Genomic DNA, 69,026 nt, shown 5'->3' on the forward strand with positions numbered 1-69,026 from the left:
ATTCGTTTGCATCCGGTTATTATTTATTATTTTTTAATAGAAAACACTGCGAAAGTAATCTCCAAATTTCGGAGAATTAGAGATTTACCAAAAATAAACTCCGATAAACCCCGAATTTTTGCTAAAAAATAAACTCCGAAAAACGCCCTCCGAATTTCTCGAAAAATAAACTCCGAAAGCACGGAGCCCTACTCATGGGGCAGCATTGCGTCCAGCATGGTCGTTACCTTCCGACCATGTACCAGCTGGAAAGGGGTGAATCCAGTGGTCTCCTGAACCGCCGTATTGTAGGCGAACGTGACGTAGGGCAGCACCTCGTCCCACGTCTTGTGCTCAACGTCGACGTACATAGAGATCATGTCGGCGATTGTCTTGTTCAGTCTCTCCGTCAGCCCGTTGGTCTGCGGGTGGTACGCAGTTGTACGACGGTGGCTGGTGTGACTGAGTCGGAGGATTTCTTGGGTCAGCTGTGCAATGAACGATGATCCGCGATCAGTAATCAAAACTTCTGGAGCGCCGTGCCGAAGGACGATGGACTCGATGAAAAACTTGGCGACTTCAACAGCCGTGCCTGCTGGAAGGGCTTTCGTCTCGGCGTACCGTGTGAGATAATCGGTGGCGACGATAATCCAGCGGTTTCCCGACGTTGACGGCGGGAAAGGGCCAAGTAAATCCATTCCGATCTGCTGGAACGGCATAGACGGGGGAGAAATCGGATGCAGAAGTCCTGACGGCTTCGTCGGCGGTTTCTTGCGTCGCTGACACTCGTGGCATGATCGAATGTATAGGTGAACGGTCTTCGGTAGCCTCGGCCAGTAGTACTTTTCTCGAATCCTGGCGAGCGTCCTGCTGTAGCCAAGGTGTCCAGCCGTTGGGTCGTCATGGCATCCTTGGAATATTTCATCTCGAATGCTGGCAGGGACAACCAACAGCCATGCTGTGTTGTTGTTGACGAAGTTCTCCTTGTACAGCACCCCTTGCCGCATGGAGAATGTATGCAGGATTCTTAAGAAAGCACGGGGAACCGAATTCGCTTGTCTCTCTAAGTGCTCGATGAGCGCTCGCAGTTCAGGGTCGTCTCGTTGGAGTGCTGCCATGTCGCTGACGTCCAAAGCGCCGAGGAAACACTCATCGTTGTCGTCTTCGATACAGGCAGGTCCGGCCTCGACAGGAGCTCTTGACAGGCAGTCGGCGTCATTGTGCTTCCGGCCGGACTTGTACACAACGGTCATGTCGAACTCCTGCAGTCGTAGGCTCCACCGGGCGAGGCGTCCGGAGGGGTCTTTCAGATTCGCGAGCCAGCAGAGCGAGTGGTGGTCCGTGACCACGCGAAAAGGACTTCCATAAAGATATGGGCGAAACTTTGTTATTGCCCAGACGACAGCAAGGCACTCCTTTTTAGTTGTTGAGTAGTTCCTCTCCGCCTTAGACAGCATCCGACTCGCGTATGCGATGACTCGCTCTGCCCCGTCCTGCCTTTGAACTAGCACCGCGCCAAGTCCGGTGTTACTGGCGTCCGTGTGGATCTCTGTATCAGCGAACTGGTCGAAATGGCCAAGAATCGGGGGCGTCTGGAGTCTTCGTTTCAGCTCATCGAATGACCGCTGGTGTTCGTCTGTCCATTCGAACTTTACGGCGTCCTTCGTGAGGTGCGTCAGCGGTGCGGGCAGCTTGGCGAAGTCCCGAACAAATCGACTGTAGTAGGCACAAAGACCGAGGAATCTTCTCACGGCCTTCTTGTCAGACGGCGGCGTAAATGCAGCTACGGCGCGGGTCTTCTCGGGGTCCGGGAGAACACCTTTGTTGCTCGCGACGTGGCCAAGGAACTTAAGTTCACCATAGGCGAATCGACACTTTGTCAGCTTGAGTGACAGGCCGGCGGTCTTGATGGCTTGAAGCACGGCTCGAATTCGTTTCAGGTGCTCGTCGAAATCTCGTAAAAATACCCCGACGTCGTCGAGGTAGACGAGGCAGCTCTGCCATTTCAGACCTGCCAGCACGGTGTCCATGACACGCTGGAAGGTGGCTGGCGCTGTACAAAGCCCGAACGGCATCACTTTGAATTCGTACGGTCCGTCGGGGGTGACGAAGGCAGTTTTTTCCCGATCGCGTTCGTCGACTTCAATCTGCCAGTAGCCACTCTTCAGATCCATCGACGAAAAATATCGGGAGTGGCGCAGTCGGTCTAACGTATCGTCGATGCGGGGGAGCGGATAGACGTCCTTCTTCGTCACAGCGTTCAGTAGACGATAGTTCACGCAGAACCGCAGGGTTCCGTCCTTCTTCTTTACAAGGACGACTGGGGACGCCCATGGACTTCTTGAGGGTTGAATGATGTCGTCGTCGAGCATTTCTTGAACTTGATCCTGAATCACCTTCCTTTCCTTTAAGGAGACTCGATACCGCGACTGATGGACAGGGAGCGCGTCGTCGTCGGTAATAACGCGATGTTTCGCCATTGGTGTTTGGCGAACTTTCGACGACATGGCAAAACAGTCACTGTATTCGGCGAGGAGATCAACCAGTTGCCGGCGCTTAGGAGCTGGGAGCTCGGGGTTGATGTCGATATTAGGCGGCGGCGTGCTGTTCTGTTGTGACGACGAGGTTTCTTCGGAGACTGCGGTGACCACGGCTGGCGCCTGAAACTCCTCAATGTGGCCCACAGTGGTACCCTTCGTTAGGTGCTGCGGCTCCTCTCGGAAGTTTGTCACAAGAACAGTTGTACGTCCTTCTTGGAGATCCGTTACGCCTCGTGCGACGCCAATTCCTTTCTCAAGGAGCAGTCGGATGCGTCATTCCAGAAGAGCTTCACCGTGCATGGCTGAGTCGGTTATGACGGTGACGAAAACACTCGGCCGCGGCGGTAAGTTCACATGGTCGGCGATAACTCGGATCGCGGTTGACGTCGTGTTGGTCTCCACCGGCGGTAAAACAGGCTTTCGCGGCGTCAGCTGGTTTGCCCCGAGGTCGATGACGGCGCCATACTCGCAGAGAAAGTCCATTCCGAGGATAACGTCCCTCGAACAGTATGGCAGAACGACGAACTTCACAGGGCACGTCTCACCGTGGATCTCGACGCGAGCAGTGCATCTCCCGACTGGTGTGATGAGGTGCCCTCCGGCGGTTCGTATTTGTGGTCCATCCCACGGCGTGGTGACTCTAGTCTCGAAGCTTTGCTCTAGTCTGGAAAAATCCGCTCGGAGTTTCGCAATTCTAAGGGTCGTACTTTTCTCTGTTTTGCCTGTGAGCGTCACGGGTTATGCGTGTGTTCAGTCCGGGGGGGGGGGGGGGGGGGGGGTAGAGGGGGGTAGGGACCGTGCTGCCCAGCTCACCTGCTCAGTCAGATGGCCCTGGTCACCCGTCTGCTGGACGAGAGCTCCCTCTGCGGGCCCTGGAGTCAATTCTTCCATTAGGTCCGGCTCCCCGTCCCCACATGCTTCAGTGCGCGGTCGTTTACTCGTTGATAAAAGGGATTCGTCGCTCTCGGGGGATCTGGTCCCCGTGGTTGACTCCCTGGTGTGTTGCCCTGTAGGTGGCTCTCTGGTATGCTGTCCCGTCGTGAATCGGCTTGGTGTGGCGTTCGACGTGGTGTGCTCCGATTTAGGTCCTGGTATGACAGCGTCAGCCCAAGATTTAGTAGGATACCCCGCTTTGGGGGATGGTACCGTTGGGGTTCGTGCTTGGCTCTTTTGCCCTTGATAACTCGTTGTCTGTTTTGTTCTGGCGCTGGTTTCTGCGTTTTGCTTGCCGGGCTGGTGTTCTGGGATTGGTTGACGCTGGGTTCGCTGATGCTGGACCCTCGACGCGTTGGGTTTTCCGTATCTTGGTATCTTGGTCGGCTGCCATCGCTCGGTACACTCCGTGCTGCCCGTCATATGTTCGCCTTGACAGATGCCGCACTTCGGCGTGCACTGATGTGCCTCGGTGGGTTCTGGGTGTTCGCAGGTGACGAAGATGTGTATGTTTGGCGTCAGGAACATGTCCGCTCGATGTCGCTGTTTGAGACAGATGCGGCACACTTGTTTGGTCGGTCGGTAGGGTTTGCAGCAGTATTCACCTCCGTATAGGTACACTGCCCGGGGGATGGTGGTTCCCTTGAAGGTGATGATAGCTTCGTCGGTTTTTCCCATGTGTTTGGCGTATATGATTTCGTGGGTTCTGCTCCATAGTTCCTTTAGGAGTATTTCCTGGGTGACTTTAGGTTCCAGGTCATGAATTACCCCTTTGGCGGAGTCCTGGGGTGTCACCGAATACGTGTGGACCGCATAGTCGTAGTCCCCCAGACGTATTTGGTCGATGTCACACAGTCGCGTGGCGAGTTCGATGTCTGCGGTGCTAATGATGACTGCATTCTGATCATGTTGCACCCTGAAGATCACACGGCCGCGCATAGCCTCGATGGGGAGCTCACTGGCTTGACTCAGGCTGCGGGCGATGGCAATGTTGCTCCATTTCGCAAAGTTCAGGCCTTCTCTCGGCTTCATGATGATCTTGTAGTCGTTCTTTGGTAGTGGTTCTTGCTTTACGGCACGTTTCGTGGTGCGGTAGCGTGGTGTCGTCTCGGGTTCCCTCGCTCCGTGCATGCCCGTTGCGTCTGCTTCCTCGTCGCGGTAGCGAAGCTTGCCCCGGTCTCGAACAACTCTGAGCCATCCTTTCCCGTGTTCTTGACTGGATACCGTGGCCGCGGTCCCTCCGTCGTCTTGTAGTTCCATTGCAGCTGTACCGGCTGCCATCTCAGTCGCTTCGCATCGGCCTTGCGCCGGGGCGGTTATCTCCAGGCCGGCGGCCCAACCACGCCTGGTTTAGCGCGTTAGGCCTAGCGGGGCGTCCTCCGCTTCGGGATTTCAAACCGCCAAAAAATGGTGAATTCTGGACTTACGATTGAAATTCGGGTGTCCACGGGGTCCACTCGACTAGCGGAGATCGCTGGTATGGTCCGTTTGTAGTTTCGTTCAGGTTTTTCAATGGAAAATATGTATCGATGCAGGAGGCCACATGAAGCTCGTTCGCTCTGTCCGGCCCCCTAGCGGCCTTCCCCCGTCAAGCGAAAAATAGACGTTGTGCAGGCGCTGCTCGTCGGTCCAGCAATTGTGGCGAGCAACGCGTTCCTACTGGTCAATCCAGTCTTCGACGTCTTCTTATTGCTCACCGTGGAATGGAGCAGCCGTGCGCGGTGCGACGGGCAAATAAACGACTGCTGGAGCGGCCGGGGTCTCCGACTGGTTGGCCATCGTCGTCCTCCTGGTTTGCCTGGTCCTGGGTGGCAAGGGTCCTGATTCCGGGGGTGGGCCACGGTTCCGGCGACTTAATCGGATCTCGGTCTGGTCTTCGTTTGGTTCTTAGGGGCTTGTGTTCGTACTTGCACTGCGGGAACTCGGAGGGGAGCGCTGCACGGGCATGCGGTTACCCCGCACCTCCACCGAAAATGTTACGGGTGGTGACCAATAAACAAGAAATGAACAGGAAGAAATAAACGTTTAATGTGGCGAACTTGTGCCAAAATAAAAGGGTACAAACGATAATAACAGAGCGTCGCGGGCGTTGAAGTCGGCGTAGCAGCAGAGTCGAACGCTGGGGCGAAACTGACTCCGGCTTGCCACGCGGAGCCGCTTTTGTACACGCGTTGGCTTCTGGAGCATTCGACGTAGAAGGTTCGACGTTGTGGGATTCGACTTGCCTTACTGCACCACGAGGTCGATCCCACTCCGTAGCTCGATGTTGAGGACTGCTACGGCCGGGTCCGTCCGGAGGCTGCCGTGGACTCCGAGGAGAGGATTCACTCCAAAACACAAAGATACTGAAGAAGCGGGTTTATTTGGCTCCTGTGCCACCAAGCTGTGCCCGTCGGCCAAACTAATAAAAGAAAAGAACGGAAAAGGGTCGGCGCTGTCGCATTAGACAGATTCACCTGGAGGGGGCCACGCTGCCGCATTAGGCAGATTCGTGGAAAGGGGAAAACTCCAAAAAGAACGAGGCTCCGTGGCCCAGAGCCTTCCCCGGACGAGAGTCAGGGCCGCCGTTCGCGGCCGCTTATCTAGCCAGCGGAAAGTGGACGCACCCGGGGTAGGTGTGTGGCTTATCCCGCAGATGGGCCGCGTCCACAATCATTTCCGAAGGGTGCGCCGGAGGCACATTCACCCAAAAGGGCGAGGGAAGACACGCCCTCCTCGAGGAATGCGGCCTTACCCCCGTATCCGGGATGACGTCGCCATAACGCTCCCACGGCCTGCTTGTGCTAGGCCTAGATAGGGAGACGGGAAACACGTGTTTCCCACAACGTGTAGAACATTCTAAACTCGAATCAGCTAGACGGTTCTCGAATTCACCAGAACATCACATTGCAGTGTCAACAAAATGCGTAGCCGCGGCCAGGAATCGAACCCTGGCCCTTCGCGTGGGAGGCAAGCGCGATAACCGTTAGGCTACGGCCGCGCTGCCTTCTTGGCGCGCGGCAATATAAAGTAAATAAGTTAAATAAGTAAATAAGTCAAACAAGGTAAAAAGTTCCATAAGCTTCCAGGGTTTAATATATATATATATATATATATATATATTAAACCCTGGAAGCTTATGAAACTTTTTAACTTATTTGCAGAAACAGCCGGTAGAGGAGGCTTTGATATAAGATAAACAATGAGTAGTGTACAACTAAGAAAAATCATGTGTTCACGAAATGGCGTCCAGTTTCCGCGATCAGTGTGACCGCCTTAGTGCCGCAGGGTACCCTCAACACTTGGTCTCTGCTGTATGTGTGCGCTTTCTACAGAAGCAGAAAACTGGTAGTAATGAGCAGAGGCGAAAAGAAAAAAATGCGCGTGCATGTCATCCCGTACCACCACGGCCTGTCCCATCACCTGAAAAAGGTGGCGGCCAGGTAAAGTCTCTCGGTCGTCTTTTCAGCGCCCTGCAAACTCAGTAAAGTGTGCCCTATGATGAAGCCAAGAGTGAACATCCACAAATGCAAAAAGGAGCACAGCACGCGCTACACGGAATGCGCATCCGGTGTTATTTATGAAATTCTGCTTTCTTGCGGGCGAGTATTCATTGGCGAGACTGGACGTTGTTTCAACCTGAGGGCACGTGAACACTTTCTGTCGATAAAAAACAACACAGGCGGACATCTGTCTGTACATTGTTTGATATGCGGTTGTCATCCTGATTTGCAAAGGACACGTGTTCTCGCAAGAGCAAACGAGGCAACGGAAAGAAAACTCGTAGAAGCCTAATTCATTAAAAAGAAAGGTCACGACTGCATAAGCATGCAATCTGTTTCACTATCAGACAAGGAATTCTCTTTTTTTGGATGGTCATGTTTAAACCTTATTTAATCGCAAACTGATTGCTGCTGTCATATATACTGTTGTGTCTGCGCCAAATAAACAGTTGGAAGTCTGCGCTCCGTGTGTCGTACTCGTTTCTACCTCTGTCCTCGTCCTTTACGCAGTTCATTTATTCCTACAAATCATGAACCAACTAGCCCAAAGGTGTTACAAGTAAGAATTCAAAGTCACAGCTCGAGCTTCAGGTAGAAATGCCTCTCGGAAATGCCGCTATTCTAAAGACTAAAACTGCCTTGTACTGCAATTAAAATTACTAGCGAATTCATGCGATCATCGAAATGCCCGCCTGCCCTTAAATAAGCTGCTTCATTCGAACAGGTGGGGTTAGAGTACGCTCAGGCAGAGGCGTCAGACTTATTTGGGAGATTGGAGGGTGGGATTTTGAACTTCCTCCCCCGTATTGTTTAGGATAAACTTCCGAGATGTACGGGGGGGGGGGGGGGGGGGGGGGGGGGGAGGGGGGGGGCATCGTCCAACATGTACTTGATAGGAAAGCTCAAATGTTTTCTGCGTCACAAAAGATGGCCCCCGTAAGACAGAGATTGGACACGATTACCGCGTCAGCGTTCGGCTGGGACTCGTGCTCTCACTCATTGGACACGATTCCTAGCCGCACGCTGGCGCCGTAGTCGTGTTGACTCTCGGGCCTACGGTGACCTTTATTAGTGACGCAGGAAAATTTAGCCCTTAGGCTTTCTCATCTAGGAGGTGTTGCGTCGTCCCACCTCCTCCCCCATCCCCCTCTTCCTGCCCTCCCTCTCCCAACGTCACTAGATCCTTAGGTCACAGTTGAACTTTAGCACAGGTACCTCTGTCAGACGTTTGGGGCTACGCCCGCTTTCTAAAGGAAAAGAACATGGTTCCATTAAAATAAATTCGTGAAATAGTCCGATTCTCGTAATGCTCTCTGGGATTATAATAATAGGCCAAGACTGTTATAATATGTGCGGGCTAGTTTATTCTCTGGGTAGAACCCTACAGGCTCCTGAGCGTGGCACCTTTGCCAAATGTTTCGAACCACGCCACAATTTTTATTGTTCTGGATGGGAGAAATACCTTGCTCTGATTAAAAACCCTCGGGAAATAATCGATCATTCGATCGGGTTTGAACCATGGGTAAACGTACACTCTAAGAAAAAATGGAAGAAAAAAGTAGCAACGGCGCGTCTTCCTCCCTTCTACTGACACGCCCCCAAGCGGACACGAGAAACAGGGAGGAACGAAACGTTTTTCTCCTTCTCCAGCAGACGGGAGAAAGCTTTCGCCCTCCCGACTAATCTTCTTTCGGTTTCGTTTTTCGAGCAGGTCGCGCACGTTGTTTAATAAATAGCTGTTGATTTGATTGAGCTTCAGCGGCAGCGAAGGCCGCCTGTAATTCCGTCTTCTAGTCTAAACGTGCAGAACATTTCAGTTGCATTGACGTTTTTATCCCTCATTTTATCAAACGAACAAACGAAGCCGCTAGAAACAGCGAAGTTCCGGAGCAGTGCCAGCAGCGCCACGTACACTGGGGGATGGCCGTCTCCGGGTTGCGCGGATTGCGGGACTCGCGCGGCACGGATCTACAGTCACTACAGTAGCGAAACCACGCGGAACTGTATCGACGTTTTCGACGTTATGGAAACCGCAGGAACTGCGTCCAAGACAGGCAGGTTTTGCTGCCGGCTGCCTGGGTGCCTTCCGTCCTGAGTCCGGTTCTGTTTTCCGATGCCGAGTGCAACCGGCGTTCAACGTGGTTCTGTATTTGTGCGTGTCAACAACATAGCTGCAACATCGTGATGGCAGTGTTGTGGGTTGTGAGCAGAAGACTGGAATTATCGCCGATGTGACCGTGTGTTCGCGTATCAGTGGTGTAACAACAAGATGAGATCGCAAACTGGTCGGGCAATGATGCCGTTCGTCGGGCCGTGATCGGGGGGTGCGTGGTGTCGCAGGTTGACATTCCGCTTTACATTAAAAAGTTTAATACCACTTGAGGGATTACGTGCAATCAATCAACGTGCGGATAGTCATGTTGGAACACTGGTCTGAACATTAGAAGCTCCTATCGCTATCGTACAGTGGCCAATGTGACTGTCGGAATTGTCTCGTCCCCGAGAGCGATTGCGCTCAGGGGTAAGGACTGAACAGTACCAAATCGTGACGGAAAGTACGTATATTTACAGAATGGAATTTCGGCATTAACATACAATAGTAGGTAAAATCGAAAAAAAAGCTACCCTTTATTTTGCTGTTTAGATATACTACGGTTCCTGGAAAAACTGCCCTCCAAGTGGCGCGCTGGGATGAGCGCTAGAAGTTTTCGGGCTCGTCACGGCGTACCTCCGTACACTTAACACCTGCCGCAAGTCGCGGCTTTGACTGCATTCAAGTTGATCGAAAAGCGATTTCTCAGTTCGTGAAGCATCACTTCCAGCTGAGTGAATATCCGCTCTACAGAGATTAATTCAAGACGGCAATTGCAGCTTTGCGCGAACAGCACAAATAGAAAAACCAATAGAAATACAGGCTACGACGTGCCGTGTAGGGAAACAAACCCATGGCTTCGAACCGCATCGGAGCGGCTTGATTTATTGGCTTTAAAATAATTACGGCATGATCGAGCGTTTACTTTTTAATAAGAGATTAATTCCCTGAGCCATTCAAAATACTCTCCGAGGTATGACATTGCTGGGGAAAAATCAACGTGCTGGGAATATTTTTTAATGCTTAGGGAGTCACCGAAAAGTTCCGTACGTTCAAAACAACCAGTATAAAAGACCGAAACGCAGAGCAACGGGTGTAGTGTTCGGGTCAGTGTGATGTTCTGTTGTATTGATATTTGTTTGTGTCGTCTATGTGCTCAATGTATGTTCACCTGATGCTTGTAATAAGCTAAATGCGGCGTGTATGGTGTGTATAGTAGGATGCCCAAGCGCAGTAGTGGCCTGAGGCAAGCAAATTATTTTTTGTAGAACATGAATTGGGCGGTACCTAGCGCCACCTAGCCTAGCTACTTGCAATTACTCTGCTTGACCCCGCCATCTGGTGGCTAGCGATTTAACCTTTCACGCAACGCGATAAACAGCGGCTTCGAGTTTGTCCTTTCGAGAGCGGCTTTTGGTTTCGCGGATTGAGTTTGCCCTTCTCCGTGATGTGCGGTTGACGAAGGAATTGTGACTCGAGGAACAGCAAAGGTAAGACGCAAAGTGCGCGAAGTAACTGGGTATCGGTTGCCTCCGTTTAACATCGCAGTGCTGTCGACGAGAAGACTGAGTAACTGCTATCGAAACGCAAGTTTCTGTACCTGTGGTTGGAATCTGGCTTCGGAAATAAACACAGTTTGCGGAAAGCTCGTGTTACGCTTTTATTTGCTGCTCCTCTCGTCCCGTAGAAGAGACGTAGCGTCCTCGTCAAGCCTTATTGGGCCCGATTTGCTCGATTCGGGGCCGCCATATTGAGATGCAAGCGACGGAGGAACCTTGCTCCCCTGCTTCAGGGACGAAAGTTTCTCCCTTTCTAAAGGAACATAGGTTACAAGACTGTTCCTCCCCTAAGGAAGGACTATCCATACCCTTTTTTCTAAGAGTGTACGCCCAGCGTTGAACCCTAGGTTCCTCAGAGGGGCGCCTTTGCCAATATCGGATTAAAATAACTCGAAAAATTAAGCGATTCTCAAGATGCTCTCCGGGATTCTAAAAATAGAGCAAGCCTGCTATCATATCTGGGGGGTTTGAGTACGTTGAAACCTAGGTTCCCCAGAGCTGCGCCTTTGCCATTATGTTCGAACCACGCCCCCTTTTTGACCGTTTTGATGGGAGAGACCATGTTCCGATTAAAGTTGCTCAAGAAGTAAAGCGATTCTCTAAATGCTGTCCGGGCTTCTAAAAATAGACCAAGCCTACTATCATATTTGGGGGGGGGGGGGGGGGGGGGTCATAGTACGCTCACGGTTAAACTCTAGGTTGCTCGGAGCGGCGCCTTTGCCAATATTTTTGAACCACGCCCCCTTTTTGAGCGTTTTTGATGGGCGAGACCATGTTCCAATTAAAATAACTCGAGAAATAAGGCGATTCTCTAAATGCTGTCTGGGATTCTAAAAATAGACCAAGCCTGCTATTTTGGGTGGCGGGCTGGCAGGCGCACTCGCGTACGGTGTCTAACTTTTCTGTACGGCCTTCCACGCCAGCGAGGATCACACTTTTGTATGGTGAACAACATTTATTTGCAACCAGCAGTTGGCGGTAGCCCCTCCACACGCAGGTGATGGTGACTACGCGTCACGCGGTACGACCCCCTCGGCTATTCCCCTCCCACAAGCCCTCGGACCCGGGCGCGCCCCTTTTCTATCTGGGGCCGAGAGGGGGAGCCCATCGGACCTCCGCGAGCTCCCTCACCTCCCCCATCATCCCTTGCCCGTTGCCTATCTAGAGCGGTTGTGATCAGCCGGGCGGCCCTACGCTGAACCTCTAACTCACAGCTCCGCGCCGCGTCTTCGAACTGCGGGGGAATCGTCGTCTTCTCGCTTGCCTCTCTTGGGTTGAGTTCACAGTCCCACAACAGGTGCGACGCGGTGGCCCTCGCCTTCTTGCGAAGTCCACAGGTGTCGTCCGCGTAAAGTCCTGGATATATCTGTTTAGCTAGCACCGGTGTTAATAGCGACCCTGTCTGTAATTGTCTAAAAATCACAGCCTCCTCACGTTTTAGCTCGGAATGAGGGGGAGGTACTACTCTCCTTCCTAACCTATACCACTTCACTATTTTGTTATACGTAGTCATGCGGTCCTTCATACTAAACCACTCTCCACCACTTGAGACTGTCCCGTTTGTCGCCGCCCGGTTGGTGAGTCCTCGCGCTGCGACGTTGGCCGTCTCGTTGTGGTTGGGATTACCGTTCACCGACACTTCACTGCCCATGGGGGCCGGGATCCACTTGATCACCACTGCACCATCACGATTACGTCCTGTCGTTGTGGCCGCTCGCAAATTGCGAGCCGCCGCACCACACACCCTACCCTTTGCAAAACTAAGCACTGCTGTCCTGGAATCACTGATCACCGTGTCGCAGCCTGGGTCGGCCACAGCTAGAGCTATGGCCACTTCTTCCGCCTGATGCGAGTTGCGAACTCGGGTGCTGGCTGCAGCTCTGGTCGCTCCATTCGATGCGTTCACCACCACCGCCGTGTAGGCCTCTCCTTGGTCCTGGTATTCCGCCGCATCTACGTACACGGCTCTCTCGTCCTGCGCGTAGCTGTCCACAATGGCTCTCGCCCGCGCCGCGCGTCTCCCCGTATCGTGTATGGGGTTCATGTTTCGCGGTATCGGGCACACCTGGAGTCTGGTCATCATTTGGCTCGGTATTGGCACCGTGTCCCCCGACGCGACGCCGCTGGGATTGACGCCCAAGTTTTGTAAAATCTTCCTCCCAGTTCTCGTGCTAGAGAGCCGCTCGAGGTGCGCCGTTCTTTGAGCTTCTGCTATTTCTTCTAGGGTATTGTGCACCCCCAACTCGAGAAGCCTCTGCGTGCTCACGTTGCCCGGTAGTCCGAGAGCTATCTTGTAAACCTTGCGAATGAGAGCGTCTATCTTGTTTCGTTCGGCAGGCGTCCATTTGTGAAAGGCAGCCACATATGCGATGTGGCTGATTGCAAAGGACTGCACGAGTCTGATCATGCTTTCTTCCTTCATACCGGCTTTGCGGTTGGAGATTCGTCTTAGCAACTTGGTGGTAGACATGACCTTATTGTTGAGCTTGGTGATCGTCGCCCCGTTCACCCTGTTCCTCTCGAAGTGCATTCCCAACACCCTGATCCTGTCAACCTCCGGGACCTTCTGTCCCCCTCTGGTTCGGATCGTGATATTTGGTCGTTCCACCATAATCGGTGCGTCTTTTCTCCGCCTTCCTACCCTCTTGGGGGGGATAAGTAACAGCTCTGACTTCGCTGGAGAGCACACAAGTCCCGACCCCTCGAGGTGATCCTCAATTGCCAATACGGCTTCTTGCAGCCGATCCTCTATGTGTCCATCACTGCCCTTGCTGACCCATAGCGTGATGTCGTCAGCGTAAATAGTGTGTCTGACGTCTCTAACTTCCTGTAGCCGCTGAGCCACTCCTATCATGACCAAGTTAAAGAGCAGGGGGGAGATTACCGACCCTTGTGGGGTACCGACACTTCCTAGCTCTTTCTCGTCTAGTTCTACGTCGCCCGCACATAGTCTAGTGGTTCTTACCGTTAAGAAGTCTCTAATGTAGTTGTAGGACAGCCTCCCCATGTCCAATTTAGTAACCTGGGCAAGAATGGCAGAGTGTTCTACCTTGTCGAAGGCACTCTGTAAATCTAGCCCTAGAATGGCCTTATTGTCTCCGGTACTTAGCGGTACGTCTACGATTTCGTGTTTTAACTGGATCATCGCATCCTGCGTTCCCAACTTTTTCCGAAAGCGAATGATAGAGTCTGGGTACAACCCCGAGTCTTCCAGGTATTGCTGCCACCTGCTAAGCAGTACGTGTTCGAGCAGCTTGCCCACGCACGATGTAAGCGAGATCGGCCGCAGGTTCTCCACGCTTGGTGGCTTGCCTGGCTTAGGGATCAAGATCGTCTTGGCCGTTTTCCATTGCTTAGGCAACGTGCCTTCTTTCCAGCGCTTGTTGAAGTATTTCGTGATGTGCTTAATTGCATCATCGCTCAAGTTCTTGATCGCCTTGTTGGTGATGTGGTCCGGGCCGGCGGCCGACCTGCCGTTGAGCCTTTGCATGGCCGCTCTCACCTCCCACTGCTCGATGTCTCTATCCAGGATCGCGTTGTCATTACCGGTATACTCCGGATGTACTATGCTGGGGGTAGACGGAAGGTATCTCTCGTTTAGTCGCTTCTTAACCTCTGCTTCTCCCGCCCTGCTCATGGCTTCGTGCATTATTCTGGCTAACTTGTTGCCCTGGCTGCTCTTGGTGTTGGATTCATCAAGTAGATGCCGGAGCAAGTTCCAGCTTTTGCCTTTGCTCATCTGACCGTCGGCTTCGTTACATACCTCGTTCCACTGTTGAGTACAGAGAACCTTACAGTGAGCTTCGATGCGTCGATTAAGTTCCGCCACCTTCCTCCTTAGCTTCCTGTTTGTACGTCGCCCTGACCATCTGGCCTTAATCGACTGTTTGGCTTCCAGCAAATGTGCTAATTTACTGTCTACCCTCTCTATGTGTTCTTCCGCCTCGACCTCCTTGGTTGTCGCCTCTATCGTCCTGTTGACACAGTCGGTCCACTGATCAATGTCCGTAATCTCGGATTGCCAACTACCCAGCGCTTCCCGAAACGCGTCCCAGTTAGTGATTCTATGTTTTTTCCTTTCCGTGTGACTGCCGGGTCTCGTTATCGGGATTGTCGCCTCGACTATAAAGTGGTCGCTCCCTAAGTCTTGGCCTGTGTTACGCCACCCTACCGCTCCTGTTCGACCTATCCCCCTGAAGAAAGTGAGATCTGGAGTAGTGTCCCGGGTAACCGATGATCCCGTCCTTGTGGGGTATGCAGGATCCGTGATGAGGCTGAGCCCCGCTTCCAATGCGTCCTGTAGCAGTTCTCTTCCCTTAATATTTGTTCGACTGTATCCCCACGCCTGGTTAGCCGCGTTAAAGTCGCCACAGATCATTAACTTATTATCCCCCGCCAGCCTGCATGCTCTGTGAAAGAGGTCTTTGAATCTTTGGTGATGATGATCCGGTTTATTATACACGTTGACTAAGAAGACACTCTCCTTTTGTCTCTTCTTTCCTACTATAACCTCCACCGTGCAGTGTTCAATAGTGTTTTTACCCATTACCTCGTGCTCTATGAATGTGATGCCTCTACGTACGAATATACACACTCCCCTGCCCTTCCCTTTCGGCAGCTCGCAGGCGTCCGATGGCTTGTTGAACGCTCGGTAGCCTGTGAGCTTTGGTGTCTCTGTGGCATTGGATTCCTGCAACATGATCACATCCGGTTTCCTGTCCATCGTCTTTAGGTGTTGGTGTAACACTGCTTTCTTCCTTGCGTATCCGTTGCAGTTCCAGTGCCAGACTACTAAGTCCACTGGCGAGGTGGTTGTTGCTGCGCCATGTGTCCCATCCATGATTGCTGAAGTGTAGCTACGATCCTGGCTTCCATACTCTGCATCTGCGTCTGTATTTGGGCTTGTACTTGTAGTATCACCTGAGCCACGTTCTTCTCAATTTGTGCCACATTTTTCTTGAGCGATGTGAGTCGTTCCTCTATTTTGTCCAACCTTTCCCCGTGTCTATCTAGAGTCTTCCGTTCTTTAAGGCTTTCGATGGCCCTCCTCTTTGGGGCCGGCTCCGCCGCTCTGTCTGTCCTGGAACCGACCTCTATTTTTGAATCCTCCTCGATCATGATTTCGTTCGTCTTCGCTGCCTGCGCCGGAGACGCCTGCTCTTCCTTGTTCCTAACCAAGGCCGCTAGCTTTTCGTTAATTTCCTTTATTATGTTATCTTGCTCTAGGATCTTCCTTCTTAGTTTCTCGCTCTCATCCCTGAGGGCCTTCATAGCCGCCGAGTCTTCCTGTCTGTTTTTGTCATGCTGGCTATCTGCGTTAGATTGTCTGCCCCCTAGCTTAGGGGTCCTAATTGTGTCGGCCCAAGAGGTTTCTCCTCTCGGCCGCGAAGCTTCTCTTCGTCGGCTGATACTTCTGCCTCTTCTCTCCATGCTATTCACTCGACGCTGACTGTCCGCCCTCCTTCGAGATGTTCTATTAGTCCTCTCGATAGCACGCGGTCCCAGCAGCGGGAAGTCTCCTGCTGTTATTCGGCGCTCCGAAGCGTCCGTTTTCTTTTCCCATTGGCGACACTTAACCACATACGGCTGCTTGTACTTGTTCTTGCAATTCCACTCTCCAGTCGGATGAGGTCCGCCGCAAAGCTTACATTTTGGCTGGCATGCGAGCTCGTGCCCCTCCTCCGGGTCTACCTTCCCACAGCCAAAGCAGAACCTGTTGCCTGGGTTAGGGCAGACGTCCCTTCTGTGTCCTAGTTTACCACACGCCCTACAGACGTCGAAATGTTTGCGATATAGCCCGCATTTCATCAACACTATTCCGTACTTGATGTAGTGCGGTACCTTGTTACCAGCGAAAAGCACTATCACTGCGGTGGAGTCTCCGATCCGGTGGGCCTCTACGGCCGTGGGATTGTACTTATTGACGATATTTAGGGTAATGTCCTCTGCCGTTTCTTCGATGTTTATGCCTTTCACAACTCCCTTAACTGTCCCGTCAGGCTCCGTTCTATAAGCGCTGACCTCGTACGTTTTGCCTCCCTCTTCGATTGTCGTCATTCTAGCGTACCGCGTAGCTCGCTGCTCGTCTGGAGTACTGACCACGATGATGTTCTGCTGGGCATTTATGCCGACCGCGTCCTCGCTTGCCTCCTCTCTGGTGACCTTCGCCGCCCTTGTAATCGCGGCCATGGCGGCCGGGCCCCCCATCTTTGCAACGTTAAGTCCGCCACGCGGTCTGACTACGATCTTGATGTCCTCCTTCGGCATACTAACTGGCATCCTTGCCCCTTTAGTGATTGCCGACGTAATTTTCTTGACGTAGTTAACCCTAGTTCTGGGTCTAGATTGGCGTTGAGTTGCATCGGACTCACCGCCGGACGTGCCGTTCACGATCTCCTTGATTCTCTTGCCCGAGACTTTCCATCCCTCGGTGTCACCCGGAGAGATTCGTTCCCCGGGTACCTCGACGAACATACGCCCGTCCACGTTGCCGATTCTAGGCGCCGTCTGCTGCGTCTCCTCTGGCGTTGCGGTGGCCGGTTGTTCGACCAGCATCTCGAACATGGCTGCCTTCGGGTTAGGCCTAGTGGCCGGCACCGATGGCCGTGCTCGACCTATGCCTACTTTAGGCTTAGCGGGGTGCCCCCCGCCGCCCCGGGTGAAAGGTCCACGAATTCGGGAAACTTCACGTACCACTTGGGAAAGTCCGGTGTCCTTCGATAGTCCACACCTTCGCGCACACGTGAGAACCAAAATCCGGGTGAAATTGATTAATTGGCACCGCGTAAATTGGCTTTAACTCAGGAGCCGATGTTTAAACGCGTCCGCTCCTCTCGGCGACCGTGCGCCCTCACTTTTGTATGCAAATAAATATTATTATTATTATTATTATTATTAGTAGTAGTAGTAGTAGTAGTAACACGGGCAGCAATTCGATCCTACATCTGCACATTTCCGAGGACGAGTTGGCAACACTGGCAGAAGAAACATTCTACCCTCAACCTTCTACTCCATCGCCCTCTGACTGCTACCAGATCCAAACAGAAAATGCGCATCTTCCCGAAGACTCCCTGTTCACTACGGGGGAACTGGTGTTTGCACTGAACACGGCCAAGTGCAATACCGCCACTGGCCCAGGCGGCATAACTATTACTGCTTTACGGAATTTCCCGGAGGTCGGTATGCAGAATCTGCTGGACTGGTTTAATGGCGTGTGGCAAACAAGCTGCTCCCCAACGATTGGAAGATCTCGATTGTCACACTCATCCACAAACCGGGCAAGCCGCTTACTAACATCAACAACCTGCGTCCCATTTCCTTAAAATCTAACCTCTGTAAGGTGATGGAACGTAAGGTCCTCACTCAAATCACGTGGATTTTAGAGACACCCAACAAATTGCATCCTAGGCACACCGGATTCCGCCCTGAACTCTCCACTCGAGATAGTCTCGCGTTCATACATCACGACGTTATCGCACCCCTTACTTCCGGTCCCCGCACGATCGTTGCGGCCGACGTGCAGAAAGCATTCGAATCAATTCCTTATCACACCGTAATCCGGGCCGCTGAACGCCTCGGCTTCACCAGTCGTATTTTAAATTCCGTGAAGTCATTCTTAAAAGACCGTCAATTTCAAGTCATGGTAGGCGCCACCTCAGGGCCCATCACCCACAATGCAACGTGAGTGCCTCAAGGGGCAGTTCCCTCGCCCACCCTCTTTAATATTTCTGTGGCCGAGCTCGCCTTCCGACATGAAGAAGTGGAAGGCCTCGATTTTACATTATGCGCTGACGATATCAATTTCTGGACAGCCGGCGCCCCACTAGCTGCGCAACAGAATACACTTTAACATGCGCTGGACGTGACCGCGCAGTTCCTCGAGGACAACGGCATAGCCCTGTCCCCCACTGAAACTAATTACATGATCGTAGCCCGCCTCCAAAGGGCGACGTAAAAACTACAGCGACGCAATCAAGCTGTATCTTCACGGATTTACATTTGAACAGCAGCCCAGCCTCACCATCTTGGGCCTCACTATTAATCAAAATGGAGGGACCCAGAGCTGGGCGCGCTCCATTAAAGCTCATTGGAAGCACGGCGTATACATTGTCCGTCGTACCATAGGCAAAACCTGGGGTGCTCAGGAAAAGCCCCTGCGTCAGTTGATCCGTTCAATCCTTATTTCTAGGGCTGTGTGCGGGTGCAACTATCTCCAATTGACTCGTACGCAGGAGAGTGCGCTTGAAATTCTTAATCGCGCATCCATGCGGGTTGTCACTGGCTTGTCGAAAGTCACCCCCTTGTTCCAACTCCACTCGGCAGCGCAGCTCAACTCCGTTACAGAGAGTGCCGCTGAAATGCTTATTAATCAGAAACCCCGCCTTCATGAAACCCAGACCGGCCGGCTTATACTGAGCCAATTGGGAGATCCCGTATTCCGGGTCCCAAGCAACGCCCCCTCTAACCCTTGGTGGGAGGACACCCTACATGTGCACCTAAAACCACGTCCTCAGTCACACGGCCCGCGTCCTTTCAATCACAAGCGGGCGGCTGCAACTCGACACATCAAAGCCATTACAAACCAACAAAATTGGCTAATTTACATTGACGCTGCCCGGGCGAATGACGGAGAAACCACTGTTGCCTATTACTCACCGAACACCCGGCAAACCTGCTGCAAAGTTGCACCGCACACTCCAAGTTCCAAAACTGAGGTGCTGCAAGCAATTCTGTGGGCCATTCAGTCAGACTCACACCATCACGGTAAGCGTATGCACGTATTCACAGACTCACAGGAGGCAGTGCGAGAGAGCGCCCGCCTGACCAGCTGCAATGGAACCGTTCGGAAGCTCCGATCCGCATGTAACTTATTGTGCTCCAATGGGGGCCAAATAGCAATAACGTGGATACCCGGCCACGCCGACATTCCGGGTAACAAGAACGCGAAGACAGCCGCAAGGAATTTATTATTTACCTTTTAAACCTCACAACGCTGTGGCCGCCCCTCCGATCCCTGCGCGCAGAAAGTGGGGTCAGGCGATAAAAGACCGGAAATTGGTTGGCCGGCGTGGGTACAACCTCCAACGGTGAAAATGCAGCCTCCTACGCCCTGTCAGCTTAGGTCAAGGGGGTTTATCTAAAATTCCTGCTCTCTTGGAAGGATGGGGGGTCATAAATTTCTAGGGAACTAAAGATTTGTGATATCCCTCAAAATAATCACTCTTCCAGAAAAGGGATGGGGGGGGGGGGGGGGGTACCGCCTTACTTGGCCTCTATATAGGAAATTCTGGAGGACTTCTCTAGAAACATTATGCAAATAGAAACTTATGTTGCTGTTCACTCTTTAAGACCTAATTTGAGGAGAGGGCTAGAAGAGGGGGGAGGGGGGAGGGAGCGGGTATGAATTACTGATTCAAGCTGTGACTCAACCAGATCGTAACAGCAATTTAGTAAGTACTTCCACTATTTCCTCTACCTTTACAAAATTAGGCTCCGATCATACTCGCGGACAACTTTTTGTGGCAATGCAGTCAAAGGTAGAGCGCACGGCTTCAATTGGCATCCAGGTTGCACGAACGCACGCGCTCTACCTTTTACTGCATAGCCACAGAAAGTTGTCCGCGAGTAAAGAGGTCACAAGGCTTACTTTCGTTCACGTGAGGATTGTGGGAGCAACTGGTTTCCCTTCCCCGAGAAGGCGTAAGCCGCGAATGTCAGCTTGGTCACTCTGTATCGTGCCGCATTTCGGGGTACCAGGGAGATCACGGGGGAGAGTCCGGCCTACCCTCTGGGTGGACGGCCGTGTGGTCGAAGAGTGCTGGATTGGACTCCGGAGGGCGGGTCGAGTCCAGACTTCTGCCTATCTCAAATACTCTACTCCAAGATACTGTACTTTAAATACGTTTTGAAGTATCTTGGTATCTTGGAAATACTTTTGATCGAGACTACTTGATACTCTATCTTAATTACATTTCTGAGTATCTTGTACTTATTATCTCAAATATATTTCTGACATTCCGCCATTTTCCGAGTTTTTCGGTATTTATTGGTGTGGGAGTGGCACGAGCAAACAAGAACAATCTTTTGAGCACCCAAATCCTGTAGCTAGCTCCGATTAGCTAATGTGACTTTGGTTGAGCTCGTGAAAAAAACATCGCTTTTTTGCCGATTGTGACTCATATTTCAGCCCAAATTTCGTACAATGAAGGTTTTCATCTCGCCTTCCCAAAGGCGCCTTTTGTTTCCTAGAGTTTCTCCCGAAAACTCCCCATACAAAAGGGGTGGTTTTACGGAAGTTAGGATTGCCTCTCTGAAGCGCAACACAGACCGGGAAACAACCTACAACAACAATGCAGACTTGAGTGTCAAGAAAATAACAAAAAAAAAAAAAAAAAGAAAAGTGGACACACACACAAAAAAAGACATTTTTGTTTTTTGCTTGTTGTAAATTTCGCCCCGCTACTGCAAAACGTCTAGGCTTTCTTTTGTTTATTTTCTTTTTGTCGTCAGTCCGTCACTTATTGCTCTCGCGAACACTGCCTGTAAGCGAGCATCGATAAGCAGAGAACAGGACAGGAAAAGAACTAAAAGCTGAATGACCTCTCAAAATCCCCACAGAGCGTCCCCCAACGCTGAGTGCCTTTCTGAACGCAACCTACTTAAAGAAAATGCGACCAATGCTGGGGCTATTCTGTGGGTTCCCTTTGTTATCCATCCGCTCATATCGATATCCCAAGTTCATTTATATTGGATATAGGGAATATCGATTGTAGTTAAACGATGCGTCTAAGGTGCGCCGTACGACGTGATATTCAGCGATGTCACTATAGCCTAAAGCGACCTCTCTATTTCTATCCCAGAAATATTTTGAGACATGTATCAGTGATAATGCTACGCGCGTCGCCGAGCGAGCACGTGGCCGAATGGTTACCGCGCTTGGCTCTCGCGCGGAGCCTCCGGGTTCGATTCCAGAGAGCGGACTCCTGTTATATTCATTATTTCAACTTGACATTCTCGTAAGTTCGAGAACCTTGTCGTCTGATTGAGTTTCGAATGTTCTACGCGCGGAATGTTCTACGCCGAATGTTACAGAAACCCACGGGTCTACAAAAGGTGCTCCGCGTGGCGAAATCTTGCTCTGGGAACCTCCTTGGTTCGATACCCACAGCCCCCGCCCGTTTAAATCTGGATGGGTTTCGTACCGGCACGCGTTTGTATAATCACTACTGCGTGATGCACGTTAAAAACCCCAGGCTAGCGGTTGTACTGAACTGGCTACACTTTAGGGGTGAAGCTCCTTAGGGTCTAGCCTTGTCCGGCGTCCGCGTTCACATCGATTGCCATCCCATCTGTCTTCTTAAAAAAAGAAAAAAAATGTTTGCGCAGTCGACAGGATTCGAACCTGTGCGGGAAGACCCAATGAATTTCTAGTCCATCGCCTTAAAGGACACATGCAAAGGAAAAAAACATTTTTTTAGACAGCTTAGATGGAAAAAGGATGTCATAAAACGATTTTACAACGAAGAAACAAAATTTTTAGAGCTATATTTACGGCGCTATACGAATTTGTAGTTGGCGCTCGCGGGAGCCGCCGCTGGTCACGTGGTAGGCCCGCGCGCCGCCGCGCTGCGTCGCCGCCGCACGCTGAGCGTTGTGCGAACGCCGCTTCAACGCGTTTCTCCACGCCGCCGTCGCCGCCGCCGCACAAGTTCGTCTGCTTCGGGGCGCCGCCGCCGTCGTCTGACCGGCGCACAGGTCTATCACGTCTGCTTGCGCTTTTTCAGGAGTTTCCTTTGGGCTCTAAAAGTTACTTATTCGTCTTGGTTTTTTGTTATACTTCAAAAAAAGATGAATAAGTTACTTTCAGAGGCCATAGGAAGCTTTCGAAAGAGCGCAAGCACCACGTGATAAATAAAGACCAGTCACGTGATAAATACAGACCACTTTTACGCGGTGCCCGCGGGCGCCAGCTACAAATTCGTTTTGCGCCGTAAATATAGCTGTAAAAATTTTTTTTCTTCGTTGTAAAATCGTTTTATGGTGTCCTTTTTCCATCTAAGCCGTTTAAAAAAAATGTTTTTTTCCTTTGCATGTGTCCTTTAAAGGGGGACCTGCAGAAATATTCTTCCGCCTGGCGGAAAGTCCTCCTCGCCCTCTTTGGTGTATTGTAGCACTGCCAGGCGAGGGGAAAGGTCTTCTTTTGTGCCGGCTTCTTCTGAGAGGATAAGCCGAGAAAATCCCCTTTCTGAGCGACGGGCGATGGGTGCGGCAGCAGCGACCTCGTGACTTGCAGGTATCTTCAGCTCCTATCGCGTAATCTGCCCTATCTTTTGGCTCTCGCCAAGCCTAGCCCCTCGGGTGCAGGTTTTACGGAGCTGCAAGGCTGCGCCCTCGCAGTCACCGAATTTGAGCTGTCGAAGTTCTTTGGTTTAGCCCGTGGCAAAATAAACGCATACTTGGGAGCTCCGATGCATCCCCGCACCCATTGGAGGAACGTTTCATAGCTATTTTCGGTTGGTCGAGGGGCTCAAAACACATGCGCGAGATGTGGTGGCTTGAATATGTAAGGATGACTTACATCTTCACAAAACATTCCATCTTCGAAAAAACGGCTTATCACGCTCAAACCAGCCTCAAATTGGGATCGATGGAATAGAAAACGATGTACCAGGCGCGGGAAACTATAGGGTCTCTGTTTTCTCGCAGCGAGTGCAAATTATTGTGTGCGTAACTCACACTAAATGATGGCCAACGAATGTAGATGACACATATATTTACTCATCCCAACCACATGAGGTGAGAAGGCAGCAATGGTGTGTTTCGATACTAAAAGGTTTTAGTGGATCGTCTTTAGCTCTTGGATAACCGTACACCCTAAAAGAATACACAAAAGCGATTTAATTAACTCAGGATTATATGTTGTGCGAAATATTTACAAAGTTCGAGGTTTCCTAAAGTCGTCTTTTGTATTCAATTCCCCCTCCCCTCACCACCACTTCCTTTCCTCCAAATAAAGAACGTACATTATCTTATGAACCACCAGTAATAGAGCGTACTCGCAAGATGTCTATTTGGCGTAAGAAAGGTCTTGTTTAAATGTTCGAGCAATAAACTGGTCTTCTTACTGAGCGTGAAAAAGCTAGCACGAACGCAATATTGTCACGGGTGGGGACCAATAAACAAGAAATGAACAGGAAGAAATAAACGTTTAATGTGGCGAACTTGTGCCAAAATAAAAGGGTACAAAAGATAATAAGAGAGCGTCGCGGGCGTCGAAGTCGGCGTAGCAGCAGAGTCGAACGCTGGGGCGAAACTGACTGTAGATCGCCACGCGGAGCCCCTTATGTACACGTGTGGGCTTCTGGAATAATCGGCGTGGAAGTTTCGGCGTGTAGAACATTCCGACCTCGAACAAGCAACACGGTTCTCGAATTTACCAGAACATTACTTTACAGAGTCAACAAAAAATGTGCCTCCGCGGCCAGGAATCGAACCCTGGTTTTCAGCTTGGAAAGCAAGCGCGATAACCGTTAGGCCACGCGCGCGCTGCCTACTTGGCCAGCCGCGCGCGCGGCATTACTCCCCCCTTTAAAAAAGTGCATCGTCCCGATGCAACCCAAAAACAAAACAAAGCAAATAAAAAGGACGGTAAACTAAAGAGTCATTTGGAACACCTAGGGTCCACAGTCCTATCGAGCGTAGTACGGCTTCAGTCGCACGACGTGGACGACTTCCGGTCGTGGAGGGCGGCGTGAGGAAGTCCGTGTTCCGTCGGGCATCACCTCGTAGTTCAGACCCCCGAGTCGACGAAGCACTTTGTAGGGTCCAAAGTAGCGCTTCAGGAGTTTCTCGCTGGGACCACGGCGGCGGATCGGTGTCCATACCCACACCCTCTCTGCGGGCTGGAAGTGGACGTCCCGACGACGAAGGTTGTAGCGGCCAGTGTCGACACGTTGTTGAGCCTTAATCCGGAGTCTGGCGAGCTGACAGACTTCTGCCCTTTGGGCAACCACCTGGGCGTCGTCGCTGGCGGCGACTGCCGGTTCGTGGGGTAACATAGCGTCCAGCATTGTCGTTACCTTGCGCCCATGCACCAGTTGAAAGGGTGTCACTCCGGTGGTCTCTTGTACGGCCGTGTTATAGGCAAATGTGACGTACGGCAACACCTCGTCCCATGTTTTGTGCTCCACGTCGACGTACATGGAGATCATGTCGGCGATGGTCTTGTTGAGTCTCTCCGTTAGCCCGTTGGTATGCGGGTGGTACGCCGTGGTGCGACGATGGCTGGTGTGGCTGAGACGAAGGACTTTCTGCGTCAGCTGGGCCATGAATGATGATCCACGGTCTGAGATCAGTACTTCGGGAGCGCCGTGCCGGAGGACGATGGACTCGATGAAAAACTTCGCGACTTCAACAGCCGTTCCTGTTGGAAGGGCTTTGGTCTCGGCGTACCGCGTGAGATAATCGGTTGCAACGATGATCCATCGATTTCCTTGCGTCGACGGTGGGAAAGGTCCGAATAAATCCATACCGATTTGCTGGAATAACGCAGATGGCGGCGCAATAGGCTGAAGAAGTCCTGCCGGTCTCGTCGGTGGCTTCTTCCGTCGTTGACACTCGTGGCAAGATCGGGTGTAGTGGTGCACAGTCTTCGCAAGCTTGGGCCAGTAGTACTTTTCGCGTATCCTGGCAAGAGTCCTGCTGTAACCAAGGTGTCCCGCCGTCGGGTCATCGTGGCAGGCTTGAAAAATTTTTTCTTGAAGACTGGAAGGGATCACCAACAGCCACGCCGTGCTGTTGTCGCTAAAGTTCTCCTTGTAGAGCATACCTTGTCGGATGGAGAAGGTTGGCAGTGTTCGTACAGCACCGCGCGGAACGGCGCTTCCTTGTCCCTCTAGGTGCTCGATGAGTGCTCGCAGCGCAGGGTCATTTCGCTGGAGTGCTGCCATGTCGCTGACATCCAGAGTGCCGAGGAAACACTCATCGTCGTCCTCTTTGGTGCAGGAAGGACCGGCCTCGACTGGGGCCCTTGACAGGCAGTCGGCATCATTGTGCTTCCGGCCGGACTTGTACACCATGGTCATGTCGAACTCCTGCAGTCGTAGGCTCCACCGAGCGAGGCGTCCGGAGGGGTCTTTCAGATTCGCCAGCCAGGAGAGCGAGTGGTGGTCTGTGACCACGCGAAAAGGACTTCCATACAAATATGGGCGAAACTTTGTTATTGCCAAGACGACAGCAAGGCACTCCTTTTCAGTCGTTGAATAGTTCGTCTCCGCGTTAGACAGCGTCTGACTTGCGTATGCGATAACTCGCTCTGCTCCGTCCTGCACTTGGACTAGTACCGCACCCAGTCCGGTGTTACTGGCGTCGGTGTGGATCTCGGTTTCAGCAAACTGGTCGAAATGGCCAAGAATCGGGGGCGTCTGGAGTCTTCGTTCGAGCTCGTCGAATGACCTTTGGTGTTCTTCTGTCCACTCGAACTTCACGGCGTCCTTCGTGAGGTGTGTCAGCGGTGCGGATAGTTTGGCGAAGTCTCGAACAAAGCGCCTGTAATAGGCACAGAGTCCGAGAAATCTTCTTACTGTCTTTTTGTCAGACGGCGGCGCAAATGCAGCTACGGCGCGGGTTTTCTCGGGGTCAGGAAGAACACCTTTGTTGTTCACGACGTGGCCGAGGAACTTTAGTTCCCCATAAGCTAACCGACACTTTGTTGGCTTGAGTGACAGGCCGGCGGTCTTGATGGCTTGAAGCACGGCTCGAAGTCGTCTGAGGTGTTCGTCGAAATCTCGTGAAAATACCACGACATCGTCCAGGTAGACGAGGCAGCTCTGCCATTTCAGACCTGCCAGCACGGTGTCCATGACACGCTGAAAGGTGGCTGGTGCTGTACAAAGTCCGAAAGGCATCACTTTGAATTCGTACAGTCCGTCGGGAGTGACGAAGGCAGTTTCCTCCCGGTCACGTTCGTCGACTTCAATCTGCCAGTAACCAGTCTTCAGGTCCATCGACGAAAAATATTGGGAGTGGCGCAGTCGGTCTAACGTATCGTCGATGCGGGGGAGCGGATAGACGTCCTTCTTCGTCACAGCGTTCAGTCGACGATAGTCCACGCAGAACCGCAGGGTCCCATCCTTCTTCTTTACAAGGACGACTGGGGGCGCCCATGGATTTTTTGAGGGTTGAATGATGTCGTCGTCGAGCATCTCCTGGACTTGATCTTGAATCACTTTCCTTTCCTTTAAGGAGACTCGATACGGCGACTGGTGGACAGGGAGTGCGTCGTCGTCAGTAATAATGCGATGTTTCGCCATTGGTGTTTGGCGAACTTTCGATGTCGTGGCAAAACAGTCACTGTATTCGGCGAGGAGGTCCACCAATTGCCGGCGCTTCGGCAACAAGTTCGCCACATTAAACGTTTATTTCTTCCTGTTCATTTCTTGTTTATTGGTCACCATCCGTGACATTTTGGTGGAGGTGCGGGGTAACCGCATGCCCGTGCAGCGCTCCCCTCCGAGTTCCCGCAGTGCAAGTACGAACACAAGCCCCTAAGAACCAAACGAAGACCAGACCGAGATCCGATTAAGTCGCGGGAACCTTGGCCTACCCCCTGAATCAGGACTCTTGCTACCCAGCACCTCCACCAAAATGTCACGGGTGGTGACCAATAAACAAGAAATAAACAGGAAGAAATAAACGTTTAATGTGGCGAAGTTGTGCCAAAATAAAAGGGGTACAAAGAATAATAACAAAGCGTCGCGGGCGTCGAAGTCGAGGAAACCGCGGGATCGAGCGCTGGGGCGAGACTGACTGCAGATCGCCACGCGGAGCCCCTTATGTACACGTGTGGGCTTCTGGAGTGATCGGCGTAGAAGGTTCGGCGTGTAGATCATTCCGACCTCGAACAAGCAACACGGTTCTCGAATTTACCAGAACATTACTTTACAGTGTCAACAAAAAATGTGCCTCCACGGCCAGGAATCGAACCCTGGTTTTCAGCTTGGAAAGCAAGCGCGATAACCGTTAGGCCACGCGCGCGCTGCCTACTTGGCCAGCCGCGCGCGCGGCAATATTGACATTTTTACGTAAGAGCCATGCAGAATTTATTGTATGAGAACAAATTGATGCCTCGTAAGTTTGTGCCCGACGGAAGCACTCTTTACCGAATTGCTTCTATAAGAATAACAACTTTGCAACCATAAAAACAAAACAAAATAACACCACTTTTTGGGGGCCTCTAAACTGTCTGATTCACCCCATTAGCGCTGATTGTGCAGCGGTATGTGTCCATTACGCGACACTGTTAGCGCAAACATGACATCAGCGCTTTTTGCTATTTTCCCCAGCAATGTATTGGCTCGCACTAAAATCTACCGCTTAGGTTGGATACTCGCCTTAAAGGTGTACCCCGGCCATTTTTTCATGGTCACCGATTCACCTGAAAATTAGCTCATCGCAAAAGCAAACCCTGTTAAACCACTTGGTAAAATATTTTTGGGAAATAAATTTTTTTGTTATAGCTATTGAATTTTCAAATCACGTGTTCCGAGTCGGTTCCAACAGGTGAGTCTGCATTGGCAACATGGGTAGTTGCACGTGATATGACGTCAATGGAAGGCAGCGATGTGCGGGTGTTTCGTGAGGTGCGGGCGTGAGTAAGGTTTTTCGCTATTAATTCGATCGCTTTAAGGTTCCCCTTGCCCGCACAATGGGCGGCGGAAACTGGTGCTGTGCCGTCGGCTGTACGAACAGCACCAGGAACAACCACGGCGTCTCGTTTCATCGGTTCCCTACTGAAGGCGCCCTGCGCGAGCAATGGCAGCGAGCAGTTCGGCGTGATATGTGGAAACCGTCGAGCGCCACACGACTGTGCTCGGAACATTTTCATGCCGACTGCTACGAGGTGAATAGCCTTCTGAAGCTTGATTTCGGCATCGGTCACGGGTACCGAAAACTGAAGCCTGGAGCTGTGCCAACGCTCTTCAAGTACAGAGAGCCCCCACGACCCCCCATCGAAAGAGGAGCCCTCGCGAAAAGAACAGAGATTGGTGCTGGTTTTTCGTTCGCTTGAGCGCTCGTAAAAAAAAAAAAAAAAAGTTCGTTTCTTTTTTTTTTTTTTTACGGCGTTGTTGTTTTAATTTGGAAGTTGTACGGATTGATTGCCGCGATAATCTATTCTGCTCGTATCGCCGCTGTCGGCAGCTATTGGAATAAATGCGGCTGCCCTTGGTACTTCTCATTGCTCGAGTTGTGATTTCTTCTGAGTGAAATATATTTGCATCGAGCTGTCGCACCACGTAGTACCTGTTACACACAATTGTCAAGAACAAACTAAAAGTTAAAAAAAAGTGAGTGCTCGCATGTGGTTTTTTTTTACCTTTTTTTATAGACTAGCATCGAATTTACTTCAACGTTACAGATGTCGTCGCCACACTTATTGCTGTTCTAATGAAACCAAGTTCTTCATAAATTTTACTATTTTAATACATTTCAGTATTTTATTGTCAGCAAAGTCAAAACCACTTGTGATGAGCCTAAAATGAGCACACAACAATCTGCACAACATTCTGTCTAGTAATAAATACATTGTTCTGCCTCAAACGAGTTTGTACATTATTGAACGCAGCTGGTGCAGGATGCACTGAGTGCTGCTGCTGCACCTGAACCATCTGAACGGGGTTCTCCTGTACCAGCAATGGAGGACGGCAGTGAAGCCTCGAGTGAACAGCCAGACTCCGGAAGTGCTGATGTCGGCTGCCAAGCGAACATTTCCCTGGCGACCAGGAGAAAGAAGACGCAGACAGTGTTCAAGGGTAGAAGCATTGGTATGTTAACATACCAATGCCTGGTTATCCGTCCTTGTCCGACCTTTCTGTTTATTCTTTCTGTAACCAGTCATCGTAACCAACGTGCTCACCTTCAACTACACCAATGCCCTTGGCTTGCTTTCCTGTTTTTTTTTCTTTTGCATTTGCATTTGTTGTATGCACACATTTTTAACGATGTCAGGGTTTTTCCCATCCAGGCACCTCGTTGCCTGAAACCTTTCCGGTTTCAGAATGACCGTGCTGTTTGTGGAATTTTACTCTGTGTCAAATCAAGTTTGGCTCCTGTCGAAACGCTCGGTATTGTGCTTGCTGATGCACTACGCTATTGCGAGAAGCTGTCAACTAACTCTCACTTGTAATTTTGTTTTGTTTTCCGTGGGATAAACAACCATGTTTATTGCGCAGCGATAAACGAGACAACAATGTGATCATGTTTTGTTGACGAAGCACAGCTGTGTCTATGAACCGTCTTTGAACATCAAGTATAAAACGTGTGTCGATGACCCTTTCATCCACGAAATAGGACGTTGAGTCTGCCAGGCCAACAGGTTTATATGGGCATAATAAATTCTTTAACATTAAGTTATCAAGAAGGAACTGCCTTGTAGTGTTTATTAATCAAATGGGGTCTACCAATCTGGGAATATGTGTGCTTTATAATGATATGCCCACGTAAATTATAAGAGAAATGAACTGTTTAACAATGAATTACACTTTAATGCACAGTGCCCAGAAAGGACAGGGCCAGACAGATACTTTCGCCCTGCAGTTTTGCATCTTTAGGTGGATTCACATGCTCGGAGCGTTTCTTGGCTAGCATACCTAAATTCGCGCAGCAGCTGGCATTTGGGAACGTTTGGGATACCACTACAAGCTATCGTATCTGTGCTTTGTATGCTGCTTGCCAAGCTATCATATAATTGATTGCTGTGCCACTGTTCCAGTCGCCACGGTTGTGAATGTGGGATTGACAGACAAGAGTGGACGTTGTGGGCAGTTTTTATGCCATCTTGCAACTGTCATAGTTTATACTCTTAATAATACAGTAAAACCTCGTTATAAAGAAGAGGAGCGGTTGTAATTATTTCGTTATAACCATTAGTTTGTTATAGCCAATGTCCATTTCTCCAATTACTCAAGCAAGGGGAATTATGATTGCTTTGTTATATCCATTAGTTTGTTATATACCATTTTGTTATAACGAGGTTTTACTGTAATTGGGTTGTGTGTATGTTTATACAGCCTAGAACTTGGTCTGCCTCAACAGGCGACGAGTCTCCCAGCTGTAGATGAGCAATTTACCCAGTGCGGTACAACCGCTAGCCTGGGGACTTTAAAGGGATACTTCAACGAAATTTGAAATATATCCGTCGTGCTCAAAAATAGGTTGAATATGATCCACAATATCAGTAAATGACAATCGAACGTTTGTATTTTGAGCCCGGTGGCTCTATTTTTTGTTATAAACGGCCCATTCTGGAAAGCGCTCAGGGAAGGCCCAGCTTAGAGCACGTGACATCCAATGCAATCGTGACGTAGGTCGTCTCGGGACGAGCAAAGCTACCGCGAGGCTGACGTCGAGGATGGCCTAGTAGTTCCAGCCACCGAAGCAGCTGCTTTTGTAAGAATTTTGAGTGACGGGTTAATCTTCTATAATCTTGTAGAGGGGCAATAACGACGTCTGGGACGCACAAAAGGGATTCTCGGGAAGAGGGGAGTTCCTCCTTCACCTCTTCTCTCGTCGTGGCCGGAGGCGAGACACTCACCGTCGCTAGCTGTCAAGGTTCCTAGATGGGCATTACAAACGAGGCGTTAGTGACATCCACTAAGTGCTCTTTGCTAATCGTTTAATTTGTTTTAAAATTCCTTTTCGTGACTTTTTTAACAACATATCGGTGTGTTCGATGTGATACTGCTCCTTTGAACATATATAGACCAAAAAATAAGCGCCGAAATTTCGTTGTAGCACCCCTTTAACGTGCATCATACAGTAGTGATACACAACCGCACGCCGGTACGATGCTCATCCAGATCGAAACGGGGGGGGGGGGGGGGGGGAGAGGGGGAGAGGGGGAGAGGATGGGGCTTGAACCCAGGATCCCTGGGTTCTGCAGCGCGAGCTTTCGCTCCACATGCTTTGAGCTGGTGTGCGCTAGACCACTCGGCCACCGATCCCGCCTTATACTCTTACATGCTTTTTTGTACAGTGGTAAAACCTAAACCCGCCTGTTATTCTTAGAAGCAGCTCTTGTATTGTGATGCAAACCACACATTTACCCGAAACATGTTAAAATGCACTGCTTTTTAGGTACTCAAACAGAGCCATCAATCTGCAATGTGGGCACCCAGACCAACAGCACTGGAGCCGCTCAAGGGCCACCCTCACAGGCACCACCTGCATGTCACTTTACTGATGACCCTTGGAAGCACTTGGATGAGTATGTGGTGCATGTGGTGCATGTGGTGCATGAGTATGTTGTGCATGTGGTGCACAGGCTAGAGATGGTGCACAGGCTAGAGGTGGCTAGAGGTATCATTATAAGTGGATTGCACTGTATACCAGGACCTCAACCATTTTAAGTACATAAGCTTTCTAAGAATATGTCTGGCATGGTGGGATGGGGATATTATTAAGGTGTTCGATATATGTGATATGCTTAATTTTCAAAGCAGTGTCCCTCTGAGACACGGCTTTAGCATTTGGCATGGGGCATGGGATGCTTTCATTCCTGGGTGCCGTCCCCATCAGGTTTAATCATCGGACACTGCTTTTGGGATGCAAAAGGTGCATGCGGGGTATTCGGAAAACCTTTCAAATTGGAGAGAAATGGCCATACTTTGTTTCACCTCACGATTGTCCACAGCGGTCGCTACAAGCCATCAGATACAATACAATGTCATGCGAGTGTCACACGACCCTCAGAAATGGTGCAGTCATGTGCAGGGCACATAGTCACCTGTTTGCAGTGAAAACACCACAAAATAGAGTGCTAGGAACACCCGACAATACATCAGTCTGACTTGCATGTCTTCATTGTTTAGTGAAGTGTGCTCTCCAGGCACTAAGAGGAAAGGACAAGTGTGACATTTCTTACACAGAGGCAGCTATTTCAGTGATGCAAGTGTTCACATCATGTTGAACACCTGCCTGTTGTTTTATTCCTATAGTACTGCCTCCATGCCCCACTGGTGGTATCTGCATTATAGTGCTCCAATTCGGGAGGCTCCCTGCAGCTTTAGACAGACATTTATATATTTCATCAAATATGCAGAAACCTTTAGTTCCTTCAATGCATTTGCAGGGATCACGTGGATGAGGCAGACTGTGCACTCGATGAAGGGCATGACATGTGAGTATACTAGTCTATAAAGTGTCTTAGTATTTTTCATTTGTGTTCCTCATCAATGGTAGCCACTCTCACTAACTGAAATCTAAAAGCACGGCACCATATTGCTTGAAGGTGACAAAAGATATCAACAACCACAAACAGCATGAACACAACCTTCAACTGGTTGGCCTATGCTTAGTTTGCAATGAGATCTGCTAGAGGCTGCTGCCGAAAATTCTGAGACCAATGAGTATTCTGTGTTCACTAGAGATTCTGAAGTTGTGCAAGTTAAATTGCAACTTGTACATGCAGAATTTTTTTTTAGTAATTTTTCATTTGGGAGGCATTTATTAGTGATATGCATAACCATTTAACGAGTATGTTACTACAACCTTATCATGCTTAGATACACAAAAAAAATTTTGTACATGCAGGCAATCCAGCAAAGATCCACCATTCTGCCCGGAGGAGTGGGACATGGACGAGTCTGATGATGATTGAGCCAGTTTATTTTTTTCCTAACTGGAATCAAGGCAGTGATGTGGTGCACAGGCTAGAGGTGGTACATTAAAAATGAATTGCAGAACTGATTATTGAGCCCGAAAACCATTGATCGAGAACTGGCCGGTTTGAGTCGCGTTCACTCTCTTATCCGCAATCACGTGCCGTTGTCTATGGTTTAGACACAACCACCAAAGATAATTAAAGTCGTGGGTCATCGAAGGCACACACACTCAAAATTAAAACTAGAAAAAAAAAGTATGATACCCATTTTTTGTGACTTCTAAAATTTTTTAAATATGTTGATTGAAAAAAAAAAAAAATAATAGTTGCACAGCCACATGACTTACGGCAACTCTCTCCTCTTTATATTTCTTCTTGCTCCCCAGTCCAGTTGTGGTCTTGAGCAGTTGTGTTTTCTGACTTTATTAAAAATATATGTGGCACTGTAGCAAAATATTGATTGGGTAGACTTGTGACACCAGAATAAATCGCCTGGCAAAAAATATAAAAAAAAAATGTTTTTGGGGAGTGTCAGTGTCCCTCTAATGTTAGTTATGATTTGGAGATCTTTGTGGCAGTGTTTTCATGTTGTTGCTCACAATCATAAAATAGGAGTCGGCCCACACAGCACACCATTCAACGCAAGTTGTGAATGTGGAAACATGCCGGCTGCGACGTATTGTTTCCGTTCCGCCTCAGGTTGTTGAAGTTCCTCATCCTCTTGCCGCCTGGGACGCTTTGAATTGCGATCTGCTTGTGCCTCACACTTTCAAAAGGCTTTTTTCTGTCTTCCAGCACGTAGCGCCACTGCTCGTTCTGCTCGTCGTGTATTCGGAGACTTGACAACGATGGTGGATTTCGCTGCCTGCCCCCTCGCTTGTTGTGCTGCGTTATTCCGCTCTTAGTTTGTCTGCGGTGTACTTGCATGGACGGGCAGGTTTCACTACTGCCGAGGTTGCAGCCGCTGACGATGTAGATGCTTAAGGCGCTGCCATGGTCGTCGGCGTCGAGAGGAGCAGATGCGGCCGAGTGCACACCAGCGTGTTCCTATTACCGGGGCGGGACCCACAGCACCTAGGGGTGGCGTTCCTTGAACTATGACGCGTGCACCCAATGGGAGCCTCGTTCCTTCAAACTATGGCGTGCGCCAGCCAAAGGGAGCCTATCCATCAAATCGCTGCCACAGACTACAGGCTTCGCTCCATTGGAACAAGGGACTTTAGGTGCCGTTCTGCGTGCGGCTTCCAAAGCTGATAATGCCGGTTCGTTTTATGGGACAGTTAATGCTTTCACATTAATAAATGGGAAGCATCTGGTATGACACAAAGTAGGATGTAAGCTTCACAGCATTTGGAATGTGGTATTTAAGAATTTAAATGTTGGTAATAAATTTATTAAATTGTAAACAAGTTTGCCTACCTTGATGATTAGATGCAGAATTGTCACCTTAATCTTCTGTATTCTTTCCGAGTAAAAATGCTTGTCAATTTACAGGTTAAAAACGGCAGTAATGAGGTAGAAGGACAGCAAAAGAAGCTGTCTTTTTAGAATCTCTTCAATGTGTGGAATACTCACAGTTAATACATCATATCTGCTGTATTTAACCAAGTTCTGACCCAAAATAGTCAAAGCATGCACGTAATCTCAAAATGCAACTAAGAAGCCCCTTGGATACAGCACATATCTTTATCACGTTTTGTTTGCATCTTATTCCAAGACCAGTGCACCACGACCGCCACCGAAGCCAGAGCAGATTTACAAGCCGAAGTTCCTCGTCTTCGATTCGTGCCTGAGGGAGCTGCTCGACAGGTGCCTGGTCTGTGGTGCACCAGAATGCAAAGTGAAGCTGGACTTTGTGGGCACGATGGTTCGGGCTGAAGTGACATGTCCCTATCACACTCTCGAACCTGGCGCAGCCAGCCTGTTTTGAACAGGAAGCCAATGGGGAACATTTCAGTGTTCTCTGCAATCCTGTTCTCAGGAAGCAGCCCGACCAAGGTGTTGCGACTGTTTTCTTTTAATGGGCATGCAGTCGTTGCAGAAGACGCAGTACTTCGCATTCCAGCGCTGCTACCTGCTGCCTGCAGTCACTGAGGTGTGGCAATTTAAAATTTTTGCAATAGCAGATGGGGTTTCACCTGTACATTCTCATTTATCGTAGGTCTGGCACTTCGAGCAAGCAACGCTCCTCGATGGTCTTCGAGGAAAGCGGTTGTGCCTTGCTGGAGACGGGAGGGCTGACACGCCAGGCCGCTCCGCAGACTTCGGCACATACACGTTGCTGGAGACGTCCACCAACCGTGTCCTGCACACTGAGCTTGTGAAAGTAAGGCATTACGCTGTAAGTACTGCTACATTATCTTGTGGACTTGGCCTCTTGTGACCAACTTAAAAAACTAACTGGAATGTTTTAGTGTTGAAGCCGCAGAGAAACTACAGCTGAGAACGGTGATTTACCCGGCAAAGAACTGAGAATTAATTTGGAAAACTGAGGGCTCTTCAGGACACAGTGACATATCAGTGCAAATAAGGTGCACGACAACTGTCAAATTGTCTCTTACGTCTGCCCATTTTGTGGCAGTGTGATCAAAGTTGATCTCTTGCACGTTGAAAATATTTTGCAGTCCAACGAGGTTTCGTCAAGCAACAGGATGGAGACTGAGGGGATGGAGCGGTGTCTGAACTACCTCCGTGCCCAAGACATGTCGGTCGACACGCTGGTAACCGACCGGCACTCCGAGGGCAAGGCTGCCCTGAGGAGGAACCATCCTGACTTCAGACATCATTTCGATGTGTGGCAAGTTGCCAAAGGTACTATGCTTGTTCTGCAGTCATTGTCAGCTGCTGACAGATGGCTGGTGATGCTGTCTGTAATTCCTGGCTTAGAGATGCTGCTCTTTTTTCTTTTTTTTTGATTCTAAGCTTTGTCATTCCTGGCTCTCCCAAGAACTTAATCATTGATTCATAATTCAACACTCCAAAGTCACAGACTTTTTATTATAGTGGAAAGAATAACCCTCATTCATCAGTTCAATTCTCTGAGCAACCGTGATTGCTTCATAGCCATGGGCTTAATTGACACGCCTAACTGATTAGTGGTGTCTGTTGCCAGAAAAGGTTGCAAAATTCCGCAGGGATAATTTTTGTTGCTGTCTAAACTGACTGAGAAACATTGTACTGTAAGATACCGTGGAAGTGCCCACTTCAAGCATCCACTCTTAACATGTTTCAGACTTAGGAATTCTGTAAATAATTTCACCGGACAAGTGCCCATGTCTAGATTGATTCAGTTTTCAGTGAAAAATGAGTGGGTGCTCTTCCGGTATTTTCCGGTAACTCCTACGTCTGTATGCACGATGCAATATGAAATTTTCTGTTTATGGTTATAGTGGCCAGACTTTGCACTAGTTCTTAGGTTTAGTAGATAATTTCATTAAAAAATAAGCTAAATACAAAGTGGTACCTCATTCTTTCATATGGTGGTTTGGGAGGGCTGAGTGTGTGATTGTAAGAAATATTGGCACATGTTCAGTACAAACAATTTAAATACAAAGGTAGATGGTGTTTCGGAGACAATGTTAATTACATAACAGTCTTTTGATAGTTTGGGTCCGGAAACTTCATCAGTATCCCATCTAGGAATTTCTCTGACCCATCGATGGATGCCCCCAGCTGTGCACACATAAACTACTGTGGGAGCTTCCTCACTCCAGCAACTGTAGCAGTGGGCAATGTGCAGCTATGATTATGTGATTTTTAGACATCAGGCGTAGCAAAAATAGAAAACAGCAGAACATTTCGATAATGTTGGTGACTATTCTATTCCACTCCGCCCTCTCCCGAAGGGATCAGCCTCTCGTATCATTTGTGAACATCTTGTAGTTTTTCTTGAAGATATAGGCATTTTACAGAAACAACAGCTAGGGTGCGGCATTTTTTAAGTTCAATTTTTAGTGAAATCCGAGTGTTCTTCAGAGTACTCTTTATCTTAAAAAGTAACTCTGGTCGAAAACGAATCAAAATAAATGACTTGGTATCGCTTAGTTTTAGTGGCACGAAATATGACCACAGCCGAAATATTGCGCCAAAGTGAAGTTGCATACTCCACTAAAACCAATTTTAAAGATGAGACCAGCTGCCCTTTACTGGGCGGCAAGCAAGTTAGCTCTTTGTCAAGGAGCACTGGCACAGCACCCTTGTGACATCGCGTCACACTGGAGCTGCAGTTGATTCTGCACGTTGTACTGCGTGCCGCAGCACCACGGTGACGTTCAGTCGTGGCTGTACGTCTGATGATCAGTGTTGCCATCCCTCTGGCAGGTAGTTTCAGGTTTTTTATAGACGCCCGAAACCAAACTTCGAGCTGTGATATTTACAAAACTATGCACAATACCTTGCAATTCAGGGATGCTGCCTTAGCTAAGAACAGTCGTAATCCCAAATTAAAAAAAGATGGACCTGAGCTGCCCTTTAAATTCAGATATTCAAAGATTTCGTTTGTTGCCTGCAAAAATTGGGAGTTTTTTTGGTTTATAAATCATTTGGCGGAGGTAGGGGACTGCAGTTAGTAGATTCATTAGAATAAAAATTGCATAGACAACACAATAAGAGCTGAGCCGTCTATGATGATAATAAATGTCTTTGGAAATAAATGCATGCACATATTTAAAACCTCTCACTTGTCTCAAGCCAATGTATCTGCAGCAGTATGTGCCAATTAGAATTCCAGTACTCAGTGATGGGAAGGGCAAATTTTCCATTCTTTGCGCTAACTTGCATGCAGAAAAACTTAGAAGCAATAAACGCTGCAACGATTCTTGAAAAGGGGGATCGGTGGCTGAGTGGGCTAACGCGCACCAAATCTGACCATGTGGAGCGAAAGCTCGCGCTGCAGAACCCAGGGATCCTGGGTTCGATCCCCAGCCCTGCCCGTTTCGATCCGGATAAGCATCGTACCGGCATGCGGTCGTGTATCACTACTGCGTGGTGCACGTTAAAGACCCCAGGCTAGCAGTTCATCTACAGCTGAGACACCAGATTCCCCTTAGGGCTGACCAACTTCTGGTATAGTCACAACACAATTACTTTACTTTAGTCTTGAAAGGGACAGATATTTCTTAGCTTAACCAGCAGATAGCTTGCATCTGGTCACCACATGCTGTTACTGAGAAAGCCTACTTGAAGTTTACACCCCTGTCAATATGGATGCGGCAAGGGAATGTGCAAATAGGTGCATAAAGACTGTCTGCAGCAAATGGAGGCCACTACAAGATATTTGCATGTCTAGGAAAGATACTTGTCCGACTGTAAGACCAGATGCTGAGTAGCTGGCCAGGCCTGACATGTTCAACGTTTGTCGTAAGAAGGATACCCTGTTTTTGTGCGAAGCATACAATATCTCGCAATTCAAGCAAAAATATATACCATTCAAATTTTTACAACTGGTAGCCCCCAAATTTCGAGTTTTCGGGTGTATCCGAATCCTCAATATTTTTGCCTCCCTGTGTTTTTCTGTTGTATGTTTCGACAGCCTAAAGATAAACAGCCTCAACGTGCGACTTGTCTCTCAGTTTATGAGCAATTTAGTCAGTGCAGTACATTGGCTAGCCTGGGGTCTTTAACGTGCATCACGAAGTAGTGATACACGACCGCACGCTGGTATGATGCTCATCCAGATCGAAATGGGCAGGGGCGGGGATTGAACCCAGGATACCTGGGTTCTGCAGCACGAGCTTTCGCTCCACGTGCTCTGAGCTGGTGTGCGCTAGACCACTCAGACACCGATCGGATCTATCAGAAAATCTCATTTATCATAAAATGCAGAACTCTAGCTATATACCTGTTTACTGTCATAGTGCACTCTTACTTACACTCTTTAATGTATTTAGTTTGGCAGAGTATGGCCAGTAATGATCTTGCACTAAAAATCTTGCAACCAACGACAGCAACATCAATAGACCATACCATGTTTCTCGTGCTTCAGTTCTTCCCAGCCAAAGCTCTCTGAGAGCATAGCAAAAGTTTCTAAACCAGAGCTTCCAAGAACTGTGGTTTTGCCATTGTGCACTCGATAACATGTTCTTATAAGTTAAATACACTGGTTTTTAGGTGTTAACAAGAAGATCGTCGCTGTGGCCCGACGAACGAAGCACAGTGCACTTCTGAAGTGGATCAAAACCATCATCCGGCACCTCCACTGGTGTGCTCGCACGAGTGATGGGGACGGCAAGCTCGTCCTGGCCAAGTGGGTGTCCTTGATCAGGCACATGATCAATGTCCATGAGCACCCTGATCCCCTACACCCAGCCTGTGAACACGGCAAGATCTCTGATCGTCTCTGGCTCGAGGAAGGCAAGTTTTACCCAGTTGTTTGGAGAGTCCTTGAAGTACTTTGTAAAGCATATCTTGGGCATATCGGGGTCTATGGTTCATACAATGGAAGCTAAATAACGCTACTAGAGACGCAGAGTTAACTGCTTACAAAACAGTGATATGTCCTATTTTGGAGTATGCGAATGTGGTATGGAGTCCTAAGAAGATAGACAAATTAGAAAAAATTCAAAGGCTAGCTGTGCTGCTGCTATATGTGCAAATAGACCATATGCGAAATGTAGAGCGCCATCAGTAGCGTGCCGAGAACCACGTCCGCCATCTTGGTAGTGGCGAGAAAACGAAACCAGTGACCCGACCGGCAAAGACCCCATGTAAACAAGTGACCACGCTTCGTGCGAGAGATGCAATGCCAACTCGTTGCTGCGTTCTGCTGCGGATGCAGCGATAAACCTTCGATTTGTGCATACCGTGAACACGAACATGAACAGGGTTCCCAATTTTTTCTTATTTTTATTTGTTACTTGAGATGCAGCTTTTGACAAAAACAATCGGGTAAAAACGCGAAGAAACATGTGGATGTTATCGCACATTAAGCCATTGACAACTGGGCCCTAATCTTTTCACGAACTTGTACCAAATTTCTTTCTGAACCTTTTTTTTTCACGTTGTAGTGTCGGTTTGCGTTTTTCTTGGTGTGCAAGCAGCTCAATGTATGCGGACGAGACCAAGGCTGTAAAGCGAGGCAAGAGGATGACAGTTTTAATACTTCACGCCACTAATCATAATTGAAGATGCGTATGGTCAACAGTGAACAACAAAAGCTAAAAGCACCACAGAGCCCACATTTTAATGTCATATACTTAAAAAAAAAATTAATTACTTTAGAAAGCCAGGAAACAATTTCATTGCTTTGCAGCGATTTCTATACACTTGATCTGGCGTCGGCACGCGAGGTTTGTAAAACACCTCTAAAACTAAACAGCTAGGAGAGTTTGTTGATATAATAGTCTTGAATATTTAAAGCATGCTCATGTAGAATAGAAAACACAACAGACACGGACGACGTATCTGTTTGCTCAACACTCACAGAGATGGGATTTTGCTGTCTTTTTGGTTGAACGCCATTTAACTTAGTGTCATCGCAGTGGCTATAACTTCTATGTCGGCGGTCGCGAAAACTTGCATTGCGGACGTCGAATGAAGCCACGTGGACGGTGCCACCTTCATTTTACAATCACTTTTTCTTTTTCTGAGGGGGGTGGGATGTTGTAGTTGAGGTAAAATTTTTGTTTAGTGCGAAGTAGTTTTGAGAAAGTTAGTGCAGTTATTCTGCCAGGGTTGAACAAATCTTGATTAATAGTGCAACATCCGTCAACTGCACGTGCTTGAGGTCAATGCTATCTGAAACCAATTTGAGCTCTTTGCAATGCCTGAAAAATATTGTTTAGCGCACGGTTTTCTTAAAAAAAAACACAAAGCTTTACAAAAAAAAAAAGAAAAAAAACCTTTCGCCAGTAACAAATAAAAAAAAAGCTAACCTTGAGTCGCATGTATTGGCATGGAGCAGTCTACCCGGAAACAGAACAACTTCATTGGTATTTGCATCGAAAAAAGACTTAAAAGTGCTCTCGGAGATGTAGTACCCCTCATGGGGAGGTCTTTAAGGTAATAAAGTGAAGTGAAGAGATGAAAGGCATGACAGCCTAGTTTTTTGTCCACGTTGGATGATCGGAAGTCAGAAAACAAAAAAAGTTTCTGATTCACACCTAGTGGCCAAGCGCCCATGTTCTGGAAATGCTGAGAAACCGAAACTGAAGATACTTGATGTTACCAAGATGGCCGCATGCACGGTGGTGCCAGACCACCAAGCAGTTTCGCATATGGTCTATTGCCGGTCATGTTGACTGAATCACTCCATTCACGCTGATATGGTGGCCCGAGCTCCGATGTATCGCGTCTGCTTGCAATTTTCCAGGAATTCGGCAGTCATCCTAATTACTGGTGTTTGATCTCGTGAGATGGTTGTCCTGGTGAAAGCCTAACCAGCCGCTTATTGAACCAGCTCAAATGGGGGAAGGTACTCACTTAATAACAAGAGTGATGATAGCTGCTGCTGAGAAATACAGGAGTGCTTTTCCAGACAGATGTTCTGCGACTTGCACAACCCCAGAAAAAGATTAAATGATTACTGAATGAGCCATCCACTAGCTGACAGTTTTTGGCAGTTACCTATGGCTAGGTGAGTGAGGGAGTGGAGAGATGTGCTTATACTAAAGCCAGTAAAATTGCAGTAATCAACCTCAATAAGTGGCCACCCCTGCTCAGCCTGTCCCATTGTGCTGAGTCATGGAGCTGTTGGTTCGGTTTTAGTTGGGCAGGGCTCCATTGAAATAAGGCGCAGTTCATGCATTCAGCACACAGTCATGTCCAATTATTATTGACTCTGTTTATGTAAATAATACCCAAAATATAAAGAGCTTTTGGTGACAAACCAGGTAAATACGTGCATTTTTTGTCTTGTTATTGTGCATGAGTCACTTTATAAACAGCGTTTTTGGAGAAAAGAGGCTGTTCATATCAACGAGACGTGACTGCAACTGGTTTGGGGACCACCGTCCAATACTTTTAATTAATATTACTTAAGGAGCACTTTACTTATTGTAGTTACTACTTTATATGAAGTGCATTAGCTGTAAGTTACTTTGTATTCTACATGAAATATCTCTTACCTAACACTGGATTACCAATGTTATTATAATAATTGATGGCTTCCATAACAAAGTTCTGCTTTTAAACTTGCCCAGGCACTGAGACATTCAAGAAGCTGGAAGCTATCCTGATGGCACCGCACCTCCTGAGGGACATCCCATTCCTGTCGGCAAAGGAGCAGACGTTTGGACTAGAGTCCTTTCATGCAGTCTTGATCCACTTTGCCCCGAAGTCGAGCAAGTTCCTCTTTGAGGGAATGCTATCACGGTAAGAAAAATAGAACTAGACAATGTAACTGCAAGTGCAAAATATTTATGTCATTATTTTGAAAACAGCCATTCAGATATGTTCACATTTTAACTGCAGCACCTACATCGCGGCCCTGCACTTCAACCATAATGCGGACAGGGACGTCTTGATCGACGAAGATGGAAATCCAAGGTTCCATCAGAAGTGCTCCAAGGCGGACAGGCGATGGACTGTTGTGCCTGCCAAAGAAGCACTCACATATGGTGAGGATCTGAGTTTTAAGCACTTTGTAATATTCATAAAGTTGTGATCATGAGTGCAAGTATTAAATATAAAAGTTGTGTTTGAAGCTATGAAAAGAGGTCATACTAAGACATTTCAGCTGCTACTTTAGATAGGAGAAAATCAATGCATGGAAAACAGCAATGTACAATTTATAATGGTTTTTCACACTACTTTTGTTTCGTAGACTATGTGCAGAAGCTGATCGACGCTGTGCTGGGGTGCTTGGTTCGGTGGCCCACCTACGCCATTGCCGAGAGGGCTGCTTACCGGCAGTCCCATGACACTCTCAGCAGCAAGTGTGGCGTGAAACCACAGCTGGAGGACGCCATCGCAAGGCATAGATCACGCTTCTAAACTTGAGAAACCTGCACGATTCTGTATGTGTGCTTACTACCTTAATCGCAGTCAGCAGGAACACCGGTGTGCATGGCATAGAGTATTTTCCGACCACTCTAATGGCCGAACACGCAACTGCAGCGCGTCTTCATCGCTGCAGTTGCGCGCTGGGCCATTGCATGCTCTGGTAGTACAAGATGCCACCATACTTTTTCTGTGATTAACGTAGTGCATGCAGAACTGATTGTTTCTTTGTTCTGGTTGAGACATCTAACATTTTCGGGCCAAATGGTGCAGCCGTGGACCACCAGTTCTGTGGGTAGTTTACAGTTTGTGAGGGCTCAATGGATCGTTTAAGTATGTAATTCTTACTTTTTCTTCTCATTGCGCACTCATTCTGCTGGAAACCTGATACCGATGGGAAGGCCTTCTTCATTTTTGCCTTTTATTTGTCCGAAGTTCGTTGAACAATGGCCAATCTGTCTTACCATGCTTTGGACATGCCGTGAAGTTTCTTGAGAGTGAAATAGGTTGTTTGCTAGTTACTCCATCCGTAGGCTACAGCTATGTGGTCATCTTGTTCAGCCATATTTTCACTGTAGGGGCTGGGCATCCCACGGTGGATTGTAGGTGGGCACAAGCAGGGAGCTTGCCGTGGTCATTCTATCTGTAGTGCTTGAAGCCTCCCTTAGTTGGCTATGCTGTGGTGTCTGGGTTGTTTGAAGAACCTAGGACACCCATCGCAAAGCCTCACTTAGTGCAGTTTGTACGGTGACTTGCATCAGCACTTGGAAGTCAAACACTCTGGGTGTCCTTTCACGGTACATAGTGTGGCGGTTTGTTGTGTCTGCACCCTAGGGTGCCCACTTCGAGTTGCCGTGGCCACTGGATTTGTCGTATAACTTTACATCGCTCTCCTCAATGCGGTTTGAGTGGTCCTGCCGCATCGTGTCTTTGTTTCCTCGTCCTTGGGTCGTTTCCTTCTATTTTAGGTTCCCCGTGGCATACATGTCAAAACTGCCTTTGAAGTCATTGGGTGAATCACGAAGAGAGCATTTGCAGAGTGGTATGTTTTCTACGTCAATCTGAACAGGATTCCCATCAGCATTTCCGATTTTGTTTATGAAAGTTTCTTCTGTAGTCAACCCGTTGCCAACTTTCCTTTCGTACGTTGGCATTTTCTCCCAGCATATCTGGCAGGTAATATTGAATCTCTTCAAAACAAAGCCTCTAGATTCATAGCTCGTGACTCCTCACATTACCAGTGTAACCGACCTGAAACATCAGTTTAACCTGTTACCTCTTTGCACTAGAAGGTGTTTTGCTTGCCTACCATTTATTTAGAGAGTCTTTGCTATGGCTGGCCCACCATAGATCATCCAATTTATTGTTACGTTCGAGAAGTCATAGTTACTTTAATTACCCAAGAGCATTAATAAGGGACTGCCAACTAGGCCCACCGTCCGTTCAGTTCAAAGTCCCTTGCCGGAGTGTTTACGTGTGTCGCACACTTGCACAAGCTCTGGTGCTCATCGCTGTTTGTGCGGTTCCTGACGATGGTAGCTTTTCTATTGCAACATATCAATCCTTCCACCCAGGAGGAAGTCCTTACAGGGGAATGCCTGACCGTTGGCGTTTAGTTGTCTGGAACTTGGGCGACTGGGATGCTGCACATGACGCAGTTTCAGCAATATCATGTGAAGCATCTGGTTTGCAAATGTCATCTGTGTCACAGCCTACTAGGCTGATGGAGCAGAACTCTCTTTTGCCTGTGTTGTCTTCTGGATGTAGTCCAAATGATGTCGTACCTTGCTGCTGTCATCGATGAGCCAACAACATAGACCAATACGACGCAGAATCCAGCTTCGTCGGGAATTGTCGGCGAAGTACTTTCTTCCCTCTGAAGAAGCGTCGTGCTGCACTGAGCTTGTCTTGATTTTCCTTGACATCTATTCCGGTCTTCGGCCTCAGCAACTCAAGGGGGCAGGGTAGTTTTCGGCTGAACATTGCCTTCGCTGTTGCGACTCCTGGAATGTTGCTGAAAAAGGAAACGGGCCAGACGACGCTGTACGCTACCTGTTCTGTTTTTGATGGGTGACCTCTTGAGTTCTGCAACATGGGTTTCTACTTGCCCATTTGTCGCAGGATGGTATACTGCTGCTGTCACAGCTTGCACTCTGTTTGACTTGTAAAAATTTTTAATCTTGTTGGAGATGGACGCATATCTGTTGTCAGACATCATTTCTTGTGGTATGTCAATTTTAATAAGAGGCTTCGTTTCAACGGCAGCTGCAGATTTTGCCCGAGGCATTTGACATACCCTCAACCTTCTGTGTTACAGGCATCTAATACAACTAGGTAGGTTTGCCTAGCGTTCTATTTACTGAAAGGTAGCGCACCTCCCCCTCTCCAGGTTTCCCTTCCTCCAATCGAGGGCGATCCTCCACACCCTCCTTCTGCGCCATGTCCCCCCCTCCCCCCCCCTCCCCTGCCGCCATTTTCGTGCAAGGCATACAAGGTGCTTGCCTATGTGGCAGGCCGTACTTCTTTGCTATTGCATGCGAAAAACAATTTTTTTTTTCAGATATGAAAACAGTTTTGTTTTTTAACGTGGGGAAACTAGCATTTGCGCACCTTTATTGGAGTTCTGAAGCAGGAAAAGATGTCTCGATTGGCAAATATAATAATGTGAGCAGAGTTGGAGTCGCTCGGGTGTGAAAACAAGCTTTCTTCAGTTTTGCTGAACACAGACAATTTAAAAGATAAAAAATGTGAATGTATTTTGTGAGATTGACATGCACTGCAAATATATATTGCGTTTAACCATTTATTGCAGCTAGTGCTGAGAGCAGGCACATGAGAAGGCACCTCTTGCTGTGTGTAAATACAGTTTAGTGGATCATAGGCAAGGACTGCATTGCTAGCAGGAGCTCATGCCATCGCTTTGTGTATGGATTGAGCATGCGCTTACAAGGCCCACAATCATTAGCGTAGGCTGCTACTAAAACTTTTTATACTTCATGTCACAAGTTGTGTTCAGCAAAAACATAGGTGTGGACACTTGTAGCTTTCAGATTTGCTTTCCTTTCGCGAGTGCTTATGAGAGGAGAGAAAATCTGAAAACCGCACTCTCAACTGTTTTTGCCACTGCTGCTCGCAACTCATAAGATGGAGTATAGGGAGTATTTACTGGAAGCCACAGCTGTGTGTGCGACTGCCGAGCGTATGCTGACAGCGTAATTCCACAGTTCTTGGGCAAGGTGCATTCCATACTATCAAAATTATTGGTCTTACCAGCCCATTAATGTGAGCTCGTTCTGAGCATGTGCTTTAAACAGTGCCCTCAAATATGGTATCCAGTGAATACCCCCTATAGTATCTTGAACAAAGTACATTTGCAGACTCAGCATCACTTGAGTTAGGCAAATAAAAGACTAAGAACATAATAGCGCCTGAAGACAGAGGCAAGAGTAGGAACGAGACGACACAATGCGCTAGCGTATTGTGTCGTCTCATTCCTACTTTTGTTTCTGTCTTGAAGTGCTATTACGTTTTTAAAGCTTCAGTACCAACTCGCCCAAAAATCCGCACTACTAAAATAAAAGACAGCACGACACGTGCGAACCCAGGACTTTTCGGTAATTTTAAACATTATGGATCGTTCTGTTAACCAGCAGCTTGGTTTACTTCATACTGTTTTTGTAATCATTGAATACTACCTGCAACTGCATGTGCGCATGGAGTAATATGCAGTCTGATATTTACATGCCTCATGAATTTAACTACCCACCAAATACACTCATCTCTCCAAGAAGAAGTCGAAACTTTTCCGACTGATTTGGTAAAGCCAGTGTCTTTTCCGCTGAAGATTTTCTTTTGCCGTTGGGACGCTAAAGAGCTCCTCTTTCTTTGCAACGCTGTTCATACAATTCATAGTGCAGCAAGATGGCATCGCGCTGCCTCCTAGGTCGTGGGACATAAAAAATAAAAAAAAGCCTAGACAGGGCTGTCAGCAACAAAACCACCTCCATACCTCGCACGAAAATGGCGCCAATTCAGAGCAGATGACAGAATCGAGTGGGATAATTGAAAGGAACGGTCAAGTGTGGCTCCCCATCCAATTGAAGCACGGGAAAGAAATTTCTAGAGGGAAAGGGCATGGCCGAGGAGGAATCTATCTTCCCTATTTCAGACAATGGTTGGAGCTACCTTTTAATATATAGCAACCTTAGGTGTGCTTGTGTACTGGTTTTGCAAAGCCTAGATGGATTGTGTGCCGGGTGTCTCTGGACGTTTCAATACAGGAATCGGTGTCTTATGTGGAGTCTTCTGTGTGTTTTGGCGTTCACTGCAGTGCTGTCTCTTCAATCTCAGCGTCAAGCCCCCCCCCCCCCCCCCCCTTCCCCCCCTACGTAGCTTCGTGCACACCTTTTCCATGCCACCATGCCTCTGTGCCCCGCATGTATAAGCGCCAAAATATGAGAATTACCGAAGAGCATTATAGAAAAATAAGAGACGGCCAGCTAGGCCCAACCACACATCACTTATATAACCGATGCACTTTATCTCTTTGCCATTTTGGATTGAAGAAGCTTACCCGGAGAAGTTACCCCCCTCAGTGATCACTTGTCCTTTTGTTTCGGCTCTTATATGTTCCAGCCTCAATAGGTTGAAAAATTTCTGCATTGATTGAACTGATTCCACTGTGTCTTTATTTACATGATTTGCTTTTAGTTGCTTGTGTTTTGTAAATTCATTATTTTTACTCTTATATGTTTCTTGGTTCTGTTCACAAAGACTTACTGTGTGTATCCATGCCTTGCACGTGACGTCATATGGCACCACACCAGAGGCCACTGCTCCGTACCATGCTCTTGTGCCCGCACCTTCTGCAGCATACATTTCGTATTATCGAATTTGTTCTTCCTGGCAAGCCTTGCCGAATGAACCAATTCAATTGTGCCAAATGTATGCTGCAGAAAGTATGGGCACAGGAGCATGGTGCAGAACAACGGCGGCTGATGCGATGCCCAATGCAAGCCATGTATTACTTTCCCTCGTATGTAATGCCGAGGTTCTTTAGGGTACATAAATAACGTAAGAAAGATCGAATTTGTTTTGTGAAATAGCCCCAAAATTTGCTTGCAAAATTCACAATATTCAGCTCTGAAATATAGTTTTTCTCCAGTTTTCAAAATTGTGATCTGAGGACTTATTGTTATATAGTGCATGCTTGGATAATAAATGTGATTGTATGAACTGAGTGTTGTGCTTAACTTACCTATGTCCATGAAAACTTGACGTAGCTCCGTGATGGGAAGGCTTTCCGGATTCGCCTGAGCACGCAGGCTGGCAGCTTCTGGCGATTTCCTTGACCCAGGAAGCCCCACACCCACCACACGAAGAGCCGGTACGCCGTATAGCGAAGTATTCTGAAAAAAAAAAGAAAGAAAAAATGCATATCTGCTTTTTTTAAATTTTTTGTTTAACTTGCTTATCCAAGAGTATCATTTATTGTCCCTGATTCTCTTTTGTTTTCTACCACATCGCGCACACGACACCGCTAGCGCGTTTGCAGAATCGCAGGTGCGCGGGTTTGCGCAGTGCAAGCACATGCTCTTGTATTTTCTGCTTCGCTCGCACTTTATGTGAAATAGAAGAAAGATGTGCTCGAGCGTAGACCCCATCCGGGCTGTGAAGGTTACAAGCGTGTGCTCTTAGATTTGAAACGGGGCCTCGAGTGGATCGGGGACCCATCCGAAATGCCCAAAAGTGGAGCGCGCGCTCGTAAATTTCTCAGGCTAAATCTGCAGAAGTGAGCGAAAAGGCTGGCCTTACCTGTTGCCGTCGCTGTGCTCCAGGTATGTCGGTGTGTAGAACCGCACGTGGCGGGCATGAATTTCCAACAAGTCCCTGCGGAGGCACAACAGTGGGAACAATTCGTGCAGTGTGATGCAGCTGTTTCCGCGCAGCGGGTTCACTGCGGCCACCTCCGCGCAGCAAAGATCTACATCTTCGAGTGCGGTGTCAGGTTGTACGGGTCGGCATTCACCGCAGGAACACCTATTACACGAATAGAAGATGAGTACAAAGCAAACTGCAATTGAATGATACTATGAAACAGGTTCTTACCAGTATTCGTGCCTGTCCGCGGGCTGCCGGGCCCAGCCTGCGTCGGCATTGCCGTTAGCAGGCAATGCCAGCGGGTCGAACGCGAATGGAGAATCGCTGAGGTCAACATCGGAATCGTCGATTACTTGATCCGACTCCCTGCTACTGTCATCGGAGTAATCCATCGAAGTCGGCACCGCCGCACGTGCTAACCAGTGAACAGAATGCGCTCAACCCGCCCGCCCTGCCTGCCACTGACGTCACGCGTCGGCCGCCCGAGAAAACGAAACCTAACAACCGAAGTCAAAAACCTACTTCCGGTATCGTCTTAATTTGCTTTTTTCTAATTAACGAAGATGAGCTCTAAGACACCAAATACCATTTTAGAAAGGGCAGATCACCGATGTTCCGATAGTGCCATCACCTAAGGTAGCTCGAAAAATGGCCGGAGTACCCCTTTAACAGTTTCCTGAACATTATTCACTTCTAACAAGAAGAAAAAAGTGGGAAACACCGGCGATAGTTTGTTCGTGCTAACTGCGTGGCAAGGGGCAGCGGCGTAGACTTTCCATTTTCCCGGGGGGGGGGGGGGGGGGGGAGGAAGGCGGGGCGCAGGGGCAGGCTGAAGCGCGAAACACATGCGCGAAAAATCCCTCCGATCCGACATCCGATCCGGCAGTACGACTGCCTGATCCAAAAAATTTGGTCGCTTCAGACGTCGGATCGGCGATCCGACGTGCTTTCAACGCGCCAGATAGTTTCGCACGGCGGACGGATTGTCGGATGCGTCCAGCTAATGACAGCACAGCTAGCGTGAACGTCATGATGACGTACTGGGTCTGGCGGGACGAACAAGAAAACGGGACGGGCGACGGGAAGCCGGACGCGTGGATCCCACTGACCCATTCAAGAAAGATGGCCCCGGCAAAGAACGCACGCGCTAAAGCGCGATCCAAACCAACGCGTCTTTTTGCGGCTGTAGGTCGTGCGCGCCCCGTATGTGACGTATTTCGTGACGTTTTTGATGTTTCCGGCGCGCTTTCTGAGTCAGAAACGTGCGGTTTGGTTTGGACGAACCAGCTTCGGGCGAGCGCGCACGCGCGCACGCAGGCACGAGCGCTTTCTGGCGGTGAAATGACGACCAATCGAAATGCAGCTTTGGTCCCGAGTGAGTGTCCAATGAAAATTAATCTGTGGGATCCTTGCGCTGGCTGCGCCTGGTTGCGCCGTCGGCGCCGTCCCCGTTTTTATTCCTTTGCTTTCGTAATGGCGTTTCGTGAGGATCCCACGTACGTAGCTGGGACTGCTGAGCTAATGAACCTTTGTGTGGTAAGGTAGTACGTCAGCAATGCAAGAACCGTCAACATGACTCGGCTGACTGCTTTTGCGGCTGCATGTGAGCAGTACTTGAGTATCAGCAAGAAGCAGCGAAGGGCAATCTGCACGCTGTTGAGATCTAGAAAGACGCTCAGCGAGTACGCCACCACTGTGCGACAGATGTACCAGGACCCCGACTGCCGGGACTTCTTCGAGTCCTTCCGTATGTCAAGAGCCAGGTAAGGTATGCTAGCTTTTGTTTGGTATGTTTAGTATATTTTTCATCATATGTACCACCGCATAAATATTAAAGGGATACTGAAGCGAAACTTGAAATACACCCATTATGGTCAGAAATAGGTTCAATATGAACAATGATATCTGTACATCATAATCGGGCGTTTGTATTTTGAACGGATGGCTATATTTTTCACCTTGAGGGGCCCGATTGGGCGCGCGCTCAAAAATCAGCCAAAGGAGAGCGCGATGCGTCTTGGGATATTGCGCGCATTCGTGAGGTCACTTGTGCCAGCCGGGAAAGGCTACGGCGTGGATGTTGTGGTTACGAGCGTTGCCACTTGGTGGCGCGTCGACGATTTACGACCTGTGACAACGTGGCCGTTTGGGATGTGCAAGGGCTGCACGCACGCTGCACCACGGCAAGTCGGCCACCACGGCACCACTGAGAAAACCAGCTCTGAGGTCGGATTCTCAAAGCGAACTTACGTCGAAAAACTTCGTACGACAAATTTGAGAGATAACCCGTATTCTCGAAACGAAAGTATCGTAACTTTTGCGCAGGTTACGACAGAACCCTACGACAGCTCCGCAGCTTTTACGATTAAGTCGACATGGCCGATAGCGTCGTTCAGTTACTTGGTAGCGACGACCAACGGACATTTATTTTTCTACGTGCTCTCCTCGTGCGTCCCGACTTCAACCAGCAAGAAAAAAACGAAGGAGCACTTGAAACGAGCAACCACGATCAAGAACGCAGGATCCACAAACACCCGAGAAGAGCTACAACGGCCAGGATTCTACCGACCAAGCGAGCTCGGCAGAATATAGTAGGCCTAGCAGCAACACCGACTCGGCGCACCGTTCCACCGGCGGTCCTTGGGCAAGACCGTCTGCCCATGACCGGCTGGCCTGCTGAATGGAATATGCTTGCGTGAGCCTTATGGACCCTTCCCGGATGAATAGTTTGATCCCTGAACTAAGTTTCAGAGGTCAATCTTTTCCCCTTGTCATCTCCATCTCCTTGTTTTCCGAAACAGCGGTGACGAACGCTGACGTCGAAAAGAGACTCTCATTGATTCTATCTCCTTGTTTTGTGTGATAGAGCTCAAATAAACAACATACGGATTACCTATGCAACACGGTATGTATACTTTGTTATTAGTATGCCATTTTTATTCTGACACGACGCTAGGTCACTGTCGAGCTATAGCAGTTCGTAGGAGCTACGCGATTGTCGGTCCAACCTTTCTTTGCCGAGTGTCATGTCAGTATCGAGTTGCAATCGTAAAAGATCGGTCCAGAAGCGCTTACCGAAACGCGGTCTAACAGAGCGAATCCAGCACTTTGATCAAACGCGCGTGTCCGCTCCGAGTGTGAACAGGTATTTGCGTGGCTCTTGCTGACACTCTCGTAGTTCAAACATCTTTTTTAACGTCGGCTCGCAACTCGCAGCAACTAATACCGGCCGTGCCAGAAGCACGCTCGTGTCGTGCAAAGAGCCGCAAAGAGAACGAGCTCACGGTGGCCAACTACGCTTTGGCTTTCTCCGTCAAGGCTTTGCAAAAGCGTTCAGGCCGAGGCTAATTCTGCCGGCACGCCGTATTGCCGCGGAACGGCGCTGCTCCTATGCAACAAGTGATGTCACGAGAACTTCCCACCATCCACCAGATGCGAATTTGAAATCGTTTAATTAAGTTTAAAATTAATTCTCCTGTGTTTTACAGCCCGATATTGACATTTCCGAGGTGGTGCCTGTCCCTAGCCCATATTTATGCAGAAAGATCGGCGCTAAAATTTCGTTTCCGTACCCCTTTAACGTGAAGCGTGCACCATCTCAGTGAAATAAGGCACTGTACTTTCGCGAGACGGCAAATTCACAAGGTTTATACGTTTAAACGCCTGGCTGACTACATGAAGGTACTTTGCTTCCCATCGCCCCCGCTCTCGCGACCGCGTGCGAGACAAGAACAAGCGTGTCTTTGCCTTTAGCGGTGTGTACTACCAGGTACTACCACGTGGGTTTAAAGGTTGCTTGCACGTGAACACCGCAGGTATAGACAATTGCAAGGATGGCGCCACAAGTGGTGTCCCATGCGTGCAAGCGCGTGCAACGCGCGGGTGAACGTAGCTTTCGCAAGCTCGTAATCGCACGGGCGTGCCTGCTCGAGCAGAGATATGGCGGCGGTTAGTCGCCCGGCTTGCAATCGTCTATACTCGCTACACTAGCTGTCTGGTGTTCTCTTTTCACTGCATAACACCAGCTGGCCGAGGCACTGTACGTGCTTCTTGGTTTGGCTCGTTGCTGAAAGCGTTGAAGGTGTTCCTCGCTCACAGCTGTCTTGAGCCACATGGTGGCATGCTTGCTTTTCTAACCGCATGTCTTGGTTGTGGGTCTGACGGTGCTTGAAGGTAAGTCAGGTGTAATGTTTGTTTTGCACGCGTGTAAAGAGATTGCGAGCTTCCCTGTGAGTGTCGGGTTGACAGTTTGAGATCAGTTTTTTTTTCTGTTCATTCCTTATCTTGCTGAGGCACTCTGCTATTCGGAGATTCATGTGCTGCATCGCGACAGGGATCTTACTCGACCACAGCTGTATCGGGCCTGAGGTTTGCTTTAAAATGCAGGCGCTGATGCTCCCTGACAATGTCTAGGCACTTCAGTTGCAGCCGTTTCTTGGTAGCAGCATGGGTTTAGTCAGCTTGGGTTACTCTTGCGAATAACTGAGTAAGAGAACTGAGCACTTCGTCGACTGCTCAGTTCCGTATTGTGTGTCTAATGCTTGCTTCTCTTTGTTTCTTTTTATGTGTATTTTGCAGGTACGGGCCTGGGGCTCTCGGCAGAGCCTGACTGCTAGAGAATGCGTCTGCCGATTGGTGGATGGGAGTTGTTTATCACAATGGAGATCCATCTTTATCGAGCATCATTGGTGTACACACTGTGGTCAAGAATTTCTTGCCTTGACTAAAAGTTAGCAGTGCGAGAAATGTTTTTCGCACAACCAATGAACCGGAACTCCATTTTGGTAGACTTGACGCTCGCACCAGCAAACCAACAGGCATACAGGTTCTGCTATAAGTCTTGCCGCGGCGTCATTGTGCTCCCCCCCCCCCCCCTCCATTCCCCAAGACCAGCACGGAATAAAGACATTTCCATACAGTTACTTTCTGGTTCGTTCACCTTGCCTTGGCGTTTGGGTGCATGTAATGATGGAAGTGCCAGCATTTCTTGGAGGCTAGAAAGACTGCAGAGTGCACACAAACTTGTCCTGGGGTAGCCGACATGCAGCTCTATTTGGTATAAAAAAGCTTGGTACGTGATTAAGATGAGCAAAGTGTGTTGCTATGTTTAAATTGTAGGCAGATTTTATATTTCAATGACATTGCGCTGAAACATTGCGCTTTCGACGTAATAAATGGTAAAAAGTTTGTACCTCTCTAACTTCTGTGTTTTGTGTCTTAACTTAAAGGCTCCTAAAAAGTTTGTAGCATCCCCACATAAAAGATGTTATAATTTCTGTGGTTCCACCACTATGCAGATTGTTCTGCAAAGGTAGTGCACAGTAAAAGTGATGTTATGTAGTTCTTGGCATATTCCAGGTAATTTGGACACTTTTCTTTAATGGTTTCAACTATAAAATTTCCGAGACATGGGAGGCAGCTTCCATAAGTGAGCATCTCGAAAACGGATATGGTAGGCCTTTAAAAAGGCTGTTTGAGAAGGTTTTGCCAGTGCTGTCAGAGTGGTTGACTATGAATGATAAGTAACATTACCATCATAGAGAACGTGCGACACAAGGCTTGCAGAACAATGTACAGCAACAGGGCTGCCATGTACTGTCCAGCAGTCTTTGTGTATCAAAACCTCTAAGCTATTATTGTTACAATCCTTCCCAGTCACTCTATCGGGCAGGTCCGGCACCACAAAAATCGGGTTGTTGGCGGGCAGTCGATGGCTTGTTGGCTGCAGGAAGAGAAGAGAGGGTGTGGGATGTCACTCAAAAGGAAATGTGTTCCTTTATAATGCCCGAGTCCCACTAGAGCGACAGGCAGAGACTAAAGACAGCGACAAGCCTCAAACCAGAGTCTTTCGCGATTTGACAGGCTTTGTATAATAAAGGAGGCTATGCTCAAACACGAGCATCATGCACGCGAGGGTATCTTCGGCAAGCTCAAGTACTGCCATTTTGTTTTTCGGATGTCGTCTGCAGAGAAATATGTTGATTCTAGTGTGGGCAAGCCTGACAGACATGATATGCTCATGCAGAATCGAGAAAAAAAAACGACAAAAATGCCATTGGCAATTGTAATGCTTCGTGGGCAACGAACAGCACACACACAACGCATGTCCAAAGCACTTGCACAACAAATTTAGTCCCCCACTTAAAAATGACTCGCTAAACTCTCAAGCAAACGACTATAGTATGTTCACTGCTAGGCTGACAGGGCGATAGAAGCTACATGCTCATAGGAACAGTCAAAAATAGGTCGCCATACATGCAGCGTTGTCATACTCTCCGGGTAGTCAAGGGGCATAGAGTGGATCAGGCACTGAGGGACAGGCGACTGACTGATCTAATGACAGAGAGTACATAGCTTTCACTGCCCATCAGCTTAGCAGTGAATCAAGTACAGACATTTAATACCGATCTCACTAACATCTGCTATGTGTACGATGCTATGTATAGTTTGTGGGCCAATTGGAACAAATCTATAAAACAAGAATCGTACAAATTTGTTTTGGGCGGTATGGTACTGTAATTTGTCATTTCGTTTCGAGAAGCATTTTTAAAATGCTCGGCTCAATCGAAAGTTATAATTAAATACGATCGATTGTCGGAAGGGCACAAATGGATTTCAGCCTTTTCCCTACAACCGAGAAAAAACTTTTTCGTGCGGTGAACAAAAAAAGGAATAAAGGCGACGCAGTGATCATCTTCCTTCCTTCTCATTTTTGATTGAAACAACCGTCAAAACAACGCAAAGACGTGAGAAAAGAACAAAAAAACATTTGGGTATTTACAAATATTACCGTCTTCGTCTGTCGATTTTTGAATGATTTTTTTCGCAATATTTTTGCAAAAGCAACCCAACACCATCACATATCAAGTAAACCATACGCGCAACAAAAAGTGCGAAAACACGATGTCAGGGGATGCAAAACCGCACTTACAGCGCACGATCTTGAACTGACGGGCGATCTCCTCCGAGACGTTCTCCCGTTTCGGGTAGTCTTTGTCGTCGCGCCGAAGCTTCCCGTACAGCCAAGGGTAGTTCTGGACGAGCTCGAGCAACTTAAAGCACTTGCTTTAATCATCAAGGACGGCAGCGTCTGCGGCCTTCTGCGCAGCTTCTTCTTGCCTCTGCTCGTCTACAGCAGCCTTCTTTTCGGTCACCTTCATCGCGTCGGAAACGGGGGGAAGTTCATAGATGCAGCAATTAGGGCCATACCGCCATACTCGCAGGCAGCTGCGAAGATAATCTGCTTCAGTGTTGCGGAGTTGCCACTCCGGAACACTTGGTTTCTTGTTTCGCTCGCTCTCGTGTAACGCCCCTAAAGCCCGTCGTATGCGTGAACGCGCACCGCCACCCCCCCCCTCCTCCCTCCCTCCCCCCTCTGCTCTTTGCATTGAGGCTTTTTTTCTTTGTATTGCATTTTTTTCGTATAAATCTGTGAGAGCTCCACGCGGGTTAGCTGTTTCTCGCCCGCTCATTTTACTTCTGAGCAACTGGCTCGCTGACTGGCTCAAAGTCGCTGACCGTAAACACACACACACAAAAAAAAAAAGTCGAAGAACTGGGCCCATTCCATTCCCATTCCATTCCGGGCAGAAGGCATATAATTCCATTTTCATTCCATTCCCCTCAACGCTGCCGCCATTCCATTCCCATTCCATTCCGGGGTCGCGAAAATTCAGAATGATCCCGGAATCATTCCAACTCCGGAGTGGCAACTCCGGAACACTGAAGCAGATTATCTTCGCAGCTGCCTGCGAGTATGGCGGTATGGCCCTAATTGCTGCATCTATGAACCTCCCCCCGTTTCCGACGCGATGAAGGTGACCGAAAAGAAGGCTGCTGCGGACGCGCAGAGGCAAGAAGAAGCTGCGCAGAAGGCCGCAGACGCTGCCGTATTTGATGACCAAAGCAAGTGCTTTCAGTTGCTGGAGCTCGTCCAGAACTACCCTTGGTTGTACGGGAAGCCTCGGCGCGACGACAAAGACAACCCGAAACGGGAGAACGTCTCGGAGGAGATCGCCCGTCTGTTCGACATCGTGCGCTGTAAGCGCGGTTTTGCATCCCATGACATTGTGTTTTCGCACTTTTGTTGCGCGTATGGTTTACTTGATATGTGATAGTGTTGGGTTGTTTTTGCAAAAATATTGCGAAAAAAATCAAAAATCGACAGACGAAGACGGTAATATTTGTAAATACCCAGATGTTGTTTTGTTCTTTTTTCACGTCTTTGCGTTGTTTTGACGGTTGTTTCAACCAAAAATGAGAAGGAAGGAAGATGATCACTGCGTCGCCTTTATTCCTCTTTTTGTTCACCGCACAAAAAAGTTCTTTCTCGGTTGTAGGGAAAAGGCTGAACTCGATTTGTGTCCTTCAGACAATCGATCGTATTTAATTATAACTTTCGATTGAGCCGAGCATTTTAAAAATGCTTCTCGAAACGAAATGACAAATTACAGTACCATACCGCCCAAAACAAATTTTTACGATTCATGTTTTATAGATTTGTTCCAATTGGCCCACAAAGTATACATAGCATCGTACACATAGCAGATGTTAGTGAGATCGGTATTAAATGTCTGTACTTGATTCACTGCTAAGTTGATGTGCAGTGAAAGTTATGTACTCTCTGTCTTTAGATCAGTCAGTCGCCTGTCCCTCAGTGCCTGATCCACTCTATGCCCCTTGACTACCCGGAGAGTATGACAACGCTGCATGCATGGCGACCTATTGTTGATTGTTCCTATGAGCATGCAGCTTCTACCGCCCTGTCAGCCTAGCAGTGAACATACTATGGTCGTTTGCTTGAGAGCTTGGCGAGTCATTTTTAAGTGGGGGACTAAATTTGTTGTGCAAGTGCTTTGGACGTGCGTTTTGTGTGTGCTGTTCGTTGCCCACGAAGCATTACAATTGCCAATGGCATTTTTGTCGTTTTTTTTCTTCTCGATTCTGCATGAGCATATCATGTCTGTCAGGCTTGCCCACACTAGAATCAACATATTTATCTCCAGAAGACATCCGAAAGACAAAATGGAAGTACCTGAGCTTGCCGAAGATACCCTCGCGTGCATGATTCTCGTGTTTGAGCATAGCCTCCTTTATTATACAAAGCCTGTCAAATCGCGAAAGACTCTGGTTTGAGGCTTGTCGCTGTATTTAGTCTCTGCCTGTCGCTCTAGTGGGACTCGGGCATTATAAAGGAACACATTTCCTTTTGAGTGACATCCCACACCCTCTCTTCTCTTCCTGCAGCCAACAAGCCATCGACTGCCCGCCAACAACCCGATTTTTGTGGTGCCGGACCTGCCCGATAGAGTGACTGGGAAGGATTGTAACAATAATAGCTTAGAGGTTTTGATACACAAAGACTGCTGGACAGTACATGGCAGCCCTGTTGCTGTACATTGTTCTGCAAGCCTTGTGTCGCACGTTCTCTATGATGGTAATGTTACTTATCATTCATAGTCAACCACTCTGACAGCACTGGCAAAACCTTCTCAAACAGCCTTTTTAAAGGCCTACCATATCCGTTTTCGAGATGTTCACTTATGGAAGCTGCCTCCCATGTCTCGGAAACTTTATAGTTGAAACCATTAAAGAAAAGTGTCCAAATTACCTGGAATATGCCAAGAACTACATAACATCACTTTTACTGTGCACTACCTTTGCAGAACAATCTGCATAGTGGTGGAACCACAGAAATTATAACATCTTTTATGTGGGGATGCTACAAACTTTTTAGGAGCCTTTAAGTTAAGACACAAAACACAGAAGTTAGAGAGGTACAAACTTTTTACCATTTATTACGTCGAAAGCGCAATGTTTCAGCGCAATGTCATTGAAATATAAAATCTGCCTACAATTTAAACATAGCAACACACTTTGCTCATCTTAATCACGTACCAAGCTTTTTTATACCAAATAGAGCTGCATGTCGGCTACCCCAGGACAAGTTTGTGTGCACTCTGCAGTCTTTCTAGCCTCCAAGAAATGCTGGCACTTCCATCATTACATGCACCCAAACGCCAAGGCAAGGTGAACGAACCAGAAAGTAACTGTATGGAAATGTCTTTATTCCGTGCTGGTCTTGGGGAATGGAGGGGGGGGGGGGGGGGGACAATGACGCCGCGGCAAGACTTATAGCAGAACCTGTATGCCTGTTGGTTTGCGGGTGCGAGCGTCAAGTCTACCAAACTGGAGTTCCGGTTCATTGGTTGTGCAAAACACATTTCTCGCACTGCTAACTTTTAGTCAAGGCAAGAAATTCTTGACCACAGTGTGTACACCAACGATGCTCGATAAAGATGGATCTCCATTGTGATAAACAACTCCCATCCACCAATCGGCAGACTCATTCTCTAGCAGTCAGGCTCTGCCGAGAGCCCCAGGCCCGTACCTGCAAAATACACATAAAAAGAAACAAAGAGAAGCAAGCATTAGACACACAATACGGAACTGAGCAGCCGACGAAGTGCTCAGTTCTCTTACTCAGTTATTCGTAAGAGCAACCCAAGCTGACTAAACCCATGCTGCTACCAAGAAACGGCTGCAACTGAAGAGCCTAGACATTGTCAGGGAACATGAGCGCCTGCATTTTAAAGCAAACCCCAGGCCCGATACAGCTGTGGTCAAGTAAGATCCCTGTCGCGATGCAGCACATGAATCTCCGAATAGCAGAGTGCCTCAGCGAGATAAGGAATGAACACAAAGAAAAAAAAAAAATGATCTGATCTGATTCTCAGACCCACAACCAAGACATCCGGTTAGAAAAGCAAGCATGCCACCATGTGGCTCAAGACAGCTGTGAGCGAGGAACACCCTCAACGCTTCCAGCAACGAGCCAAACCAAGAAGCACAGTGCCTCGGCCAGCTGGTATTATGCAGTGAAAAGAGAACACCAGACAGCTAGTGTAGCGAGTATACCTGCGGTGTTCACGTGCAAGCAGCCTTTAAACCCACGTGATAGTACCTGGTAGTACACACCGCTAAAGGCAAAGACACGCTTGTTCTTGTCTCGCACGCGGTCGCGAGAGCGGGGGCAGTGGGAAGCAAAGTACCTTCATGTAGTCAGCCAGGCGTTTAAATGTATAAAGCTTGTGAATTTGCCGTCTCGCGAAAGTACAGTGCCTTATTTCACTGAGATGGTGCACGCTTCACGTTAAAGGGGTACGGAAACGAAATTTTAGCGCCGATCTTTCTGCATAAATATGGGCTAGGGACAGGCACCACCTCGGAAATGTCAATATCGGGCTGTAAAACACAGGAGAAATAATTTTAAACTGAATTAAACGATTTCAAATTCGCATCTGGTGGATGGTGGGAAGTTCTCGTGACATCACCTGTTGCATAGGAGCAGCGCCGTTCTGCGGGAATGCGGCTTGCCGGCAAAATTAGCCTAGGCCTGAACGCTTTTGCAAAGCCTTGGCGGAGAAAGCCAAAGCGTACTTAGCCACAGTGCGCTCGTTCTCGTTGCGGCTCTTTGCACGACACGACCCGAGCGTGCTTCTGGCACGGCCGGTATTAGTTGCTGCGAGTTGCGAGCCGACGTTAAAAAATATGTTTGAGCTACGAGAGTGTCAGCAAGAGCCACGCAAATACCTGTTCACACACGGAGCGGACACGCGCGTTTGATCGAAGTGCTGGATTCGCTCTGTTAGACCGCGTTTCGGTAAGCGCTTCTGGACCGATCTTTTACGATTGTAACTCGATACTGACATGACACTTGGAAAAGAAGGGTTGGACAGACAATCGCGTAGCTCCCACGAACTGCTATAGCTCGACAGTGACCTAGCGGCGTGTCAGAATAAGAATGGCATACTAATAACAAAGCATACATACCGTGTTGCAAAGGTAATCCGTATGGCGTTTATTTGAGCTCTATCACACAAAACAAGGAGATAGAATCAATGAGAGTCCCTTTTCGACGACAGCGTTCGTCACCGCTGTTTCGGAAAACAAGGAGATGGAGATGACAAGGGGAAAAGATTGACCTCGAAAACTTAGTTAAGGGATCAAACTATTTATCCGGGAAGGGTCCACAAGGGTCACGCGGGCATATTCCATTCAGCAGGCCAGCCGGTCATGGGCAGACGGTCTTGGCCAAGGACCGCCGGAGGAACGGTGCGCCGAGTCGGTGTTGCTGCTAGGCCTACTATATTCTGCCGAGCTCGCTTGGTCGGTAGAATCTTGGCCGTTGTAGCTCTTCTCGGGTGTTTGTGGATCTTGCGTTCTTGATCGTCGTTGCCTGTTTCAAGTGCTCCTTCCTTTGTTCTTGCTGGTTGAAGTCGGGACGCACGAGGAGAGCACGTAGAAAAATAAATGTCCGTTGGTCGTCGCTACCAAGTAACTGAACGACGCTATCGGCCATGTCTACTTAATCGTAAAAGCTGCGGAGCTGTCGTAGGATTCTGTCGTAACCTGCGCAAAAGTTACGACAGTTTCGTTTCGAGAATACGGGTTTTCTCTCAAATTTGTGGTACGCACTTTTTCGACGTAAGTTCGGCTTTGAGAATCCGACCTCAGAGCTGGTTTTCTCAGTGGTGCCGTGGTTGCCGACTTGCCCTGGTGCAGCGTGCGTGCAGCCCTTGCACATCCCAAACGGCCACGTTGCCACAGGTCGTAAATCGTCGACGCGCCACCCAGTGGCAACGCTCGTAACCACAACATCCACGCCGTAGCCTTTCCCGGCTGGCACAAGTGACGTCACGAATGCGCCCAATATCCCAGGACGCATCGCGCTCTCCGATGGCTGACTTTTGAGCGCGCGCCCCATCGGGCCCCTCAGGGTGAAAAATATAGCCATCCGTTCAAAATACAAACGCCCGATTATGATTTACGGATATCATTGATCATATTAAACCTATTTCTGACCATAATAGGTGTATTTCAAGTTTCGCTTCAGTATCCCTTTAATATTTATGCGGTGGTACATATGATGAAAAATATACTAAACATACCAAATAAAAGCTAGCATAACTTACCTGGCTCTTGACATACGGAAGGACTCGAAGAAGTCCCGGCCGTCGGGGTCCTGGTCAGTCTTGTACACGTTACTAAAAAAAAGTAATCGATTACAATTACTATTACTCTTGGCTGAAAAGTATTCGATTAGATTACTTGATTGCTCGAAGGCAAAAGTAATTGGACATTACTTAAACAAGTAATCGTTACTTTTCCGATTAATTTATTGTGTGAAGACACATCTTTAGCGCTCATAACAATGAACTACTTCCAACCTATATTTCACATTTGCACAAGTATTGAAGAAGAAAAACTGGCTCCCTCTTCGTGGTCGTTGCACCTTCACAATGCGGACACAAGCATAGAATTCGTTTGAAGACGTTTAATGATTTGGGCGTTCGCCAGTGTGTGTGTGTGTGGGGGGGGGGGGGGGGGGGGGGGGGGGGGAGCGGAGAAGGTTCTAGATCTTGTTAATAAAAAAAAGTCAAATTTGGGGGTTTTACGTGCTAAACCTACGACGGGCATCTGGCACGCCATAGCGGAGGACTGAGGATTAATTTCGACCACCTGGGGATCTTTTGACGTGCAACCGAAAGCTCGGTTACACGGCGCCTTCTCCGCAATAAGCCTCCGTCATATTGCGGGCACCTCGGCCGGGATTCGAACCGGTCACCTGGGGATCCGTAGGCCGGCGCTCTCGCCTCGGAGCCACCGAGGCGGCCACGTGTTGTTAAGCTTGAGCAAGTGTTGTCGCTCAAAGTTTGCGTCGCTCATTTTATTATTCACATGTGGATGAGCTCGCATGTTATACAAAAGAGCAGCAGCTCCAGGATTTGGAACGGATCATGTGTAGTATCCATTAGCGGAAGAGATCGCCCCGACCACTTCTCAACTCGAAACATTGCTTGTCACAAAGACCACGTAGGGGAAATGGGGAAATATTTCTTTTTTATATTTTGCATCCGCTTTAGGCATTCTTCAGTTCTGGTTCTCCTACGGGCCGCGAGTAGATACCCTAAGCAGGATTTTTTTTATTTTTTTTTTATTTCTGTGTGTGTGTGCGTGAGGGGGCTAATTTTAACGAAGGACTCACAGAGCTACATTCTGCTTCCTCAAACTTCGCCCTGAATGTCCTTTGTCACGCACTGTGCTTTCCTGGGGCTTCCCACTCCCAGTCCCAGCTCGAAAAAAAAACAAGAAAAACGGACATTCTACAGAAACTGTACATAGAAAGTGATTGACCTCGTCTCCTACAGCTCCGGAAAAATTTTTCTTTTTTTCCGTTCAAAAAAAAAAAAAGCAAATTTTATTTTTATCATTTCATAAAAACAAGGCGTGTGCCGGGGAGGGGGGGGGGGGGTCCGGTGGACAAATTGTAACGGTTACAAGTAATTTTATTACTTCAAAAAGTAATCAAATTACTCTTGTGATTACTGCCTAATGAAGTAATCAACTGATTACAAAATTACTCCAAAAAGTAATCGATTACACGTAATTCGATTACTTGTAATGCGTACGGTACAAGTCTGGTCCTGGTACATCTGTCGCACAGTGGTGGCATACTCGCTGAGCGTCTTTCTAGATCTCATCAGCGTGCAGATTGCCCTTCGCTGCTTCTTGCTGATACACAAGTACTGCTCACATGCAGCCGCAAAAGCAGTCAGCCGAGTCATGTTGACGGTTCTTGCATTGCTGACGTACTACCTTACCACACAAAGGTTCATTAACTCAGCAATCCCAGCTACGTACGTGGGATCCTCACGAACCGCCATTACGAAAGCAAAGGAATGAAAACGGGGACAGCGCCGACGGCGCAACCAGGCGCAGCCAGCGCAAGGATCCCTCAGATTAATTTTCATTGGACACTCACTCGGGACCAAAGCTGCATTTCAATTGGTCGTCATTTCACCGCCAGAGGACGCTCGTGCCTGTGTGCGCGCGTGCGCCCTCGCCCGAAGCTGGCCCGTCCAAACCAAACCGCACGGTTCTGACTCAGAAAGCGTGCCGGAAACATCAAAAACGTCACGAAATACGTCACATCCGGGGCGCGCACGACCTACAGCCGCAAAAAGACGCGTTCGTTTGGATCGCGCTTTAGCGCGTGCGTTCTTTGCCGGGGTCATCTTTCTTGAATGGGTCAGCGGGATCCACGCGTCCGGCTTCCCGGCGCCCGTCCCGTTTTCTTGTTCGTCCCGCCAGACCCAGTACGTCATCATGACGTTCGCGCTAGCTGTGCTGTCATTGGCTGGACGCATCCGACAATCCGTCCGCCGTGCGAAACTATCTGGCGCGTTGGACGCACGTCGGATCGCCGATCCGACGTCTGAAGCGACCAAAATTTTTGGATCAGGCAGTCGTACTGCCGGATAGGACGTCGGATCGGATGGATTTTTCGCGCATGTGTCTCGCGCTTCAGCCTGCCCCTGCGCCCCCCCCCCCCCCCTCCTCCCCCCCCCCCCCCCCCCCCCCCCGGGAAAATGGAAAGTCTACGCCGCTGCCTTACGCCACGCAGTTAGCACGGACAAACTATCGCCAGTGTTTCCCACTTTTTTCTTTTTGTTAGAAGTGAATGATATTCAGGAAACTGTTAATGCGAGTATCCAACCTAAGCGGTAGATTTTAGTGTGAGCCAATACATTGCTGGGGAAAATAGCAAAAAGCGCCGATGTCGTGTTTGCGCTAACAGTGTCGCGTAATGTACACATACCGCCGCACAATCAGCGCTAATGGAGTGAATCAGACAATTTAGAGGCCCCGAAAAAGTGGTGTTATTTTGTTTTGTTTTTATGTTTGAAAAGTTGTTATTTTTATAGAAGCAATTCGGTAAAGAGTGCTTCCGTCGGGCACCAACTTACGAGGCATCAATTTGTTCTCATACACTAAATTCTGCATGGCCCTTACGTAAAAATGTCAATATTGCGTTCGAGCTAGCTTTTTCACGCTCAGTAAGAAGACCAGTTTATTACTCGAACATTTAAACAAGACCTTTCTTACTCCAAATAGACATCTTGCGAGTACGCTCTATTACTGGTGGTTCATAAGATAATGTACGTTCTTTATTTGGAGGAAAGGAAGTGGTGGTGAGGGGAGGGGGAATTGAATACAAAAGACGACTTTAGGAAACCTCGAACTTTGTAAATATTTCGCACAACATATAATCCTGAGTTAATTAAATCACTTCTGTGTATTCTTTTAGGGTGTACGCTTATCCAAGAGCTAAAGACGATCCACTAAAACCTTTTAGTATCGACACACACCATTGCTGCCTTCTCACCTCATGTGGTTGGGATGAGTAAATATATGTGTCATCTACATTCGTTGGCCATCATATAGTGTGAGTTACGCACACAATAATTTGCACTCGCTGCGAGAAAACAGAGACCCTCTAGTTGCCCGCGCCTGGTACATCGTTCTCTTTTCCATCGATCCCAATTTGAGGCAGGTTTGAGCGTGATAAGCCGTTTTTTCGAAGATGGAATGTTTTGTGAAGATGTGAGTCATCCTTACATATTCAAGCCACCACATCTCGCGCATGTGTTTTGAGCCCCTCGACCAACCGAAAATAGCTATGAAACGTTCCTCCAATGGGTGCGGGGATGCATCGGAGCTCCCAAGTATGCGTTTATTTTGCCACGGGCTAAACCAAAGAACTTCGACAGCTCAAATTCGGTGACTGCGAGGGCGCAGCCTTGCAGCTCCGTAAAACCTGCACCCGAGGGGCTAGGCTTGGCGAGAGCCAAAAGATAGGGCAGATTACGCGATAGGAGCTGAAGATACCTGCAAGTCACGAGGTCGCTGCTGCCGCACCCATCGCCCGTCGCTCAGAAAGGGGATTTTCTCGGCTTATCTTCTCAGAAGAAGCCGGCACAAAAGAAGACCTTTCCCCTCGCCTGGTCGGGCTACAATACAAGAGAGAAAGAGGGCGAGGAGGACTTTCCGCCAGGCGGAAGAATATTTCTGCTGGTCCCCCTTTAAGCACTCGGCCACGACTGCGGGACGAGTAGGGGGCTCTGAAATGTGGTAGTAAGTCAAGAGCTGGGCATGCCATGGATGAATCGTTGCATGTAGCCGCTCAACGTCTATACAGGAGAGGGTGCTGCAGTCAAATGCGTATATAATCGCGTTAAACTTTGCATGCATTGGCTCAACGTTTATAAACGAGAGGGCGCTGCGGTCAAATGCTCAAATGCGTATATAAGCACGTTCCATACCACACATTCTCTTTCTGACATGAATGAAAACGAACAAAAAGCTCGGCATGCTGCGGCTCAGCGTATCAGCACCACCAGAGCTTCGCCCCAATCAACATCATTCACGACGTGGAGATGCGGTCATTTTTTCTCATCTGCAGCTAAGCGACCGGTCACCCGTTGAAGCGTACCAACATCAGGGCTGTATAAATATACAAAAGCAAGCCGATTTTTTTTGGTCGAGAGTTCGTTTTGTTTTAGCGCTCGATTTTTCTGTTTCGCCGACATTGACGCCTGCGACGCTGGCCTTTCTCTATTTTGTTTTGGGCACAAGTTGGCCCCATTAAACGTTTAGTTTCTTCAGTCATTCGCCGCCTCATCATTTGTCATTCGTGACAATATTCTGCTCCTCATAGATGGACTGCATGAAATAGCCCTACAATTTTTTTTTTCTGTTTTGTGTTGTTGCGCGCTAATAAACCATTCTGGCAAACCAGATTTGCGCAACTGTATAATTGTCGTTGTGACTGACATGGATTCAAATTACGCAATGCGGAAGTATCTTCAAAAGTACTTGAATTACATTTATAAGTATTTGTATCCTACTCAAGATACTTTACAGTGAAAGTAACTTGAGTAGTATTTTAAATAATTTAGAAAGCAGGTATTTAGTAACTTAACTTAAATACTCTTATCGAGTATTTTGTCCAACACTGGTCGAGTCGCGGCGTACGAGCTCGTCCGACCGGCGATGATTCGACACCAGCGTTCCCCCTGGCTCTGACAGTCGGCGTCCGCTCTATCCATAGTAGATGTCCGTCTGCCGAAAGCCCTGGCCCCGAACTTCTGCGACGAAGGGTAGCGGCGTGAGCTGGGCCCACCAGCGATGACTCCGCTCGCAATGACCCCTTCGGATCTCAGGTCGGCGGGCGCATGCGGGCACTCTGTGCCCGCGGCTCGCTTGACCGCAGTGTCCTGTTGGGGACCCCTGGTACTCAAGAAACGCTGCTGGATACCGGGATCATCGTTTTTGGCACGGCTTTGGCCAATCCCGGCGTGGCGACCGCCCTCGCTGGTAGCCGTCGGCCGCGCGGTGGGACGGGCATCGGTTTCCCCTTTGAGCAGCGGACCGGTGTCCGGACGTAAAAGGTACGTAATCTGAGCCTTTTTGCCCACAGGGTCGAGACAGGACTTCATGAGCAGCATTATTCCGTCAGGTACGACACTGATACGGAAGTCGGTGACCTCGTTATTGGTTAGCACCGTATGAGGGAGCAATCTCATCAGAGCTTTAACAGGTCGAGTACATTACCGGGAATGTAGGCGAGACGGTGCACACTGTTTAAACGCTTGCAGTATCCACGAATGGTAGCAGAAAAATGACGTCAACAGGAAAAGAGCTCGCGATTCAGCATAATGCAGTGCCACAGGCCAGCATAATGCAGTGCCACAGCATAATGCAGTGCCACTACAAAAAAAAAAAAAAAAGCGCATCGGCGCAACATTAGTGATCACGAATAAGACCGGTCACAAACTCGCAAGCCCCACCGCTCCACTCGACGCCGACACGACATACGACATCAAAAGCCCCAAAAAACAAGCGTCTGCTCCCGTTCTGCAGCTAGCGAAAGTGAACTGTTGGGTGGATATCCTGCACAAGAATATATAAAAATACTTTGCGTAAGGATTATTTTAATTTATTATTGAATACATAATGATAAGATACCAATAATTTGTTTTCCTCTCAGATTCAAGCTAATCGGACTGCTCATAACACTGGTCGAGCATGAAAATAACAAAAAGTTGAGCTTTTTCATGGCCGGTTGAAGATTTATTGTTAATACATCGCTATCTTACGCAACTGACTAACATTGTCCAGAGATTTTGCCTCCATACTTTTTAAATGCGAACAGTTCTTACACACGGCTGTCCTTTGCGCCGTGTTTTGTGTCTTCTTATATAAATCTGTAACGGTCAGCGACCAAAGAGCTCACCCGCACATGTAAACCTAATAAGCGCCGGTGGGAGAAAAGCATGCCGAGCAGGAAGTGTCGGGCGCAGCGTCATAGTAGGTCTATGCGCATGTCCATGTCGGTGCTGTGTGGTATGTGGTGGTGCTCGTGTTGTTGTGTGCGTAGGGTTGCTGTCTAGTCGTGATCGTTCGTAACGTATTAACAGATTCGTTTTCTTTTTTTTGTTTTCATAGGCTGCTAGAAATCTCACTAGGTCGCGCAAGTTGCCACCTGGTTCGAAATATTTTTCTCGAGTTATTTATCTATTTAAGCTCGGCATTAGTTTGTCTACCAGTCGCATTGTAGCTATACAACGTTGCTACGCCTAGGTGGTGCGAGTCGTCCGATTTCAATATTTCGCTTGCTCGAGTCATTTATTTATTCTCTAATAAGTTCGGCATTTGTACATCGGTCTGGCAGCTCCTTCATAGATACCGACGCCGCCGACGTACGTACATTTGCGCGTAGCTACGTCGGCTAGTCTAACACAGCGACGCAGTTTGCGCATACGCGCCGTACGCGTATGGAAGCTGCACAGGATATCGGAGCGTAAACGTGACCGAGACCGAGCCTACGGTGGGGTACCGTCAGGGCGGCGCCGTCCTCCGTTAGTCACCTCGTCCTTGCTCCACTAGGCACGATTCTATCGTTTGGAAACATTATTTACTGCGCATAAAAGGTATCGAACGAGAGCAAGCGCGTCCTATGCGGTCCACCGCTCTCACGCGGAAAGGCGCGCGGCTCGTTCGAGTCGTCTCTCGCCTGTTCTCGGCTGCTGGCCGCCATGTTTTAGGAATTCGCTGAGCCGTGTT

General features: G+C 48.6%; 1 protein-coding gene across 1 annotated transcript; it reads left to right on the forward strand.

Annotated features, from left to right (window-relative positions):
• The first annotated feature begins 34,718 nt into the window (after positions 1-34,718).
• LOC115317271 lies at positions 34,719-43,172 on the forward strand. Its single transcript, XM_040208586.1, has 8 exons — positions 34,719-34,757; positions 34,960-35,109; positions 35,404-35,568; positions 35,867-36,053; positions 39,351-39,593; positions 42,380-42,551; positions 42,651-42,796; positions 43,003-43,172. Exons 1-8 carry the CDS (start codon positions 34,719-34,721, stop codon positions 43,170-43,172), a joined length of 1,272 nt encoding a protein of 423 aa, XP_040064520.1.
• Positions 43,173-69,026: the final 25,854 nt, after the last annotated feature.

Source organism: Ixodes scapularis, unplaced genomic scaffold (assembly GCF_016920785.2).
Source record: "Ixodes scapularis isolate PalLabHiFi unplaced genomic scaffold, ASM1692078v2 ptg001913l_1__unscaffolded, whole genome shotgun sequence".
In the NCBI taxonomy this organism is placed as follows: Eukaryota; Metazoa; Arthropoda; class Arachnida; order Ixodida; family Ixodidae; genus Ixodes; species Ixodes scapularis.

Excerpts from the sequence above, each read along its gene's own strand:
- LOC115317271 (XM_040208586.1), top strand. The coding sequence starts at position 34,719 with ATGCTTGTCAATTTACAGGTTAAAAACGGCAGTAATGAG. Across the intron at positions 35,110-35,403 it reads TGGACTTTGTGGGCACGATG|GTCTGGCACTTCGAGCAAGC; the intron begins GTTCGGGCTGAA and ends CATTTATCGTAG. Across the intron at positions 39,594-42,379 it reads TCGTCTCTGGCTCGAGGAAG|GCACTGAGACATTCAAGAAG; the intron begins GCAAGTTTTACC and ends AAACTTGCCCAG.